The 72,089-nt window shown below is 44.1% G+C and overlaps 3 protein-coding genes across 5 annotated transcripts in view; 1 reads left to right on the plus strand and 2 right to left on the minus strand.

The window, feature by feature from the left end:
* The window catches only part of pias4b (protein inhibitor of activated STAT, 4b), a 16,797-nt gene extending 6,728 nt beyond the window's left edge, over positions 1-10,069 (minus strand). For 2 of the 3 annotated variants that reach the window (XR_008753211.1, XM_055866625.1), the window contains exons 1-10: positions 9,111-10,069; positions 7,866-8,066; positions 7,404-7,701; positions 7,049-7,133; positions 6,413-6,454; positions 6,150-6,240; positions 5,957-6,058; positions 5,717-5,822; positions 5,511-5,584; positions 1,604-1,764 (exon numbers count right to left, since the gene is read on the minus strand). Coding sequence is in view for 2 of the 3 variants with exons in the window: in XM_055866625.1 (XP_055722600.1) it covers positions 1,604-1,764; positions 5,511-5,584; positions 5,717-5,822; positions 5,957-6,058; positions 6,150-6,240; positions 6,413-6,454; positions 7,049-7,133; positions 7,404-7,701; positions 7,866-8,066; positions 9,111-9,137 (1,187 nt within the window). In the remaining variant the exon portion in view is untranslated. The remainder of the gene's footprint in view (positions 1-1,603; positions 1,765-5,510; positions 5,585-5,716; positions 5,823-5,956; positions 6,059-6,149; positions 6,241-6,412; positions 6,455-7,048; positions 7,134-7,403; positions 7,702-7,865; positions 8,067-9,110) is intronic. The other variant, XM_055866624.1, reaches the window with a different exon arrangement.
* A 24,534-nt stretch (positions 10,070-34,603) lies between these two features.
* On the plus strand, positions 34,604-58,377 carry onecut3b (one cut homeobox 3b). Its single transcript, XM_055866627.1, has 2 exons — positions 34,604-35,690; positions 56,153-58,377. Exons 1-2 carry the CDS (start codon positions 34,625-34,627, stop codon positions 56,536-56,538), a joined length of 1,452 nt encoding a protein of 483 aa, XP_055722602.1. The 5' UTR covers positions 34,604-34,624; the 3' UTR covers positions 56,539-58,377.
* A 5,326-nt stretch (positions 58,378-63,703) lies between these two features.
* The window catches only part of LOC129813953 (leucine-rich repeat and immunoglobulin-like domain-containing nogo receptor-interacting protein 3), an 89,822-nt gene continuing 81,436 nt past the window's right edge, over positions 63,704-72,089 (minus strand). The window contains exon 4 of the mRNA XM_055866623.1: positions 63,704-72,089. This exon is cut by the window's right edge and continues 2,561 nt beyond it. The gene's annotated coding sequence lies outside the window, so the exon portion shown is untranslated.

A 72,089-nucleotide genomic window follows, 5' to 3' on the forward strand; every position in this document is an offset into this window, starting at 1 on the left:
GAAATTTCCAAACGCCTATAGGTACCACGTTCATCTGTACAAACAATAGTATGCAGGTATAAAACCATGGGACCACGCGGCCGCCATACCGCTCAGGAAGGAGACGTGTTGTGTCTCTTAGAGATTAACATACTTTGGTGCGAAAAGTGCAAATCAATGGGGACAAAGATCGTACTGTTTGGAGAAATGTCCTCTCGTTTTATGAAACAAAAATTTAACTGTTTGGCCAAAATGACCATCATAAGGTTTGGAGGAAAAAGGGGGAGGCTTGCAAGCCAAAGAACACCATCCCAACCGTAAATTACAGGGGTGGCAACATCATGTTGTGGGGGTGCTTTGCTGCAAGAGGGACTGGTGAACTTCACAAAATAGATGGCTTCATGAGGAATGGTGTGGATATATATGTGGATATATTGAAGCAACATCTTAAGACATCAGTCAGGAAGTTAAAGCTTGGTCACAAATGGGTCTTCCAAATGGATAATGACCCCAAGCATACTTCCAAAGTTGTGGCAAAATGGCTTAAGGACAACAAAGTCAAGGTATTGGAGTGGCCATCACAAAGCCCTGACCTCAAATCCTACAGAAAATGTGGCCAGAACTGAAAAAGTGTGCACGAGCAAGGAGGCCTACAAACCTGACTCTGTTTCACCAGCTCTGTCAGGAGGAATGGGCCAAAATTCACCCAATTTCTTTTCGGAAACTTGTGGAAGGCTACCCGAAACATTTGACCCAAGTTAAACAATTTAAAGGCAATGCTACCAAATACTAATTGAGTGTATGTAAACTTCTGACCTACTGGGAATGTGATGAAAGAAATTAAAGCTGAAATAATTCTCTACTATTATTCTGACATTTCACATTCTTAAAAGAAAGTGGTGATCCTGACTGACCTAAGACAGGGAATTCTTACTGGGATTAAATGTCAGGAATTTCAGGAAAAACTGAGTTTAAATGTATTTTGCTAAGATGTATGAAAACTTCCGACCTCAACTGTAGCAGAACACCACACTTCATTATCATAAATGTAGGTGATGCCGACTTTTGGCCAAGTCTCCGTTCACAAGAGTATCTACAGGCCATTATAATACAGTGTACCACAACTGGCGGCGGATTTGCATCCTACAATTTGACAGATTTCTACATTTTAGGCTCAAAAGAAGCACGTTTTCCGTGACCGTGGGAAGGCAACTATAGATTTCACTGTTTTGTATGAAAGGGAGGGAGCTGCAGAATAGCGGTGGGGCTGGGATTTGTACTCAAACTGGAGTGGTGTATACCGCCATGTGCATCCTTAAAAATTGTGGGTAACATGGGTTCATGGTCGGCCTATCAAATATTTTAATTTAACATGGAAACCAACAAGTGCCATGGACCCGTGGAAAATTGGCATTGCATTGAGTTTAGTTAATCATATCCAATAATTGACTGTCTGTGGGTGCAGCTAGTGAGAGGCGCATACAGTTTACTTTGTTCTGTCAATACAATAATAATGCTATGATAATGAAACCACAGATTACATCAATCACCATAGAGACCAGAGAGTCATACAGAGATGCCAAAGGGCAGGGTGCCGGTATTTAAATATATGATACACAATTACCCATCGATAGTTAGCTGGCTGTACGGAACTGGCTCGTGACACACTGGGCAGGTCCAGGTGGGCCTCTTCTCATTCATCTGCAGGTAGAGCATCCCGTCGAAGCACTGGAGGTGTGCGCACTTACGCCCCCTGCAGGGCACTGACAGACGCATCTTCCCCAGCTTGTAGACAGAGGAGAACAGAGGTGTATTCATTCTACCAAACAGTTGCAAAACTAAAACAAAAGTTTATATTGGACAAATGTAGGTAGGTTTCGTTTGCTTCTGTTTAAGAAACGTTTTGCAACAGAATCGGCGGAATGAATACACCCCTGGGCAGAACTTTGTGGAACCTTCAGATAGAAATACGGTGTGTAGAACACACATACCTCTGACACGTACAATAAACAACCATGTCAGCTCTATTCATGACATTTCTATCTGCAGTGTTCCACAACTTTTGCCTATAGAATGTGGCTCATGGTTGAAAATGACCCTGAACACCGATGTACTGCACTATCAGATGAACCAACCCCAAACCAAACACTAATCTACCGCAGGATCAGATGATCCAACCCCAATCTACCGCAGGATCATATGATCCAACCCCAATCTACCGCAGGATCAGATGATCCAACCCCAATCTACCGCAGGATCAGATGATCCAACCCCAATCTACCGCAGGATCAGATGATCCAACCCCAATCTACCGCAGGATCAGATGATCCAACCCCAATCTACCGCAGGATCAGATGATCCAACCCCAATCTACCGCAGGATCAGATGATCCAACCCCAATCTACCGCAGGATCAGATGATCCAACCCCAATCTACCGCAGGATCAGATGATCCAACCCCAATCTACCGCAGGATCAGATGATCCAACCCCAATCTACCGCAGGATCAGATGATCCAACCCCAATCTACCGCAGGATCAGATGATCCAACCCCAATCTACCGCAGGATCAGATGATCCAACCCCAATCTACCGCAGGATCAGATGATCCAACCCCAATCTACCGCAGGATCAGATGATCCAACCCCAATCTACCGCAGGATCAGATGATCCAACCCCAATCTACCGCAGGATCAGATGATCCAACCCCAATCTACCACAGGATCAGATGATCCAACCCCAATCTTGTGCAGGATCAGATGATCCAACCCCAATCTTGTGCAGGATCAGATGATCCAACCCCAATCTTGTGCAGGATCAGATGATCCAACCCCAATCTTGTGCAGGATCAGATGATCCAACCCCAATCTTGTGCAGGATCAGATGATCCAACCCCAATCTTGTGCAGGATCAGATGATCCAACCCCAATCTTGTGCAGGATCAGATGATCCAACCCCAATCTTGTGCAGGATCAGATGATCCAACCCCAATCTTGTGCAGGATCAGATGATCCAACCCCAATCTTGTGCAGGATCAGATGATCCAACCCCAATCTTGTGCAGGATCAGATGATCCAACCCCAATCTTGTGCAGGATCAGATGATCCAACCCCAATCTTGTGCAGGATCAGATGATCCAACACCAATCTACTGCAGGATCAGATGATCCAACCCCAATCTACCGCAGGATCAGATGATCCAACCCCAATCTACCGCAGGATCAGATGATCCAACCCCAATCTACCGCAGGATCAGATGATCCAACCCCAACACCAATCTACCGCAGGATCAGATGATCCAACCCCAACACCAATCTACCGCAGGATCAAATGATCCAACCCCAACACCAATCTACCGCAGGATCAAATGATCCAACCCCAACACCAATCTACCGCAGGATCAGATGATCCAACCCCAATCTTGTGCAGGATCAGATGATCCAACCCCAATCTTGTGCAGGATCAGATGATCCAACCCCAATCTTGTGCAGGATCAGATGATCCAACCCCAATCTTGTGCAGGATCAGATGATCCAACCCCAATCTTGTGCAGGATCAGATGATCCAACCCCAATCTTGTGCAGGATCAGATGATCCAACCCCAATCTTGTGCAGGATCAGATGATCCAACCCCAATCTTGTGCAGGATCAGATGATCCAACCCCAATCTTGTGCAGGATCAGATGATCCAACCCCAATCTTGTGCAGGATCAGATGATCCAACCCCAATCTTGTGCAGGATCAGATGATCCAACCCCAATCTTGTGCAGGATCAGATGATCCAACCCCAATCTTGTGCAGGATTAGATGATCCAACCCCAATCTTGTGCAGGATCAGATGATCCAACCCCAATCTTGTGCAGGATCAGATGATCCAACCCCAATCTTGTGCAGGATCAGATGATCCAACCCCAATCTTGTGCAGGATCAGATGATCCAACACCAATCTACTGCAGGATCAGATGATCCAACCCCAATCTACTGCAGGATCAGATGATCCAACCCCAATCTACTGCAGGATCAGATGATCCAACCCCAATCTACTGCAGGATCAGATGATCCAACCCCAACACCAATCTACTGCAGGATCAGATGATCCAACCCCAACACCAATCTACTGCAGGATCAAATGATCCAACCCCAACACCAATCTACTGCAGGATCAAATGATCCAACCCCAACACCAATCTACCGCAGGATCAGATGATCCAACCCCAATCTACCGCAGGATCAGATGATCCAACCCCAATCTACCGCAGGATCAGATGATCCAACCCCAATCTACTGCAGGATCAGATGATCCAACCCCAATCTTGTGCAGGATCAGATGATCCAACCCCAATCTTGTGCAGGATCAGATGATCCAACCCCAATCTTGTGCAGGATCAGATGATCCAACCCCAATCTTGTGCAGGATCAGATGATCCAACCCCAATCTTGTGCAGGATCAGATGATCCAACCCCAATCTTGTGCAGGATTAGATGATCCAACCCCAATCTTGTGCAGGATTAGATGATCCAACCCCAATCTTGTGCAGGATCAGATGATCCAACCCCAATCTTGTGCAGGATCAGATGATCCAACCCCAATCTTGTGCAGGATCAGATGTTCCAACCCCAATCTACTGCAGGATCAGATGATCCAACACCAATCTACTGCAGGATCAGATGATCCAACCCCAATCTACTGCAGGATCAGATGATCCAACCCCAATCTACTGCAGGATCAGATGATCCAACACCAATCTACTGCAGGATCAAATGATCCAACCCCAACACCAATCTACTGCAGGATCAAATGATCCAACCCCAACACCAATCTACTGCAGGATCAAATGATCCAACCCCAACACCTATCTACTGCAGGATCAGATGATCCAACCCCAACACCAATCTACTGCAGGATCAGATGATCCAACCCCAACACCAATCTACTGCAGGATCAGATGATCCAACCCCAACACCAATCTACTGCAGGATCAGATGATCCAACCCCAACACCAATCTACTGCAGGATCAGATGATCCAACCCCAACACCAATCTACTGCAGGATCAGATTATCCAACCCCAACCTACTGCAGGATCAGATTATCCAACCCCAACCTACTGCAGGATCAGATTATCCAACCCCAACCTACTGCAGGATCAGATTATCCAACCCCAACACCAATCTACTGCAGGATCAGATTATCCAACCCCAACCTACTGCAGGATCAGATTATCCAACCCCAAGCCTAACCTTGACCATTAGATCAGTGTTTCGTAATTCTGTTCCTAGGTACCCAAAGGGGTGCACATTTTTGTTATTGCCCTAGCACTACACACCTGATTCCACTAATCAAAGGCTTGATGATAAATTGATTAGTGAATAAGGACAAAAAGTGCACCCCTTTGTCTATAGATCGATACATTTAATGCATTAAATGGATTGGACAGTCATAATCAACTTCCTGTCAGTCAGTTCAATTTATGTTTCAGTCTGCTGAAGGAATTGTTGCCCTTTGCAGCTGAGGGATAAGTGGCAAACTCTTACCGGACATATAAGGGACACTTGTAGTCCTGTTGTGGTCACCTCACATTCTGGGTCGAAAAGCAGCTTCTCCTGGACTACAAATACCAGAGAGCATCAACTCAAGCTGGGTGCTAATACACAATATGCCAGTGGTCTTTTTGCACTGTATTTGTGTGCAATAAAGGCAAAAATAGTGTGTGCGCTTCTGTGTGTGTTGCCATACTCACTGCGCTGTCTGCAGAATGTCAGACTCTCCACTGATTGGCTCTTCAGTTGACTGAGGAGGTCTGAGGGGGACAGCACCTTCACCAGGTACACAGCCACAGAGTACCTCTACATAAACACACACACGCTAGATCTTGCCTAGGCATTTTCAAGACTACACTCCTTATGCATAGAATACAGAATTGAAAACAAAATCCTTAAAATAATAATGAAAGTAAAGATTAAAAGGGAAGACTACTTACTTTGCAACATCTCTTCCACCAGACATATAAATGAAATGAGGGGAGGAGGCCGGGAGAAACTGCTGGGGTTATGTTGATGGGTGTACAGTGTCTGTGAAGTTCCTGTCCCAGCGCATCGGAAGGACAGTGAAGAATGATTGGTGAAGAGACCACAACATTCTCAGTTCAACATTTAACAGCTTCTGGTGCTTACCGGTAAGGGTATGCATTTCTGATTAACTTTGATGGACAGGCATGGTGGGTATTGATCCTCCTCGTACCCAAGACTCTCTGTGAAGCAGAATCTGAAAGAGGTCAGAGGTCAGTCGGCCAGCCTTTGGCATAACGGACAGAAGTGGCGACATCGTTAGAACTGATGAGCAGGTACATAAGCTCTTGGTTAGTGGTTAGAGAATGTCGTAGTCCAGTCCTTTCTAGTGATGACCGGCAGGCTCCTACAGGCTCCATCCTACTCACCTGAGAACCACCTGGACACTCGGCACACCTGGTCGCAGCTCCCTGTGGATACATACGCAGATCTCAGAATGAGTGTGCTGGTAGTAGTTTTGTAAACATAAACAATATTATGGTGAGTTTGAGTGAATTCTGTGGGTGCATTCGTAAATTCCCTCTGGCTATCTACTCTCGTCTGAGTGTGCCAGAGCGCAGGATAACTGATTCATTTACGAACACTCTATACTCGTTGAATATTGCCGTGTCAGTAAACTTTGGTAAAAAAGCATCATTAAATTGTTGCCAGCAGCACAGTTACAGTCACCAACGCTCTGGATAACATGAAAACAGCCTAACCAGCTCTGCTAGGGAGAGTAAAATGGTCAGAGTCAGATGTTCTCTCATTTGTGTCTGGAAGAAGCAAGCAAGCGAGCCAACTTTAGTCAGGTAGCTTGGGTGCTTGACTGCCGTTGTCAGAACGCACGAATCAACCCTACTCCTCGGCCAGAGTGTACAGTGTGCGCTCAGAAAGCGCTCGGAAATTATTAACAGACAATCTGACAAAGTTCTGAATTTACGAATGTCCAGAGCACTGAGCGCACCGTGGGACTCCAGAGTGAATTTACAAATGCACCCTGTGTAGTAAGAAAATGTGCTGACTTGCAGTTTCTGTTCTGCTCCACTTGCTTTGGCGTCAGCATGAGGATGAACTCCTGGTTTTGCATGTCGGAAAAGAAAGAGCCCACTGGATGGACACACAGGGAGAACCTCAATTGCATACTCCTCGCCTCCATCGCAAAACCCATTGGATGTGAAAAAGTCTCGGACTTTCTCAAAACCCATTGGAGAAGGCGAGGAGAGAAGAGGCGAGAAGTATGCAATTTAGATTCTCCCACAGACAACATCAGTTGGAGAAGAGAAACTGTCATGTCAAACAATGACAAACCTCAATCCAGCCCCAAGATTAAGAGATAAATATTCAAGTTTCACAAAGGAAACAATAAGGTCAACCTACCCAGTTGTGTGGGGGGTAGGACTGTCCCCAGGGCTTGGTAAAAGGGAAGGGGTACCATCTGGAACAACCTAGGGTCGTGTGTCTTGCTTATGTGCTGTGTGTGGTCGCGTGTCAGATTGTTTATGTGCCGTGTGGGGTTGTGCGTCAGATTGTTTGTGCGCTGTGTGGGGTTGTGTGTCAGATTGTTTATGTGCTGTGTGGGGTTGTGTGTCAGATTGTTTATGTGCTGTGTGGGGTTGTGTGATGGCTCCACTGCCGGCGCCACAGTCTGCTCCTCCTGGGGGCTTCCAAGAGTCGTCTAGTTGGCATGAGATTGTCAGAAAATATAAAATCATTACACTGCCAGCAACACAATTTTGAGACAGGCAGACTATAAAACAGCATTATTCCCGTTTCTCCTAAGGTGAGAGAAAAACAGGAATTCCTGATCTATATTGGGGGAAAATTCCATGTCTGACTCACCTGTCTGCTGCCAGGAACTATCTGGTCGGAGTAGCGTTCCTGGTAGAGCTGGCGCACGACTGTGAGCAGGTGGGGATTGCACTGGGTCTGTATAACCCCCACAGCCCTCACTAGCAGATTGGACTTCAGACCACTCTTGGTCTGGCCCATGGCAGCCATTAGAGAACGTAGCTCTGTGACACGGAGATGCGCCAACAACCTCTACAGGAGAGACAGAGGCACTAAATGAAACTGATTCTACTGATTGCAAGGTGACTCTTAAATGAACACTGCAGAACAGCGCACCAAATTGTACTCTATTAACGTCAGTATCACAGCAGGGTGTGTTTGTTGACTAGTTGTCAATCAAGCAGCCAAATGCCTTGTTCAAAATTAGTTAGAACTCAGAAACACCAACTTCTGAGTGTTCAAGACAACTGTGGGAACTCCCCCATCAAAAAATTACAAAAATAAGGAGCTTAGACTGGGAAAAATCATTTAACGGTCATCTAACTCGGAATTCCAAGTGGGGAACTCAGGCCTCTTGCCACATTCACGTAGTAGTCGGAACTAGGAAACTCTGAAATGTGACTTGCTAACCCCACTTCATATTAATCTAAATAATTTTCACGTGTTTCCACGAACGTAGTCTGATTAATCAGGCTGTAATACACAATTCATTGATATATACAGCCTGAAAATCCCCAAATCTTGTAAATGTTTCTTACAAGTCAGAATGTTGAATACAATTACATTTAAAATGTACTCTACACGTCTGTGGGTTTTGTCCTTCTGCTGCTCTAAATTTAAGACCATATGTAGGCATACGGTTATGTTTGGCTGAGAACTCATTTTACATTCGATATTCAGATTTCAATAAAAAAATTAAGGTGTGGATTGTTCTCCATCCTCCCTTGATTCAGAATATACTATTTCCATTGTCTAGGCATGCTTGGTTCAATAGATATTGACGAGAGAATCCAATATAAAACTAATTTTACCTTGTTACCTAACCATATACCTACATCTCTCTAAAAAGTCTGGTAAATAATACTTTCCTGCAGAAGGACAAACCGCACAGACAACCTGTATAGGAAGTTTACATTTAATTTAATCATTCTGGCTTGTAAGGAACATTTACACAATTTTGCACACGTCTCAGGCTGTATATACCGAATTAAGTGTATTACAGCCTGATTAATCAGACTACCATGAGCACTGCTTGTTTATCTAGAGCATTTATTGACAATGCCAAATGTTACTTACAATTGCTTCTGCTATGTCCCCAGCCATTTGAAATTACTTTAAGATTAGAAGAGTGACACCGACAGATCAGAAAAATTAACGGTAAATCAACACATCAGGTGCACTTGATTGATTGGCTCGCCATGTGTGTCAAGGTCGGTCGAGATGTTGGTTGTGTTCCCCTGCTCAGAAGTTGTTTGCATCAACCATCCAAGTGTTGTAAGATCTGGCAGGCGTCAGCAACGCCTGGGCAGATAACGTGGCGGAGTCATCGCGATGCGGGCTGCATTCTGCTGGAGAATTTGCATGCATCAACCATGATGTGCAGTTGACTCGAGAGCCATGATTTGTTTCTCAGAGTGACTTGTTTATTTTAGTCGTTCGTTTGACCTGCTGGCATACAATGGATGAAGCACGAGTTTCCGACTTGTAATTCCGAGTTGGATGACCGTTAAAAACGATTTTTCAAATCGAGCTCGTTTTTTCACCGAGTTCACAGTTGTCTTGAACGCACTGAAGTCGGGGGTCGGAGATATCCTATGCCGCGTTCTCCGACTTCCGACACCAGAGCGTTCAAGACAACTGAGAAGTCGGGGGAAAAAACGAGCTGCGACTGAGAAATCGTTTTGAACGGTCATCCAACTCGGAATTCCAGCTCGGGAATTTAGGCCTCTTTCCAGTGCTCCGACTGTCCGACCTGAAAATCACTGACGTCATGATTTGACCTCGTATTTGTCCGAGTTCCCAGTTGTCGTGAAAGCACCACTAGTTCCGAGTTCCCGAGTTGTGAATATGAATGTAATTATTAATATGTATGAATATGAATGTATTGTTTATATTTTGAAATAATTATGGGTATGACTAATATACTTCACTATAAATTGTCAAACGCGAAGTGTTTAGAGCGTTGGGCCGGTAACCAAAAGGTTGCTGGATCGAATCCCCGAGCTGACAAGGTAAACATTTGTCGTTTTTAAATGTAACCTTTATTTGAACTATGCAAGTCAGTTAAAAAACAAATTCTTATTTACAATGACTGTCTACCGTCAAGGCAGTTAACCCACTGTTCCCCGGTAGGCCGTCATTGTAAATAAGAATTTGTTATTTAACTGACTTGCCTAGTTAAATAGGTTACATTTAAAAAATGTAATGTTAGACTGGTCAGCACATTTGGAATATACATATTATATATAGGCTAACATACATTTTCTGCATAAACGTTAGATTGCCTGTAGGTCCTATTAAAATAGTTACGCTTACGTAATCAAAATAAGCATATTTTTATTTAATCATCAAGCCATTGGTGCTTGCAAAATTTAAATGACATGGTTGATTGGATCTGTAATCTCATGTCATTTCAATGTTGTAAATGTCAATGTACACTCTGTGATTATATTAATGAATGTTCAGAATAACATATTCATGTTAAAAACGAAAAGCTTTGCTCCTTTCAGCAGCATTAGTCAGTGGGTCGTTAGAAACCACTAGATGGCGCCAGGTCATTATAAACGAAGTGGCTGATTGCGCCTTAACGATTTCCACCATAAACAATCTCTATAAACCATTTCATTAACTCATATTTTTGTCATCTACCCTCAGTAGACTACAGAAGACAAGGAACTTCTCATCACATTGAAAAATATTTTTATCATTTTTATATATATCAGTGCCTTTGGAAAGTATTCAGACCCATTGACGTTTTCAACATTTTGTTATGTTTAAGCCTTATTATAAAGTGGATGAAATAAATAAAAATCCTCAGCAATCTACACACAACACCCCATAATGATAAAGTGAAAACAGGTTTTTCGATTTTTTAAAAATTAATAAAAAATAAAAAACAGAAATACCTTATTTACATAAGTATTCAGAACCTTCACTATTACACTCGAAATTAGGATCAGGTGGATCCTGTTTCCATTGATCATCCTTGAGACGTTTACACGACTTGATGGGAGTCCACCTGTGGTAAATTCAATTGATTGAACATGATTTGGAAAGGCTACACCTGGCTATATAAGGTCCCACAGTTGACAATGCATGTCAGAGCAATAACCAAGCCATGAGGGCGAAGGTATTGTCCATAGAGTTCCAAGACAGGATTGTGTCGAGGCACAGTTCTTGGGAAGGGTACAAAAAAATATTGTTTAAAAAAACTGTTTAACATGGCGCCGGAGAAGAAGGCTGACGTTTTACGTGTCCCCAACCAATTGTGTTTTTTTGTTCGTTTCTCTGCGTTGTTTGTAACTAATTGTTTTTAGTTATTTGTACATAATGTTGCCGCTACCATCTCTTATGACCAAAAAATAACTTGTGGACATCAGGACTGCGATTACTCACCACGGACTGGCAATGAGTCTGACGAACACGATGTAAATTATATACTGCTCTCGGGAACATGCCCAGATCCTCGTGATTTGCATGAAGAGAAGGCGGAGAAAAAGGGTCCAAAGGGCGGGCTGCCTTCTGAGAATTCATAGGCGATCGAATAAACCCCCACTTCCTTCCAATCTGCTAGCAAACGTGCAATCTTTGAAAAATAAAATAGATGATCTACACGGAAGATTAAACTACCACCGGGACATTCAAAACTGTAAAATCTTATGCTTTACTGAGTCGTGGCTGAACGACGATACTATCAACATACAGCTGGCTGGTTATACGCTGTACTGGCAGGATAGAACAGCGGCTTCTGGTAAGACAAGGGCCAGTTGACTATGTATTTTTGTAAATAACAGCTGGTGCACGATATCTAAGGAAGTCTCAAGCTATTGCTCGCCTGAGGTAGAGTATCTCATGATAAGCTGTAGACCACACTATCTACCTAGAGAGATTTCATCTGTATTTTTCGTAGCTGTTTACATAACACCACAGACAGAGTCTGGCACTAAGACCACATTGAATGAGCTGTATTCTGCCATAAGCAAACAGGAAAACACTCACCCAGAGGCAACGCTCCTAGTAGCTGGGGACTTTAATGCAGGGAAACTTAAATCTGTTTTACAAAATTTCTATCAGCATGTTAAATGTGCAACCAGAGGGAAAAAAACTCTAGACCACCTTTACTCCACACACAGAGACGTATACAAAGCTCTCCCTCACCCTCTATTTGGCTAATCTGACCATAATTCTAGCCTTCTGATTCCTGCTTCAAGACAAAAGTTAAAGCAGGAAGCACCAGTGACACGATCAATAAAAAAGTGGTCAGATGAAGCAGATGCTAAGCTACAGGACTGTTTTGCTAGCACAGACTGGAATATGTTCCGGGATTCTTCCGATGGCATTGAGGAGTACACCACATCAGGTTTTGGCTTCATCAATAAGTGCATCAACATCGTCGTCCCCACAGTGACTGTACGCACATACCCCAACCAGAAGCCATGGATTACAGGCAACATCCGCACTGAGCTAAAGGCTAGAGCTACCGCTTTCAAGGAGCGGGACTCTAACCCGGAAGCTTATAAGAAATTTCGCTATGCCCTCTGATGAACCATCAAACAGGCAAAGCGTCAATACAGGACTAACATCGAATTGTACTACGCTGGCTCTGACACTAGTTGGATGTAGCAGGGCTTGCAAACCATTACAGACTACAAAGGGAAGCACAGCCGAGAGCCGCCCAGTGACACAAGCCTACCAGACAAGCTAAACTACTTCTATGCTCGCTTCGAGGCAAATGACACTGAAACATGCATGAGAGCACCAGCTGTTCCGGAAGACTGTGTGATCACACTCTCTGCAGCTGATGTGAGTAAGGCCTTTAAACAGGTCGACATTCACAAATCTGCAGGGCCAGACGGATTACCAACTGACAAGTGTCTTCACAACATTTTCAACCTCTCCCTGTCTGAGTCTGTAATACCAACATGTTTTAACCTTTTACGGGGGCAGCCCGACACCGGTACACTTATGACAACATCCAGCTCAAAGTGCAGGGCGCGAAATTCAAAATCTATTTTTTTTAAATATTTAACTTTCACACATTAACAAGTCCAAGACACCAGATGAAAGGTGCACATCTTGTGAATCAAGCCAACATGTCCGATTTTTAAAATGTTTTACAGGGAAGGCAAAATATGTAAATCTATTAGCTAACCACGTTAGCAAAAGACACAACTTTTTCTAACTCCATCAGTTTCTTACTCCATCAGGTGCTATCACAAATTCGACCAAATAAAGATATAAATAGCCACTAACCAAGAAACAAATTCATCAGATGACAGTCTGATAACATATTTATTGTATAGCATATGTTTTGTTCGAAAAATTTGCATATTTCATGTATAAACCATAGTTTACATTTCAGCTACAATCCGAAATTGCACCGAAAGCAGACAGAATATTTACAGACACCAACGTCAAATAGCTAATTACTCATCATAAAACATTTCAGAAAAATACATAGTCTGCAGCAATTGAAAGACAGGCATCTTGTGATTCCAAACAATATTTCCGATTTATTAAATGTTTTACAGCGCAAACAAAATGTATCGCTATATTAGCGTAGCTACAATAGACAGAAATAATTGGGCGCCCACGGCCAGTTCACATGCACGACAGATATATGAAATAACATCATAAAATGGGTCTTACTTTTGCTGATCTTTCATCAGAATGTTGAAGAACGTGTCCTCTGTCCAGATGAGTCGTTGTTTCGATTCAGAATGGCAAATGTCCCTCTTCAATTAGCATTGGCACTAGCCGAGTGGCATAAATTTCTCCAACGTAAACACAGTCAGAGGACGGAACACGGCAAAACTCCCGAATAAAGTTTCAATAATCTGATTAAACTATATTGAAAAAACATACATTACGATGATATGGTCACATGTATCAAAAAAAAATCTAGCCGGAGACGTTAGCCGTTCGTTATCAAGGCAAAACAGAAGTCAATCCCACTTCCTTCAGAGTACCGGAAGTGGACCGTCACGTCAAAGAAATAGTTTTTTTCCCACCACAGACCAAGAGGAGCAAAAAAAAATATTCTCTGACATCCTCCATACACCAATAGGAAGGCGTATAGAGTGTCAGCAGACTCCTAAGTGTTAAGACCATGTATAGGCATCAATTTGAAAAGAGCATCGATTTCTGACATTTCACTTCCTGGTCAGGAAAAGTGCTGCAGAAGGACTTCTGTTTCACTCAGAGAAATAATTCCAACTCTTTTAGAAACTAGAAAGTGTTTTCTATCCAAAAATAATAATAATATTCATATTGTACGAGCAAGATTTGAGTAGGAGGCCGTTTGAAATGGGCACGATTTCACTGGCTACTCAACACTTTGCCTTGCAGCCATAAGAAGTTTTAAGCAGACCACTATAGTCCCTGTGCCCAAGAACACTAAGGTTACCTGCCGAAATGACTACCGACCCGTAGCACTCACGTGTGTAGCCATGAAGTGCTTTGAAAGGCTTGTCATGGCTCACATCAACACCATCATCCCAGAAACCCTAGACCCACTCCAATTTGCATACCGCCCCAACAGATCCACAGATGGTGCAATCTCTATTGCACTCCACACTGCCCTTTCACACCTGGACAAAAGGAACACCTATGTGAGAATGCTATTCATTGACTACAACTCAGCGTTCAACACCATATTGCCCTCAAAGCTCATCACTAAGCTAAGGACCCTGGGACTAAACTCCTCCCTCTGCAACTGGATCCTGGACTTCCTGACGGGCCGCCAACAGGTGGTAAGGATAGGTAACAACACATCTGCCACGCTGATCCTCAACACATGGGCCCCTCAGGCCCCTCCTGTACTCCCTGTTCACCCATGACTGCACTGCCAGGCACGACTTCAACACCATCATTAAGTTTGCCGATGACACAACAGTGGTAGGCCTGATCACTGACAATGACGAGACAGCCTATAGGGAGGAGGTCAAAGATCTGGTCATGTGGTGCCAGGACAACAACCTCTCCCTCCACATGGTCAAGACAAAGTAGATGATTGTGGACTACAGGAAAAAGAGGACCGAGCACGCCCCCATTCTCATCAACGGGGCTGCAGTGGAGCAGGTTGAGAGCTTTAAGTTCCTTGGTGTCCACATCACCAACAAACTAACATGGTACGACAAAACATATTCCCCCTCAGGAGACTGAAAAGATTTGTCATGGGTCCTCAGATCCTCAAAAGGTTCTACAGCTGCACCATCGAGAGCATCCTGACTGGTTGCATCACTGCCTGGTGTGCCAAATGCTCGGCCTCCGACCGCAAGGCACTACAGAGGGTAGTTCGAATGGCCCAGTGCATCACTGAGGTCAAGCTTCCTGCCATCCAGGACTTCTATATCAGGCAATGTAGGAGGAAGGCCCTAGAAATTGTCAAAGACTCCAGCGACCCTAGTCATAGACTGTTCTTTCTGCTACTGCACGGCAAGCGGTACCGGAGCGCCAAGTATAGGTCCAAGAGGCTTCTAAACATCTTCTACACCCAAGCCATAAGACTCCTGAACATATAATCAAATGGCTACCCAGACTATTTACATTTCCCCCCCTTCTTTTACACTGCTGCTACTCTCTGTTGTTATCATCTATGCATAGTCACTTTAATAACTCTACCCACATGTACATATTACCTCAACTAACCGTTGGCCCCGCACATTGACTCTGTACTGGTGCCCCCCTGTGTATAGTCTCGCTATTGTTATTTTACTGCTGCTCTTTAATTACTTTTTACTTTTATTTCTTATTCTTATCCATATATTTTTTAAACTGCACTCTTGGTTAGGGGCTTGTAAGTAAGCATTTCACTGTAAGGTCTACACCTGTTGTATTCGGCGCATGTGACCAATAAAATTTGACTTGATTTGAAAATGTCTGCAGCATTTAAGGTCCCCAAGAACACAGTGGCCTCATCATTCTTAAATCGAAGAAGTTTGGAACCACCAAGTATCTTCCTATAGCTGGCCGCCCGGCCAAAATTATCAATCAGTGATGAAGGGCCTTGGTCAGGGAGGTGACCATGAACCCGACGGTCACTCTGATAGAGCTCAAGAGTTCCTCTGTAGAGATGGGAGAACCTTATAGAAGGACAACCAACTCTGCAGCACTCCACCAATCAGACATTTATGGTTGAGTGGCCAGACGGAAGCCACTCCTCAGTGAAATACACATGACAGCCCGCTTGGAGTTTGCCAAAAGGCACAAAAAGACTCTGACCATGAGAAACAAAATTCTCTGGTCTGATGAAACCAAGTTTGAACTCTTTGGCCTGAATGCCAAGCATCATGTCTGGAGGGAGCCTGGCACCATCGCTACGTTAAAGCATAGTGGTGGCAGCATCATGCTGTGAGAATGTTTTTCAGCGGCAGGGACTGGTAGACTAGTCTGGATTGAGGCAAAGATGACCGGAGCAAAGTACAGAGAGATCCTTAATGAAAACCTGCTCAAGACCTCAGACTGGGGCGAAGGTTCACCTTCCAACAGGACAACGACCCTAAGCACACAGCCAAGACAACGCAGGAGTGGCTTCGGGACAAGTCTCTGAATGTCCTTGAGTGGCCCGGATATGAACCCAATCGAACATCTCTGTAGAGACCTGAAAATAGCTGTGCAGCGACACTCCCCATCCAACCTGACAGAGCTTGAGAGGATCTGCAGAGAGGAATGGGAGAAACTTCCCAAATACAGCTGTGCCAAGCTTGTAGCGTCATACCCAAGTCGAGACTGTAATCGCTGCCATAGGTGTTTCAACAAAGTACTAAGTAAAGGGTCTGTATACTTATGTAAATGTAATATTTCAGGTAAAAAAATTCTAAAAACCTGTTTTTGCTTTGTTATTATGGGGTATTGTGTGTAGATTGATGAAAAAACAAACAATTGAATCCATTTTAGAATAAGGCTGCAACCTAAAACAAAATGCAAAAAGAGGGGATCTGAATACTTACACACAGTATCAGTCAAAAAGTTTAGACACACCTACTAATTCCAGGGGTTTCTACAGTGTAGAATAATACTGAATATATCAGAACTATGAAATAACACATATGGAATCATGCAGTAACCAAAAATGTGTTAAACAAATCAAAATATATTTGAGATTCTTCGAAGTAGCAACCCTTTGCCTTGATGACAGCTTTGCACACTCTTGACATTATCTCAACCAGCTTCATGAGGTAGTCACCTGGAATGCATTTCAATTAACATGTGTGCCTTGTTAAAAGTTCATTTCTAGAATTTCTTTCCTTCTTAATGCGTTTGAGCCAATCAGTTGTGTTGTGACAAGGTAGGGGTGATGTACAAAAGATAGCCCTATTTGGTAAAAGACCAAGTCCATGTTATGGCAAGAACAGCTCAAATAAGCCAAGAGAAACGACATTCTATCATTACTTTAAGACATGAATGTCAGTCAATGCGGAAAATTTCAAGAACTTTAAACGTTTCTTCAAGTGCAGTCACAAAAACCATCAAGCACTATGATTAAACTGTCTCTCATGAAGACTGCCACAGGAAAGGAAGACCCAGAGTTACCTCTGCTGCAGAGGATAAGTTCATTAGAGTTACCAGCCTCAGAAATTGCAGCACAAATAAATGCTTCACAGAGTTCAAGTAACAGACACATCTCAACATCAACTGTTCAGAGGAGACTGCGTCAATCAAGCCTTCATGGTCGAATTGCTGCAAAGAAACCACTACTGAAGGACCAATAATAACAAGAGACTTGCTTGCACCAAGAAACACGAGCAATGGATATTAGACCGGTAGATATCTGTCCTTTGGTCTGATGAGTCCAAATTTGAGATTTTTGGTTCCAACCGCCATGTCTTTGTGAGATGCAGACTAGGTGAACAGATGATCTCTGCATGTGTGGTTCCCATGGTGAAGTATGGAAGAGGAGGTGTGATGGTGTGGGGGTGCTTTGCTAGTGACACTGTCAGGGATTTATTTAGAATTCAAGGCAAACTTAACCAGCATTGCTACCACAGCATTCTGCAGTGATACGTCATCCTATCTGGTTTGCCCTTAGTGGGACTATCATTTGTTTTTCAACAGGACAATGACCCAACATACCTCCAGGCTGTGTAAGGGCTATTTAACCAAGAAGGAGAGTGATGGAGTGCTGCATCAGATGACCTGGCCTCCACAATCACCCAACATCAACCCAATTGAAATGGTTTGGCATGAGTTGGACCGCAGAGTGAAGTAAAAGCAGCTAAAAAGTGCTCAGCATATGTGGGAACTCCTTCAAGACTGTTGGAAAAGCATCCCAGATTAAGCTTGTTGAGAGAATGCCAAGAGTGTGTAAAGGCAAAGGGTGGCTTCTTTGAAGAATATAAAATATATTTTGATTCGTTTAACCATTTTATGTGTTATTTCATAGTTTTGAGGTGTTCACTATTATTCTAAAATGTACAAAATAGTCAAAATAAAGAAAAAGCCTTTAATGAGTAGGTGTGTCCAAACTTTTGACTGGTACTGTACATACATGCGTACACTGAGTGTACAAAACATTAAGAACACCTTCCTAATATTGAGTCTTCCTCAGGACAGCCTCAATTCGTCGAGGCATGGACTCTACAAGGTGTTGAAAGCGTTCCACAAGGATACTGGCCTGTCTTGACTCCAATATTTCCCACAGTTGTGTCAAGTTGGATGGATGTCCTTTGGGTGGTGGACCATTCTTGAAACACACAGGAAACTGTTGAGTGTGAAAACCCCAGCAGCGTTGCAGTTCTTGACACAAACCAGTGTGCCTGGCACCTACTATCATACCCTGTTCAAAGGCACTTAAATCTTTTGTATTGCCCATTCACCCTCTGAATAGCACACATACACGATCCATGTCTCAATTGTCTCAAGGCTTAAAAATCCTTCTTTAACCAGTCTCTTCCCCTTCATATTAACTGATTGTAGTGGATTTAACAAGTGACATCAATAGCTTTCACCTGGATTCACCTGGTCAGTCTATGTCATGGAATGAGCATAACGTTTTGTACACTCAGTGTATATGATATGGTTATATATGTTTTTATAAACTGGGTGGTTCAAGCCTGAATGCTGATTGGCTGACAGCCATGGTATATCAGACTGTATTCCATGGGTATGACAAAACGTTTGTTTTTCCAGCTCTAATTAAGTTGTTAACCAGTTTATAATAGCAGTAAGGCACCTCGGAGGTTTGTGATATATGGCCAATATACCACGGCCAAGGGCTGAGTTGTGCCTGAGAATAGCCCTTGGTATATTGGCCATATACCACACCTCCTCGGGCCTTATTGCTTATATAACCTTTGGGGGGAGCTGTAGTCCAGTACAGGTAGTCATCACTGGTATGGCAGCCCACTGTAGGTCATTTCTGTACACCCCCCCTTCGATCCCTTAGTCAATGTTGGCGTAACCATGGCGACTGCTCTCTATTCAGCGCCATAGCAATGCCCTATGACCCTGGAGAGGTAACCTTTGGCCTGAGGGTCATCAGCAAGGATCAAAGGGGTCAGCACTGGCCAGAGGGGCAGTTAGAGCACTTCACTGAGTGGCTATCATTTGCCCTGGCGATAGCCTAGTCTCTATAATTGGAGTATTGACCAATTGGCCCCTCGTATACTGTCCATAACACCTTATCCACTTTACAGGCTACTAAAGTGTAGTGGGTAAGGTGTTATGTGCAATGTTTATCAGATTGAAAGTGTCTGTTTTGTGTCATTGCAAAATATTTTTTTATTTCGTGATCAAATAAGGTTTTATTCAGTGATTACCTGATGAATTACACTGAACAAAAATATGAACTCAACATGTAATGTGTTAGTTTCATGAGCTGAAATAAAAGATACAAGAAATGTTCCATACTCACAAAAAATGGGTTACATCCTGTTAGTGAGCATTTCCAGCCCAGGACCTCCACATCCGGCTTCTTCACCTGCGGGGTCGTCTGAGACCAGCCACCCGGACAGCTGGTGAAACTGTGGGTTTCCACAATACCGAAGAATTTCTGCACAAACTGTCAGAAATCATCTCAGGGAAGCTCATCTGGTTGCTCTTCGTCTTCACCAGGGTCTTGACCTGACAGCAGTTCAGCGCCGTACTCGACTTCAGTGGGCAAATGCTCACCTTCGATGGCCACTGGCACGCTGGAGAAGTGTGCTCTTCATGGATGAATCCCAGTTTCAACTGTACCAGGCAGTAGGCAGACGTGTGGGCGAGCGGTTTGATAATGTCAATGTTGTGAACGGAGTGCCCCGTGGTGGTAGGGTTATGGTATGGGCAGGCATAAGCTACGGACAACAAACACAATTGCATTTTATCAATGGTAATTTGAATGCACTACGATACCGTGACGGGTTCCTGAGGCCCATTGTCGTGCCATTCATCTGCCGCCATCACCTCATGTTTTTAGGATGATAATGCACAGCCCCATGTTGCAAGGATCTGACACAATTCCTGGAAGGTGAAAATGACCCAATTCTTCCATGGCCTGCATACTCACCAGACATGTCACTCATTGAGCATGTTTGGGATGCTCTGGATCGACGTGTAAGACAGCATGTTCCAGTTCCGGCCAATATCCAGCAACTTCACACAGCCATTGAAGAGGAGTGGGACAACATTCCACAGGCCACAATCAACAGTCTGATTAACTCTATGAGAAGGAGATGTGTCGCGCTACATGAGGCAAATGGTGGTCACACCAGATACTGACTGGTTTTCTGATCCACTCCCCTACATTGTTTTTAAGGTGTCTGTGACCAACCGATGCATATCTGTATCCCCAGTCATGTGAAATCCCTAGATTAATGCCTAATGAATTTATTTCAATTGAATGATTTCCTCATATAAAATGTAACTCAGTAAAGGATGTGTTTATATTTTGTTCAGTGTAATAACCAACTGTGGTAACATGTCAGGGTGGGCACCTCGGGTCCTAGAGGGGCTGCAGTGTGTGCACTGTTTTGTTCCAGCCCAGCACTAACACACAGACAATGTCAAGTAATCAACTGATAATGTTCTTCAATTCAGATCACGTCTCGTTGAATCACGTGTTACAGCTGAGCTGGAACTAAATCCTGCACATCCAGCAGCCCAAGACATTGCCCATGCCTGCCCTAGTACTATCTGTGTTACCAAAGCAGCCTACAGTAGTAAGGGAAATCCTGTTTGACCATACAAAGCAGTGTGATCTCATCCCAGCCCCTCTTCTTTCCTTCCTTCCTCCTGATGATGTATGCCCCCTGAGCAGATGGCTTGTCAATATCAATATATTAATCTTACAGGCAGCATGGCAATGTGGACAGCTCCATGGAAGAGCTGCGAGCGGAGGGGTTACGAGCCGGATGGGTGGAGGTATGGAGGGGGGAGGAGGAACAAGACAAGGACAGAGAAAGGGAAGAAGGCTGAAAGACAAATGAGAGGAGGACGAGAGATGAAAGAAAATGGAGGAAACAAAATGAGAGAGAGAGAGAGAGAGAGAGAGAGAGAGAGAGAGAGAGAGAGAGAGAGAGAGAGAGAGAGAGAGAGAGAGAGAGAGAGAGAGAGAGAGAGAGAGAGAGAGAGAGAGAGAGAGAGAGAGAGAGAGAGAGAGAGAGAGAGAGAGAGAGAGAGAGAGAGAGAGATGGACACTGGACTCTGGGTAGAGGAAACACTGCAGGCTGTATCACCTTCATTAACAGTGATGATGAAGAGGACATTCCTCTATTCTCTCTTCAATCCCATTCTTTAAAAATCAAATGGATGGTCTGAATCCCTAACGATAATGACTGGCCGAGTGAACACTGAGCTAAAACGCATGTAGAATCCATCATTCTCAGGCATCAAATATCTGGTCTTCTTCATGGCCAATATCTCAGAGAACAGTGATTTATTGGGGAGAAGTGCCATCTTATTTTAGTGCAGGAATATACAACCCTGTCCTCCACTGACCCCTCTTTGGGCACCAGGCTAGTAAAAACACTTCCGGTCCGGAGGGCCGGACAATAAACATGATGGGCTACTCAATAGCCATCCCCTGCCCTGACCCCTCACCCCTCAACTCTGACCCAAACCACATGGTCCAGATTACACTGGGGAGCAACAAACCTTTGACCCCCATGTCCTCTCTCTCCGCCCCTTTGGCTTGGTGTCATATTTGCTATTCTGGGTTGATTGTTCATTTCATTAGCTCTCCTATTGGGTGGTTATTAATAGTTTTGCCTGATCTCCCTCTCTATCTGTTTAGAATACTAAGAGATCTACTGTGGGCTGTCAGGGGAGAGGGGGATAGGACCACTGGCTTTTCATGAGAGAAAAAAGAAATACCTGCACACATTGTAAATGGCCCCATAGTTTTATGATTAACGTTACTTGTTCCTTCCACATTCTATGTATCAGCATAAACAGTGCACATGATGTCTTATACACTTTCTCTTTTCACACACACCAACTTCAACTTGCATACACCCTCTCCAATACACGCTAAACTAAAACCCAAATCCTTCCTTTGGTTTCTGATACACAATCTTTCAATATCTCAGTGATGTACTCTAAAATACTTTGGGGTATTTGACCAGGTATTTGACCAGGTATTTGACCAGGTTTTCGACCAGGTTGGGTCCAGTGAACATTGGTGTAACGATCGTCTATAGTTGATTGAGCGGACCAATGCGCAGCGGGTGCTGAATACATAATGAAATTGAATGAAGATCCAACCAAAACAGAACACTGACAAAATACAAAACAAATAAACGACGTGAACGAACGAGACAGTACCGTGTGGTGCACAGACACAGCAACAATCACCCACAAACAAACAGTGAGAACAGCCTACCTTAATATGGTTCTCAATCAGAGGAAACGTCAAACACCTGCCTCTAATTGAGAACCATATCAGGCAACACATTAAACCCAACATAGAAACACAATACATAGAATGCCCACCCCAACTCACGCCCTGACCAACTAAACACATACAAAAACAAGGAAAACAGGTCAGGAACGTGACAGAACCCCCCCCTCAAGGTGCGAACTCCGGGCGCACCACCTAAAGTCTAGGGGAGGGTCTGGGTGGGCATCTGTCCACGGTGGCGGCTCCGGCTCCGGACTTGGTCCCCACCCCACCATAGTCAAACCCCGCTTCCGTAGCCTCCTCCAAATGGCCACCCTCCAAATGAACCCCACTGGATTAAGGGGCAGCACCGGAATGAGGGGCAGCTCCGGACTGAGGGGCAGCTCCGGACTGAGGGGCAGCTCCGGACTGAGGGGCAGCTCCGGACTGAGGGGCTGCTCATGGCTGGCAGAAGGCTCTGGCTGCTCATGGCTGGCGGAAGGCTCTGGCTGCTCATGGCTGGCGGAAGGCTCTGGCTGCTCATGGCTGACGGAAGGCTCTGGCTGCTCATGGCTGGCGGAAGGCTCTGGCTGCTCATGGCTGGCGGAAGGCTCTGGCTGCTCATGGCTGGCGGAAGGCTCTGGCTGCTCATGGCTGGCGGAAGGCTCTGGCTGCTCATGGCTGGCGGAAGGCTCTGGCTGCTCATGGCTGGCGGAAGGCTCTGGCTGCTCATGGCTGGAGGAAGGCTCTGGCGGCTCATGGCTGGCGGAAGGCTCTGGCGGCTCCTGTCTGGAGGACGGCTCTAGCGGCTCCTGTCTGGAGGACGGCTCTACCGGCTCCTGTCTGGCAGACGGCTCTGAAGGCTCATGACAGACGGGCGGCTTTGCAGGCTCAGTACAGACGGGCGGCTTTGAAGGCTCAGTACAGACGGGCAGTTCAGGCGGCGCTTGGCAGACGGACAGCTCAGACGGCGTTGGGCAGACGGGCAGTTCAGGCGCCGCTGGGCAGACAGCAGACTCTGGCCGGCTGAGGCGCACTGTAGGCCTGGTGCGTGGTGCCGGAACTGGAGGTACCGGGCTAAGGACACGCACTTTCAGGCTAGTGCGGGGAGCAGCAACAGGACGCAAAGGACTCTGGAGGCGCACAGGAGGCATGGTGCGTGGTACCGGAACTGGAGGTACTAGGCTGGAGACACGCACCACAGGGCTAGTGCGTGGAGGAGGAACAGGGCTCTGGAGACGCACAGGAGGCTTAGTGCGTGGTGCCGGAACTGGTGGTACCGGGCTGAAGACAGGGCTGAAGGAGGAGGAACAGGGGCTCTGGAGACGCACAGGAAGCCTGGTGCGTGGTGTAAGCACTGGTGGTACTGGGCTGGGGCGGGGAGGTGGCGCCGGATATACCGGACCATGCAGGCGTACTGGCTCCCTTGAGCACTGAGCCTGCCCAACCTTACCTGGTTGTATGCTCCCCGTAGCCCGACCAGTGCGGGGAGGTGGAATAACCCGCACTGGGCTATGTAGGCGAACCGGGGACACCATACGTAAGGCTGGTGCCATGTATGCTGGCCCGAGGAGACACACTGGTGGCCAGATGCGTTGGGCCGGCTTCATGACATCCGGCTCAATACTCAATCTAGCCCTGCCAGTGCGGGGAGGTGGAATAACCCGCACCGGGCTAAGCACACGTACAGGAGACACTGTGCGCTTTACCGCATAACACGGTGTCTGCCCGTACTCTCGCTCTCCACGGTAAGCTCGGGGAGTTGGCGCAGGTCTCCTACCTGACTTCGCCACACTCCCTTGTAGCCTCCCCCCCCCAAGACATTTTTGGGCTTGACTCACAGGCTTCCGTGCTAGCCGCGTACCCTCATAACGCCGGTTCCTCTCTCCGGTTGCCTCTGCTCTCCTAACTGCCTCCAGCTGTTCCCATTGGAGGCGATCTCTTCCAGCCAGGATCTCCTCCCATGTGTAGCAACCCTTGCCGTCCAAAACTTCCTCCCATGTCCATTCCTCCTTCTTGCGCTGTTGCCCGTTAACCCGCTGCTTGATCCTTCGTTGGTGGGTGATTCTGTAACGATCGTCTATAGGTGATTGAGCGGACCAATGCGCAGCGGGTGCTGAATACATAATCAAATTTAATGAAGATCCAACCAAAACAGAACACTGACAAAATACAAAACAAATAAATGACGTGAACGAACGAGACAGTACCGTGTGGTGCACAGACATAGCAACAATCACCCACAAACAGACAGTGAGAACAGCCTACCTTAATATGGTTCTCAATCAGAGGAAACGTCAAACACCTGCCTCTAATTGAGAACCATATCAGGCAACACATTAAACCCAACATAGAAACACAATACATAGAATGCCCACCCCAACTCACGCCCTGACCAACTAAACACATACAAAAACAAGGAAAACAGGTCAGGAACGTGACAATTGGGGTCTACAGGAATGTTGTTATGCTGTTAAGCACCTGCACTGCATAGAATCCAATAGCTTCCCTCTTTCTCACTATACGACATGAATTATTTCAGCTGCCGGAACTGCAAAGAGGCCAAAACACGAGGCACCAACTAACCATCTTTTCATATTCAAGAAACAAAGGCCTCTCCTGCTCTCTCTTTCTCTTTCGCTCTCTCTCTCTCTCTCTCTCTCTCTCTCTCTCTCTCTCTCTCTCTCTCTCTCTCTCTCTCTCTCTCTCTCTCTCTCTCTCTCTCTCTCTCTCTCTCCCAGTCAAAAACTATTTTATTCAGATTCATACGGACATGAATAATCTGGAAATCACGTGGTGTGTGCCTTCTGAGACCATGCATGTGTGTGTGCCTTTACATGTGAGTCCAGACAGTGCAGAAATATGAGTGTTTCCCTGCTCCCTTCCCATTTAGAGGGTTATTTGTAATTTGCAGAGTAAAGGATTTTTAAAAGTCAACCCAAGGCCCACTCCCTCCCTGTCCCCGTCTCACTCCCACTATCTCCCTCTCTCTCACACTATCCCCTTCTATTTCTCTCCCTCCCTGTCCCCCTGTCTCTCCGTCCCTATCCCCCTCTCTACCCCACAATACCCCTGTCTCTCCGTCCCTATCCCCCTCTCTACCCCACAATACCCCTGTCTCTCCGTCCCTATCCCCCTCTCTACCCCACAATACCCCTGTCTCTCCTTCCCTCCCTATCCCCCTCTCTACCCCACAATACCCCTGTCTCTCCGTCCCTATCCCCCTCTCTACCCCACAATACCCCTGTCTCTCCGTCCCTATCCCCCTCTCTACCCCACAATACCCCTGTCTCTCCTTCCCTCCCTATCCCCCTCTCTACCCCACAATACCCCTGTCTCTCCGTCCCTATCCCCCTCTCTACCCCACAATACCCCTGTCTCTCCTTCCCTCCCTATACCCCTCTCTCTCACATTATCCCCTCCTCTCTCCCTCCCTGTCCCCCTCTCTCTCTCTCCCTATCCCCCTCTCTCTCCCACTATCCCCCTCTCTCTCTCTCACTCTCTATCCCCCTCTCTCTCTCTCCCTCCCTCCCTCTCTCTCTCCCACTATCCCCCTCTTTCTCTCCCTCCCTATCATCCTCTCTCTCTCCCTCCCTGTCCCCCTCTCTCTCCCTCCCTATCCCCCTCTCTCCCCCACTATCCCCCTTTCTCTCCCACTATCCCTCTCTCTCTCCCACTATCCCTCTCTCTCTCCCACTATCCCCCTCTCGCTCCCTCCCTATCCCCCTCTCTCTCCCACTATCCCCCTGACACTCGCCAGCTGAGATCAATAGGTTATTGATCAACTCTCTCTATCGCCAGCCCACCAGACTAATCACCTTAACACCAGCCCAACTCTCTCTCTTTCTCAATCTCTCTTTCTCCCATCTTTCTGTCTTTGTCCATTGCTCGCTCTCTCTACCTCCCACTCCTTCTCCATCTCCCTCTCTTGATCACACACAGTCAGAAATATCAACAAAACCCTGTCAATTGTTTTATGCTCACAGAGCAAATGCTGAGTAATTGTTGTGCATTGCTATATGCCAAACGTAAACACCAACCTCATACTGAAAGTAAGGCAGTATCTATATCATATAAATATCCCTTTATAATACTTACAGGACAGGTATTGCATATGCTCAACAAACATCTGTGGCCAACTGGCCATGCATTTAAAAAAAAAAAGCAATGGCAAGCATTCTTCATCGCTCTCCCTCTCACCCCCCTCCCTCCCTCCCTTCCTACCTCCCTACCTCCCTCCCTACCTCCTTCCCTTTCTCTCAGTCTGTCTTTGTTTGTTGGCTAAATTGCTATGCGTATGAAGCAGGCATATTTCTCTGCCTCTTACTGTAGCCGACCAGAGGGGAAATGGGTGATGGAGGAGCAGACATGTTGGATTAGGGCGAGGAATTGGATGAAAAAGCAAACAACTAAAGACATTTTGTTTGCTTACATAATGTTATCTATTTACCCTCTTAATAAAAGGCTCTAGAGGTTGTATAGGTTTCTGTACATGCATATTGTTTAAATATTCAACACGTCATCAAAATCCTTCTACTGTTTTTGTATGACCTGCATGTACTTGCAATTATTTCGAAAATGTGCAGCCCCTGACATAAGCACGGGGAAGTTCATATAGTCATCCTGTTCCATCTTACTAGCCGTAAGCGTCCTCTAAAGTCTAAGCTCTCAGTAGCCAAAATGGCTTCCTCTCTTCTCCTTCACCTGCACTAATGTGACAAAATTGTTCAAGCAAATTCCTGCCCCAGAAAGCATCCACAACATTGTTTTCACCTTCCCTGTGACTATTGGGATGCACTCTATTTGACTCAACATATGTTCTCCTTGTGTCAACATTCCCCTCTCTTATTGGCCAGAGACTGTTCAATTATCTAATGATAGGACTTTCTATTGGTCCATGAGGATAAAGGGTATGAGGGGTGTTGTATTTTCAGGTGGTGTTAGAGGATCAATGTATCCCCGTTGGGCGTTGCGGTGCTGTGAATGTGTAGGTATATCTGACTCTTTAGACCAGGCCTCTGTGTGGAGAAGATAAGATATTCCCATATTCCCTTAACTAGACACAGCAAATTAAACCCACAAGCCTCTGGAGAGATGGAGGTGACCTCTGACCTATAGAAATACAAGGTCTAGAGTGTATTTGCCCATCAAGATAAAGGAATTGATTTGGTTGGGCATTTGAATGGGCATGTTGTGATCTACACAGTATATATCTACCTGTCTTGGAACACTATGGATGAAAGAATGGAAGCTCCTCCTTTTCCTCACCCCATACACCCCTGCCACTCCTTACTGTATATTCATAAACACGTGCCTATGTTAAAGAATGCATATATAAGCACGTTCACACAAGCACACACACACACAAGCATGCGCACACAAGCATAAGTGCACACACGCACGCACCTCCCTGCAGAATTGATCGACTATTCCGTCTCAATCCATCTCTCCTTCTGTTACTTAGCAACCAGGTTGTAGGAGTTTTATTCCACTGTATTTTCAGTAAATAAAGTAGATATTATTCATATTAACGCCAGACCCACATAATGTATGCAGTTTTCTATATTTTAAGTGGGTTTATATCTTTATTGATGCATTGTTCGTGTGGAGTGTTACAGGAAGTGATCTGGAAGCCATTATCTAGGCTATACCATAGGAGCGACATATTGGATCAGAAACTGATTACATAAAATGTTAACACTTCCTCTCTTTTCCTTATTGATCATACGAGAGCAGAATAAATGTTTAAATATATATATAGAATATAAAATATATATGTTATATTTAAATCTAATTATAGCAAGGAATTATAATTGTGTACAGAAAAATCTACCCTAATGGTTGGGTTTCTATCATAGCACAACCAATCGATCAGTCAATCAATCAATCAGCCAATCAGCCATTCAGCAGGTCAATAAATTAGTTAATACAAAGATGAATGAATGAAGGACAAAAAAAAATGTCTTGGAGACAACAGGAAATGATGATCATGATATACAAGCAATACTGAAGTGCCGGTTCAGAGATGTGAAGCCTCTCTTCTCATCTACCCCGGATCTCTGATTGGATCACACCCACATACAGTCCATATCGTACTCATGCTATTTTCTAATACGGTCATTTGCTGAACATTACATAAATTTGTAAGTCGCTCTGGATAAGAGCGTCTGCTAAATGACTTAAATGTAAATGTATAAAAGAATGGTGAAAATAGACAAAAGGATGGTGATGATGATGATGATGATGATGATGATGATGATGATGATGATGATGATGATGATGATGATGATGATGATGATGATGATGATGACTTTATTCTTGACAATGACGTAAGGTCTATTTTTGTTGTTATAAATAATACCAAATTTCATTTTTGTTTTTATGATATTGATATATTTTACTGATATATTGATTAAAAATGTAATATAATGTATATGTTACTATTTGCAACAACTTTAAGAAAGCTCTAATGAACTAAGTATTATAATTATTTTAGAAATACTTCCATGTTTAGACTACTTCATTTGATGACCTTATTACAACATGAAAAGCCATTTTGATGCTCCTGAAATATCAAATTCAAAGCCGTTTGAACAAACCATTCGCTAAAAAACGTTCAACTTTGTCGAGTTGGTTTATTGGGATAAGTAGCCTATCGAAGAACGTTTTTTCGTTAGTTATGTGAACGGTACAGACCTCTTCTCACATTCACATACATATCTCAACGAATACTGAGACCCTTTGTGCTTTTAAGAGCTGTACACCCATTTTAACCGGAAGTGGGCTAAATTTTTCAATTAAAGTTTGATAAACAATTAGCCTGTGGGTTACATAAAAAGCATCAATTACATCAAACCAAATAATCAAATTTAATGAATTCATTATTTGGAATAACTAACCAAAAATGATATTGTCAATTAAACTGTCACACAGCCTATCTTAGCCTATAGCAAAGAACACTGCGTTGTTTAAAGGTAGACAACATATATATATATATATATATTTCAACGAATATAGCAACTTCAAATTAATCATTAGTTGTTTACCTAAAACAGTTACATTTAACAACCTTTGGATTTCTATTCACTGGATATTGATTACCAATCGTATCGATAGGACCAAGACATAGGCCACCCTTTTCATTATTCTGCCCACAGTCCGTCAGCCGTTGCACTCCAAGAGCAATCCTCTGTTTTGATGAACACCATGTGAAAGTCAGTTTATTATACTTCAAACTACTTTATTGTTTATTTTATTGTGTTATAAATATAATGTGTGAGAGTCAATATCTCCATGTCATATGGATGTAGGCCTATTTTAATTTATCAAAAGAAATCGAGCAACCAACATACACAGCTATAGACACGTATTTTTCCCGTCTCTGCAAAATAGGATTTAAAAATGAACAGAAAATTGATTTCATTTATGAGGGATTATTTGCTGGTTTTAGGAAATAACCATGACGAAGATTGAGAAGTATGTAGAGTGGTCAATAAATCAAATGAGCAAATCAATTCTTAAACTTGGTAAAATAATGAAGTACCAGTACTACCCAGAAGAAGGAAGATTTTTGTGCTCCAAAAAAATAACGTTTATTCAGTGTTCTTTATTAACAACTTGACTCTCCTATTACAAAACTTAGAAAAGAGCAACTTCAAATCATGCTTAAAATTAATATTATTCATATTCTTTTGTTAACAATAAAACTGTTTTACCTTTCAAAATAACAGGTTGGTTCTTGTGTTTTCTTAAAGCAGTGTGATATTCTAAAAGCAGTATGTTATTCTCTCAAGACCACAAATATACAGTAACACAATGTATACTAAATATATTATACTAAAGCTGAAAAAAATTGAATCTGAAGATCTTTATGAATAAGGCGGCCTGTCATAATATTCTTCAAAAGGAATTCAAATATTTTGTTCACTTCCAAACATGTATGCATTGCCTTATATTGCCTTATATCAACAGCTATAACTCAGATGCCCCCCAAAAATAATCCGGCTATTTTCCACACACAGGTGATGTGTCATTTTCCTGACACAAAATATTGTTTAGTTCCATCTTACCAGCCCAGACAACACTGACAGCAGGTGCACGCTAAACTCAGTCAGGGCATCTGATGTCGTGATCTCTGGAAATATTCGCTCACCCGCTACCTGTTTTTGATATCCGATTGGCTGTTCCATTAGCAATTATTTTGTCCAAATATTTCGTTACACTTTTATACATCAACGTGAAGTGTTTCTAACCAATATCTTTGATAATATGAACACGAAGCCTGTTGATTTACTGTTCAATTTAAACTTTATTTTAACCAATAAAATCAAAGACTAAATATATTTTCAAAATAAGAGCAATGGTCACTAGAGAGACTGAAGTGTGCAGCCATCATGCAATCAAAACCGACATAATTAATGAACAGGATTATTAAACAAAATGCCTTATTGTTGTCAGAGACTATACGTAGTTGCATCCTATAGGTGTATCATTCCTACAAAATCTGCACAGTTAAGAAAAGTTACTTGTGCCGTAGCCATATGCATTTTGAGATTTTAGTAATTTGTAGGTCTGCAAAGGCTTATCTTGGTGGACATGCAATAAACATATCCTCTCAAAACATCCCTGAACTGGTACAGAAAACAACTACTCCAAAAGTGCAGACGAGCCTGGTCATAGCTACAGGTTTGTTGTTTAAACCTGACTTACAACTTCCACAAAGGACACACACACACACACACACACACACACACACACACACACACACACACACACACACACACACACACACACACACACACACACACACACACACAGAGACGGAGAGCTGAGTGTGTGTGACTTGGGTCAGACGAGCAGTATCTAACATCCATCACTATAGCGCCTCAGAGCCAATACCCAGGGTGAAGAGACGCTGCGCATGCCGAGCTAACCGATTCTCTGGCGCTCCAACGGTCATTTATTTCCGATAGCGGCCGGTGGGTCATCGATAGAGGGAGAGTAGGCTAACCCAGGGAAACACGTTCACACGCTGTATGCTTTTTAGAGGTTACAACAGTGTGACCAGTGAAACCTTTAGTAGGCTACCCATTTTATTCAACAGTGTTAGGCCTATAGGCCTACGCTTCAATGTCTATTGGCCTGGTAAAAGGAATACCTAGTCAGTTGAACAACTGAATGCATTCAATCGAAATGTGTCTTCCTCATTTAACCCAACCCCTCTGAATAGAGAAGTGCTGGGACCTGCCTTAATCTACGTCCACGTCATCATGCCTTGCTCAAAGGTAGAACGGCAGATGTTTTCCACTTTGCCAGCTCCGGGATTTGAACCAGCGACCTTTCGGTTACTGGCCCAACGCTTTTAACCGCTACCTGCCGCCTATTTACTTAGAAGTTGTGGTTTTAAGTGCTTTAGAAATGGAAATGACATAATATTTACATAATAACTTTGTTGTTTATTACAGATTCTGGAAACAACTACTGTACTGAATTATCTTAGCGCTGTTATTACACAATACATTTGTTAATCATAAAAATAGCATCTGTGAAATAAAGTGAATAAAAGCAATTGTTATATTATAGCAAATTATTCATATTATTATTATTAGGCCTAGTAATAGTATGCCTAGTAGTAGTAGTAGCCTATTAGTAGTATTATTAGGCCAAGTATTATTATTATTATTATTATTATTATTATTATTATTATTATATACATTAGGTTATTGTCCAATCTGTCCTGAAAAAGTTAATAAGATGGAATCTCATGGTCACCAGTAAAGTTAAAAAATATCTGAAAACAATATAAATATGCCTGATAGTGCGAGATCTGATTTATAAAAGAGCTTTTTAGAATAAAGAACGTGGTTATTAAATATACACGTTCACATGTCTAAGCTGTTTTTTGGGCCAAACAAATTGTTCTACTTACCAGCCGAGTGAACTTCAGCACGCTGGACCTCAGAACTTCAGCACGCTGGACCTCAGAACTTCAGAACGCTGGACCTCAGAACTTCAGAACACTGGACCCCAGAACTTCAGCACGCTGGACCTCAGAACTTCAGAACACTGGACCCCAGAACTTCAGCACGCTGGACCTCAGAACTTCAGAACACTGGACCCCAGAACTTCAGCACGCTGGACCTCAGAACTTCAGAACACTGGACCTCAGAACTTCAGAACACTGGACCTCAGAACTTCAGCACGCTGGACCTCAGAACTTCAGAACACTGGACCTCAGAACTTCAGCACGCTGGACCTCAGAACTTCCGCACGCTGGACCTCAGAACTTCAGAATGCTGGACCTCAGAACTTCAGAACGCTGGACCTCAGAACTTCACCACGCTGGACCTCAGAACTTCAGAACACTCGACTTCAGAACTTCAGCCCGCTGGACCTCAGAACTTCAGAACGCTGGACCTCAGAACTTCAGAACACTGGACCTCAGAACTTCAGCACGCTGGACCTCAGAACTTCAGAACGCTGGACCTCAGAACTTCAGAACACTGGACCTCAGAACTTTAACATGCTGGACCTCAGAACTTCAGCACGCTGGATCTCAGAACTTCAGAACACTGGACCTCAGAACTTCAGAACACTGGACCTCAGAACTTCAGAACGCTGGACCTCAGAATTTCAGAACACTGGACCTCAGAACTTCAGAACACTGGACCTCAGAACTTCAGCCCGCTGGACCTCAGAACTTCAGAACGCTGGACCTCAGAACTTCAGCACGCTGGACCTCAGAACTTCAGCACGCTGGACCTCAGAACTTCAGAACGCTGGACCTCAGAATTTCAGAAAGCTAGCTGGAGTTTAGAATGAAACGCTTCAGAACAGGATATGGTTTGCCCTTTTTTCTCAATATCATCATGCACGGCGTTAGGATTTTATCTGTGTGACCTGTCCACCCCCTAACAGGGTCAGGCCACATCATTCATCTCTGTCAATCAATACATTGATCAGGTTTATCACTAAGCGCATAAATGCCAAACCATTCACTCCGTGGGAAAACAACGTTTATCTGTAGAAGGGGCACTTGTGCAGAGTGAATAAAATCAAATTGTGCGCATACTGTGATGAAGTATACTCGGAGAGATAGATTGGAGTTTGTTACTTTTAAAAACATTTGGCTTTTACATTTAAATCTCTCAAGCACGCGCGGGCGCGCGCACACACACACATACACAGGTGCATGACTTGATGTCAGACCGACCCCCTGGTACAGACGTCAGTTCAACGTATATTCCACATTGGTTCAACGTATATTCATTGAAATTACGTGGAAACAACGTTTATTCAACCAGTGTGTGCCCAGAGCATACTCTTCACACATATACAGTGTGTTCTGTCTGTGAATCCCACACGACTATAATGCGCGTAACCGTCCCCGTTTTAAATACACAGGGGCGCGCCCACATACATCTTGATACCCGCCTCAGCCAATTTTCAGTGGAAGTGCTGTTGGACAAGGGATGAGATATAGCCAACGAGCGCCTATAACACAGGACAACAACAGAGCCAAACGTGGACGAGGACTTTACGCGATATTTACCTACCTTGGAACAAGATAAATTATTTACAAAAACCATGTTGGATTGACTGGAGAAAAACTCTAATCAATGGATTGGTTTTGAGATCGTTTGGTAATATTATCACTTCAGGAGTCTGAGAGAGGGAGAGTGAGCGCGCGCCTCTGTCTGTGTGTGTGAGTCTGAGTGAAAGCACCGAGAAGGAGCGGGAGAGAGAGGGAGGGGAGGGAGGGAGGTGGGATCAAGAAAGATATATTCTTTCAGTGATGGAACTCACAATGGAAAACCTTGGAAACCTCCACGGCGTCTCGCACTCACAAGCCGGGGAACTGATGAGCTCCACGCACGCCCGGCAGTCCTCCGCCCCTTCACACCGGAATCTGGTTTCTCACGCACACGGCCGGTCGGCCATGGTGTCCAGTATGGCCGCGATCCTGGATGGTACCGGGGACTACCGGACAGACCCATCGGCGCTCTCTGGTCACCTCCACCCGGCTATGAGCATGTGCGAGTCCGGGATGAGCCTGAGCAACACCTACACCACCCTGACCCCTCTCCAGCACCTACCTCCCATATCCACGGTCTCCGACAAGTTCCACCACCCACACCCACACTCCCACCACCACGCAGCCGCCCACCAGCGACTCTCCGCGGGGAACGTCAGTGGGAGCTTTACTTTGATGAGGGATGACCACCGGGGTCTGGCGTCTATGGGAAACCTGTACGGCCACTACCCTAAAGATATGTCCGGCATGGTCCATGGGTCACTCTCCCCGCTGTCCAACGGTCTCGGCTCTTTACACAACTCCCAGCAGACGCTCTCAGCCTACGGCCCAAGTGCTCACCTTACTAATGATGCCAAGATGCTCTCTCCGGTGACAGGCTTCGAGTCCCACGCCGCAATGCTGTCCCGGAGCGAGGAGCACCTTGCCAGGGGTTTAGGAGGCCATGGGCATGGCATGATGTCCAACCTCAACGGGATGCACCATCCGCACAGCCACCTTCACTCCCAGGCCAATGGGGCAGCGATGCTGGCCGAGCGAGAGAGGCACGGGGCTGGGTCCGGCCATGGAGGAGGGTCGGGAGGGCAGGCGGAGGAGATCAACACGAAGGAGGTGGCTCAACGGATAACGGCAGAGCTGAAGCGCTACTCAATTCCCCAGGCGATTTTCGCCCAGAGGATCCTATGTCGGTCCCAAGGAACCCTCTCGGATCTTCTGCGGAACCCCAAGCCGTGGAGTAAACTCAAGTCAGGCCGGGAGACGTTTAGGAGAATGTGGAAGTGGCTCCAGGAGCCCGAGTTTCAGCGGATGTCTGCCCTTCGGTTGGCGGGTAAGATGCTTCTGGCCTCACGGCCTTTCTCGTGTGGGCTGCGTATTGAACAGCCGATCGTAACTATTGACGTTTTACGCATAAAAGCGTAGTATCTTCACTCTTTTGTCAAAACCTCGCTATTTAATGTTACGATAAATAACTAGCTGTATAGACTACTATAATGAACCTGATATGCTATATTTCACTTATTTTAGGCTAAAGACGTCCAGCGTTGTAAGAAAAATCACAGTAAAACGAACGTTATACACGTCAGACAAAACCATAACTTCCAAACGATTCAGCACCATAGTCAGTGCAAAACGGGTGCGACAAAAACGAGACCAAGTACGTCTTAAACTTCAGAGCAGACTTTGTGAGAGAATCTTTCTCTCTTTTTAAATCACCGTTTTTGTTGTTGTTGAGAGACACAGTATCTGCGGTACAGTGAAAGTGATTGCATGATATCCCTGTCAGCATGCACACTGTTACACCTCAGCCCAACGTTAACATGTTTTTTGTCGGCTACCCATGCAGCCTGATATAACCATTGAGAGGACCTGGACATTTCATAGTCATGTAAGGCTAATATGAGGCTCTGGGTGTGTTATGGAGATATGTGTGCTCTGACACGCGCCAGGCCGGATGTGTGTGTATGTAATAATAAATTGCATTTGTAGAGCACTTGACATTTACAGACAGGAATCACAAAGTTATTTACATTGTGTGCTTTAATAATAGAGGAAAACTATTAGGCGAGAATTAAAAGATAGCTAGTGGCCTAGAACTATTCAATACCATAATAATAAGGGAGGCGACAGAGACTAAAAACATAAAACTTTGTGTCTAAAACATGTCGTCCTGTCCATCGTGGTTCTCTCTAGTGAATCCCATATGTTCCAAACATGTCACCCACACAGTCACTCCCTCTCATGGGTCCCGCTTGCCCCGCCAGCTTGAACATAAAGGCCTAAACTTGTCGCAGGTTGGTATTTATTGTCATTAGTATTGTTCTGGAGGCAGCTCTGCAGAGAGGTCACTAGCTGGCACGCTGGCATAGCCACAAAGTCATACAAACTGAGTTTAAACCTAACCTTAACCCTAACCTTAACCACACTTCTAACCCTAATGTTTAACCCCAACCTTCAATTAAGACCAAAAAGCACATTTTTGTTTTCAGGAATTTTTACGATATAGCAGCTGGCCCATCTAGCGGATATCGCTCAGTTTTGCCTCCAGGGCAAGATTCATGACAATACATGTCAACCTACAAACTAGTCGCGCGGGAGGAGAGGGGCGCGTGACCTCTGGCTGCACGGTCAATACGCGAGTTCCCACTCTCCCCTTTTAAATGTGGCACATGGATCAATATTCGAATCCAGACCTGAAAGACAGCTAATCACATGGCCGCGCCGGCTTTTCATTTAGGCAGCTTTTGTAGTTTAAGGTCTAAAATTAGACTAGCTAGGCCTATGGGTTGTCCGGTCTGTCTACCACTGGCTTCCTCCTGCTTTGGTGACGCAGACGTTTAGTTGCCTGGTCGAATACCGAATACTGTATCACGGGTTACCTGCCTGTTAAGTTTACTTCGATGTTTAAAATGCTGTCGAGCATATCCCTTGGCCATAGAAAAACATTTACTATAAAATACAAACTATTTTCTTGCAAAGGAATTTTCTTGCTACGGACACATTTTCACCACAGTAGGCCCTAAGTGACCAACTAAAGACCACAAACACCTTCGTCATGTTTTAATTATACTTTTTCTCTCTGCGGTTGATTTGTTTGATTCATTTTATCGCGTTTATGTTTTACATTTCAATCGTTTTCCAATCAATAATTTCAAAACAAGAGACATTTGAAATGATTGTACAAGAAAAAATATAATAAACCCCAATGAAAAACTTATAGTTAGAGTTGTTTTTCCAATTGGTTATTACATTTATGAGAAAATGTATAGTTTTACTGTAAAACAGGAGGGATGTTTTCATACAATTTCAGACAAAACCATGTTGTGCCCAATAATGTTTGTACCATGTTTTGTGCTGCTGCCATGTTGTGCTGCTGCCATGTTGTGTTGCTACCATGTTGTTGTCATGTTGTGTTGCTACAATGCTGTGTTGTCATGTGTTGCTGCCATGCTATGTTGTTGTCTTAGGTCTCTCTTTATGTAGTGTTGTGGTGTCTCTCTTGTCGTGATGTGTGTTTTGTCCTATATTTATATATATATATTTTAAATTCCCAGCCCCCATCCCCGTAGGAGGCCTTTTGCCTTTTGGTAGGCCGTCGTTGTAAATAAGAATTGGTTCTTAACTGACTTGCCTTGTTATATAAAGGTTCCTTCCTCTAATCATGGTGAAAACGTTCTCACTCTGTATAATAACTGAATATTCCATTGGCATATAATTTCCGTTCATATGCTTTAATAGTTTAATTTACTCATAAACAAACTGTAGAAACAACTAGGCTAAATCATACAAAGCTTATATGTGATCTCTTTATATGTGTGTCTTTTCTCCATTCTAATCTGTCAAACAGAAGATCACTCTGAACACGGTGTAGTGGTGTGCATTATTTTGTGATTAGTGCCCAGAGGGGTTGATTTTAGTACCCCTCCCCACAAAAAATCATATACATCTGAATGGCTGATGAGTTATTGACTCATGATAAGTGTGTGTGTGTGTGTGTGTGTAAGCCTTTGTGTGTGTGTTTGTGTGTCAGCAAGCATGTGTTGAGTTGAAATGCTGATCGCACCAAATCACAACCAAGTTTCCTGTGTGTATGTGTTCAAGAGTAGCCTGGTCCCAATCCTTCTATCTCGTTGTCATACCATGCATATTTGGCAAGGCATTGAACCAACACAAAAAAAGGAGTTGGTAAAATCACAAACAGACTGGATCAGCAGGCTAGTTCAGGGGTCCATAAGGACACAGACTGTTGAAGCTGCTAGCAGGTTGTTGGAGATTGGGGTTCTTGTAGTACATCATTTTCACAGGTGTTACAGTCAATACCACTGATTCCTCTGCACTGTCACACTGTCTACAGGTGTTACAGTCAGTACCACTGATTCCTCTGCACTGTCACACTGTCTACAGGTGTTACAGTCAATACCACTGATTCCTCTGCACTGTCACACTGTCTACAGGTGTTACAGTCAATACCACTGATTCCTCTGCACTGTCACACTGTCTACAGGTGTTACAGTCAATACCACTGATTCCTCTGCACTGTCACACTGTCTACAGGTGTTACAGTCAATACCACTGATTCCTCTGCACTGTCACACTGTCTACAGGTGTTACAGTCAATACCACTGATTCCTCTGCACTGTCACACTGTCTACAGGTGTTACAGTCAATACCACTGATTCCTCTGCACTGTCACACTGTCTACTCCACAGGTCAGACAGTGCAAGAGTTGTTTGAAGTTCTACAGCTACAGAATGGATACTGGTGCAACCTTTTCCTGATAGGTAGCATATCTAAAAAATACAGTGAAAAAAACAGATAGATACAGTGGGGCAAAAAGGTATTTAGTCAGCCACCAGTTATGCAAGTTCTCCCACTTAAAAAGATGAGAGAGGCCTGTCATTTTCATCATAGGTACACTTCAACTATGACAGACAAAATGAGAAAAAAAAATCCAGAAAATCACATTGTAGGATTTTTTATGAATTTATTTGCAAATTATGGTGGAAAATAAGTATTTGGTCACCTACAAACAAGCAAGATTTTTGGCTTTCACAGACCTGTAACTTCTTCTTTGAGAGGCTCCTCTGTCCTCCACTCGTTACCTGTATTAATGGCACCTGTTTGAACTTGTTATCAGTATAAAAGACACCTGTCCACTACCTCAAACAGTCACACTCCAAACTCCACTATGGCCAAGACCAAAGAGCTGTCAAAGGACACCAGAAACAAAATTGTAGACCTGCACCAGGCTGGGAAGACTGAATCTGCAATAGGTAAGCAGCTTGGTTTGAAGAAATCAACTGTGGAAGCAATTATTAGGAAATGAAAGACATACAAGACCACTGATAATCTCCCTCGATCTGGGGCTCCACGCAAGATCTCACCTCGTTGGGTCAAAATGATCACAAGAACAGTGAGCAAAAATCTCAGAACCACACGGGGGGACCTAGTGAATGACCTGCAGAGAGCTGGGACCAAAGTAACAAAGCCTACCATCAGTAACACACTACGCCGCCAGGGACTCAAATCCTGCAGTGCCAGACGTGTCCCCCTGCTTAAGCCAGTACATGTCCAGGTCCGTCTGAAGTTTGCTAGAGAGCATTTGGATGATCCAGAAGAAGATTGGGAGAATGTCATATGGTCAGATGAAACCAAAATATAACTTTTTGGTAAAAACTCAACTCGTCGTGTTTGGAGGACAAAGAATGCTGAGTTGCATCCAAAGAACACCATACCTACTGTGAAGCATGGGGGTGGAAACATCATGCTTTGGGGCTGTTTTTCTGCAAAGGGACCAGGACGACTGATCCGTGTAAAGGAAAGAATGAATGGGGACATGTATCGTGAGATTTTGAGTGAAAACCTCCTTCCATCAGCAAGGGCATTGAAGATGAAACGTGGCTGGGTCTTTCAGCATGACAATGATCCCAAACACACCGCCCGGGCAACGAAGGAGTGGCTTCGTAAGAAGCATTTCAAGGTCCTGGAGTGGCCTAGCCAGTCTCTAGATCTCAACCCCATAGAAAATCTTTGGAGGGAGTTGAAAGTCCGTGTTGCCCAGCAACAGCCCCAAAACATCACTGCTCTAGAGGAGATCTGCATGGAGGAATGGGCGATAATACCAGGAACAGTGTGTGAAAACCTTGTGAAGACTTGTGAAGACAAAGGGTATATAACAAAGTATTGAAATACACTTTTGTTATTGACCAAATACTTATTTTCCACCATAATTTGCAAATAAATTCATTAAAAATCCTACAATGTGATTTTCTGGATTTGTTTTTCTCATTTTGTCTGTCATAGTTGAAGTGTACCTATGATGAAAATGACAGGCCTCTTTCATCTTTTTAAGTGGGAGAACTTGCACAATTGGTGGCTGACTAAATACTTTTTTGCCCCACTGTAGGTAGATGGATATATACAGTTGAAGTCAGAAGTTTACATACACTTAGGTTGGAGTCATTACAACATGTTTTTCATCCACTCCACAAATTTCTTGTCAATAAACTACAGTTTTGGCAAGTCGGTTAGGACATCTACTTTGTGCATGACACAAGTAATTTTTCCAACAATTGTTTACAGACAGATTATTTCACTTAAAATTCACTGTATCACAATTCCAGTGGGTCAGAAGTTTACATACATTAAGTTGACTGTGCCTTTAAACAGCTTGAAATATTCCAGAAAATGATGTCATGGCTTTAGAAGCTTCTGATAGGCTAATTGACATCATTTGAGTCAATTGGAGGTGTACCTGTGGATGTATTTCAAGGCCTACCTTCAAACTCAGTGCCTCTTTGCTTGACATCATGGGAAAATCAAAAGAGATCAGCCAAAAAATTGTAGACCTCCACAAGTCTGGTTCATCCTTGGGAGCAATTTCCAAACACCTGAAGGTACCACGTTCGTCTGTACAAACAATAGTACGCAAGTATAAAAACCATGGGACCATGCAGCCGTCATACCGATCAAGAAGGAGACGCGTTCTGTCTCCTAGAGATGGATGTACTTTGGTGCGAAAAGTGCAAATCAATCCCAGAACAATCCCAGAACAAGGTACAAAAGTATCAATATCCACAGTAAAACGAGTCCTATATCGACACAACCTGAAAGGCCGCTCAGCAAGGAAGAAGCCACTGCTCCAAAACCGCCCCCCAAAAAGCCAGACTACGATTTGCAATTGCACATGGGGACAAAGATCATACTTTTTGGAGAAATGTCCTCTGGTCTGATGAAACAAAAATAGAACTGTATGGCAATAATGACCATCGTTATGTTTGGAGGAAAAAGTGGGAGGCTTGCAAGCCAAAGAACACCATCCCAACTGTGAAGCACGGGGGTGGCAGCATCATGTGGTGGGGGTGCTTTGTTGCACTTCACAAAATAGATGGCATCATAAGGCAGGAAAATTATGTGGATATATTGAAGAAACATCTCAAGACATCAGTCAGGAAGTTAGAGCTTGGTCGCAAATGGGTCTTCCAAATGGACAATGACCCCAAGCATACTTCCAAAGTTGTGGCAAAATGGCGTATGGACAACAAAGTCAAGGTATTGGAGTGGCCATCACAAAGCCCTGACCTTAATCCTAAAGAAGATTTGTGGGCAGAACTGAAAAAGCGAGTGCGAGCAAATAGGCCTACAAACCTGACTCAGTTACACCAGCTCTGTCAGGAGGAATGGGCCAAAATTCACCCAAATTATTGTGGGAAGCTTGTGGAAGGCTACCCAAAACGTTTGACCCAATTTAAACAATTTAAAGGCAATGCTACCAAATACTAATTGAGTGTATGTAAACTTCTGGCCCACTGGGAATGTGATGAAAGAAATTAAAGCTGAAATAAATAATTCTCTCTACTATTATTCTGACATTTCACATTCTTAAAATAAAGTGGTGATCCTAACTGACCTAAGACAGGGAATTGTTACTCGGATTAAATGTCAGGAATTGTGAAAAACTGAGTTTAAATGTATCTGGCTAAGGTGTATGTAAACTTCCGATTTCAACTGTAGGTAGGTAGGTAGGTAGATAGATAGATAGATAGATAGATAGATAGATAGCTGTAGCCGTATAGCTGTGCTAGTGATTGTCATTAATAGTGTAGCTCTGTCCTTTCCCTGTTTGCCTGGCTTTGCACATAGGAAATCAATAAAGCTGCTTCCCATTCCCAACCCCCGCTCTCTGTCTGTCTGTCTGTCTGTCTGTCTGTCTGTCTGTCTGTCAGTCTGTCTCTCTGTCTGTCTGTCTGTCTGTCTGTCTGTCTGTCTGTCTGTCTGTCTGTCTGTCTCTTACTTTCTCTCTCTCTCTCTCTCTCATTTTGTCTCTGCCATCTTCTCTGCAGTACATCAAAAAAACATAACCTATCATCCATTATGACTGCCACTAGCACCGTACAGGCTGCTCCAGTGGTCTGGAAACCCACACACTGCAGGAAACAGAGTTGAGTGATAAAGCTTGAGGACTGGAAACCCACACACTGCAGGATACAGAGTTGATGGTTAAAGCTCGAGGACTGGAAACCCACACACTGCAGGAAACAGAGTTGAGGGATAAAGCTCGAGGACTGGAAACCCACACACTGCAGGATACAGAGTTGAGGGATAAAGCTCGAGGACTGGAAACCCACACACTGCAGGAAACAGAGTTGAGGGATAAAGCTCGAGGACTGGAAACCCACACACTGCAGGATACAGAGTTGAGGGATAAAGCTTGAGGACTGGAAACCCACACACTGCAGGAAACAGAGTTGATGGTTAAAGCTCGAGGACTGGAAACCCACACACTGCAGGATACAGAGTTGAGGGATAAAGCTCGAGGACTGGAAACCCACACACTGCAGGATACAGAGTTGAGGGATAAAGCTTGAGGACTGGAAACCCACACACTGCAGGATACAGAGTTGAGGGATAAAGCTTGAGGACTGGAAACCCACACACTGCAGGAAACAGAGTTGAGGGATAAAGCTTGAGGACTGGAAACCCACACACTGCAGGAAACAGAGTTGAGGGATAAAGCTTGAGGACTGGAAACCCACACACTGCAGGAAACAGAGTTGAGGGATAAAGCTTGAGGACTGGAAACCCACACACTGCAGGAAACAGAGTTGATGGTTAAAGCTCGAGGTCTGGAAACCCACACACTGCAGGAAACAGAGTTGAGGGATAAAGCTTGAGGACTGGAAACCCAAACACTGCAGGAAACAGAGTTGATGGTTAAAGCTCGAGGACTGGAAACCCACACACTGCAGGAAACAGAGTTGAGGGATAAAGCTTGAGGACTGGAAACCCACACACTGCAGGAAACAGAGTTGAGGGATAAAGCTTGAGGACTGGAAACCCACACACTGCAGGAAACAGAGTTGATGGTTAAAGCTCGAGGAAGGAAGGAAATCCATCTACTATAATGTGATAAATGTGAGGAGGAAAAGCTGCAAATCTACTGTGTCATTTTAGTGTAAGAGCTGTTTGAAAAGACCACCTGAAATTTCAGTCTGTTTTGGTGGGATGGAGTGGTAGGATGGTGACATCACCAGGCAATCATTTAGTTAACAGACCAATAAGAAAGAGAGTTCCAAACCTCTCTGCCAATCACAGCTAGTTTTCAGTTTTCCTCTCCTCACAAAGACCACTCCCAGACTGTCCTAGCAAAAATATTGCTTTGCTAAGAAGCATTTTTCTTCTTCTTTTTGACAATTTTAATTTAAAAGCCAGAAATGATTTGATATTGATATAAAAACGTCTGCATTGGACCATTAAGTTGTCCTTTGTAGCTCAGTTGGTAGAGCATGGCGCTTGTAACTCCAGGGTAGTGGGTTTGGTTTGATTATTCCCTGTTAAACGTATGCAAGCATGACTGTAAGTTGCTTTGGATAAAAGCGCCTGCTAATTAGCATATTATTAAGTCAGGATTTGGTCTATGGTGTACAGCAGTTGTCTTTGTGGTTCATTCTTTCTCTGCAACTGTGTCAGTTGGTGTTCACCATGGTTAGAGAGCTACAAGGTAGGCATGCCTTCGCTCCAGCCCAGCACTAACATATGTGATTCAGCTATACCAGCTGAGCTGTGGAGTGAGGTGGGGAGCTGTCCATGTTCCTGATCATTCAGACTGCACTGTGGTTCTGAATGGACAGCTGGTCCCAGGTGTGTCATTCGTGATAGTGGAGGTAGAACTGGGACAGAGCGAACAATCTGATCATAAGTCAGATGCTGTTTGATCATATTCATCAGGGTTCAATGCTCAGAATATTGTTGTTATTATTAGAAATGTGATCTAGAGAATGGAATAACACTATTTATAAACTGGGTGGTTCAATCCCTGAATGTTGATTGGCTGACAGCCGTGGTCGTATACAACGGGTATGACAAAACGTTTATTTTTACTGATCTAATTACGTTGGTAACCAGTTTATAATAGCAATAAGGCACCTCGGGGGTATGTGGTATATGGCCAATATACCACGGCTAAGGGCTGTATCCAGACACTCCGCGTTGTGCCTAAGAACAGCCCTTAGCCGTGGTATATTGGCAATATACCACACCCCCTCGTGGCTTATTGATTAATTATACCCTTATCGCTCTGTTGTGGGGGCGCCCATACCCCAACACTGCCAGCGCCATTCATATATTTTGTTGACCAATGTCTTTGATGCCGTCTATGAAAGATTAATGCCAATCTGTAGTTCAGCCCCGTGTTCTTGGTTTTTCAGATCGCTGCAAGTAAACGAACTCTATCAAAACGTAAACAAAAACAGAGTGATATGTGAAAAAAGAGAGCGAGAGCTGGGATTGATTCAGAGTTGGGGAGTTTGGGCTTTGTGTGAACAGGCTGATAGAGGTAGGGTAGTGAAAGGATCGATAGAGACTTTAATAATTGATAAGCATGAGGGAGAGGGAGATGGAGGAGAGTGGAAGGAAGAGAGAGAGAAGGAGGAGTAGAGTGGCGTAGCCCTGGTAAGAGACTCACTTCTGAGTAAGCAAAGCCAAATGTGTGGTTAACACACAGCGGCAACCACAACCCCGACATAGGTGTGGTACCTACAAACAGAATTGTGTATAACATGCTCTTTAAACCTGTAGAAAAACCCAAACATCACACCTCAGACACTAAGAACGCACTGGTTAAATATGTGGTCAACAACAACTGCATATCCTAACACTTTTGAATTGAACCTCTATTGAAACCTGAAAGTAATTTTATGATAAAGAATATCTTGTAGAAAGGAGACAGATTTACATAGAATAGCCCTCGCAAGACAAAGGCAGTGTTTTTTAACAGAGGATTCTAGTGTATGTAGTCTGCCATATTAACGATCCATTTCTGCTTATGTCAGCAAAACCACCTTAATGCAATCCAGGCTTGTGATGTCATTTCGTTTTTAAAGGTTGCTATGGTTTATGGGGTATGTAATGCATCTTTATGGAGGCATGCATGCACATTGTATTGTGTGTGTGCGTGTGTGCGGCGTGTGTGTGCGTGTGTGTTTGTGTTTGTGTGTGGTGTGTACATGTGTGATTGGGTTATACAGTGTGTCTGCACTATACATTGTTCAGGCTTATCTGACTCGCTCAGAATCGGTATCGATTTCCTCTCCTCTGCTCTCTCTCTCTCTCTCGCTCAGTCTCCCTCCATCTCTGGCACTGCACCAGCAGAAGCCAGCCGAGCAGATCCATCCCTCCCCTTTCCTCCCCCTCCTCTCCCCTCTGCATCATTGACTGTCCCATCAATGGTCCTCCCTGCTACTACAGAATAAACATCCATGTTTACTGCTACCAGCTCTCCCAGTCTCAGAATTACATCTTCATCCATGTTTACTGCTACCAGCTCTCCCAGTCTCAGAATTACATCTTCATCCATGTTTCTCAAACGTCAAATTTCGAAGTTGCAATCCAAGTTCAGGCATTAATTCCAAGTTATTAAGGTTAGGCATGAACTCAGAATGGTTCAGGGTTAAGTTTTGGATAGCGCTATATATAATTCATTATTATTGTTAGCGTTATGAAGACTATCAAAGGGGAATAGGTCAATATTTACATAACATATACAATCATTCTCTCATCTGGGCTGTAACGGAGGAATTCATTTTAAAACATAAAAAAAGCCTAAATTGTCGAATTATTTGTAGCCTTGTAAAAGGTAATGAAAGACTGTGGATCTGATCTCTGCATGAATATTCGTAGACACGCTCAGCTGGGAGGGTTCGGCTGGAGATGTGCTGTTCGTAGTTCTGAACATAGTTCTCTCCGTCTAGGCGCTGTCCGTGGTTCTGACCATTCATTCTCTCGGTATAGGCACTGTCCGTGGTTCTGACCATTCATTATCTCAGTATTGGCGCTGTCTGTGGTTTTGACCATTCATTCTCTCGGTATAGGCGCTGTCCGTGGCTCTGACCATTCATTCTCTCGGTATAGGCGCTGTCCGTGGTTCTGACCATTCATTATCGCAGTATTGGCGCTGTCCGTGGTTCTGACCATTCATTATCTCAGTATTGGCGCTGTCCGTGGTTCTGACCATTCATTCCGTCAGTATAGGCGCTGTCCGTGGTTCTGAACATTCATTATCTCAGTTTTGGCGCTGTCCATGGACTGAACAACGTTGGCATTCGTATTTGCATTCTGAAGGGAATATATAACGTTTGGTGGCAACATTGTGCCCCTTAAAAAGATGACAAGCTGACTTAGCCAGTCCCTATTCCCCAAATGTCCGTTTTGTAAACCCAGCAGTGCATTCACTAGGCTACTTGAAACCTGTGTGTGTGTGTGTGTGTGTGTGTGTGTGTGTGTGTGTGTGTGTGTGTGTGTGTGTGTGTGTGTGTGTGTGTGTGTGTGTGTGTGGATATTTCTGTCGAATTTACACCTATTCTCATGTTTAGAATGTACAATAATAACACTAACGTTACATTTACACAACTTCAATGAAATGAAATGGAAGACGGAAACATGCGCATAACATGAGGAACGGTCACCGGTTTATTTGATTTATCTTTTGTAATAATAATATATTTTTTGGCTACTTCTATACATATTTCACTGATGAAATTATTTGACAAAAATGTACCAAAAGAAATACAACAACTAATGATGTAAATAAGCTTACTTAAAAGAAACATTTATTTGTCTCTTTTTCTCACAGCCAAACGGCAGAAAAGTAAAACATGGCTTGCTGAAATAGTCAAGTCGTGCATGATATGATCTAAATGTACACGAATCCGCATCAGTTAACTTTTTCCTATTTTCATAAACAATTGTAAATATGCATGAATAAATACGATACATACGCATCACTTATTTCTCGGTTTCCTTAGTTTTATTTATTTATTCAATTTGTTGCTACATATTATTATTTTAATGTTATCCATAATTTGGAGGAAAAACTAAACCATGTTCTGAACTCTAAAGCCCGTTATTTTAACCGTGTAGCCAAATTCATTTAGCATTAAGAGCCTGTGACATATAGGCTATACATTTGTATTTTTTTTTGAACCTTTATTTAACTAGGCAAGTCAGAACAAATTCTTATTTACAATTACGGCCTACCCCGGTCAAACCCTAACCCGGGCGACGCTGGGCCAATCGTGCGCCGCCCAATGGGACTCTCAATAACGGCCGTTTGTGATACAGCCTGGAATCGTACTAGGGTCTGTAGTGACGTCTTTAGCTCTGAGGTGCAGTGCCTTAGACCCATGCGCCACTCGGGAGCCCGAGAGGCTCAGGCATAGCCTTTTCAACTCAATACCAGTGCTTGACTTGGCAGGAGCTAACCGGCAACTGAAATGTTCTACTGCTTGAGCTTCTGTTTCTCTTATAGAATGTCAAAGTATTGTGGAGCTCCCGCGCTTAAATATAAACAGTACCAGCACCGGAATTACTACCGAAAACTTTTTCAGTCCAGGTCAAGCACTGCCCCATAGTACAAACACCATACGAATAAACTGTTTTAAATAAATATCGTGTGCACAATAGGATAGCTTTTAAGAAAAAATTGCATAATAAACAATTTCTGAAACCTTATTGTTCTATCGAATAAACAGCAGTTGTCTCCTTTCACTTTATAGGCTATGCCGCGAATAACAAATGGCTAGGAAGACTCTCTACATTTCCGAAATATTTAGGTTCACAATATTGTGAATTATTTTCCCAAACATTCTTTGTTACAGTTTGATAAAATAATATCTGCAATGAATATATAATGTAAATGCATTTTCAAAGGTGTAGTAGCAGCGAGAAGATCATTCAACTGCAATTACTTGCTTGTCTTAGGCTACATTAGAAAGAAAAGGATTTCATCAATAAATTAACGAAATGTTTCAGCAAAATCAATCAATTTTCAATGAATTACAGCAGCTTCTGGTGTAGGGACGGCTGTTGCTCGGCATGCCTCTGTGGGAACCCAACCGTTGACTTTACAGAATGCATTGGCTCTAATCAATACAATCAATGAGCGTAGATCTCAAAGGTGTGACGAACAGTGATTGATTGACATAAACTGTTTCTCGCCTGCAGTAGTCCGGCCGGTAAGGGAGAAGGCTCGTCTCACCGCACGCAAAACGCGATCACGTCATTCCGCCCCAGCCTCGGTCCCAGGCACACCGCTATAGCAGCACGGTGCGGTCAGTTATGAAACGCACGCACGCACGCACGCACGCACGCACGCACGCACACACACACACACACACACACACACACACACACACACACACACACACACACACACACACACACACTTAAAGGGCAAAATACAGCACCTTTAAGGATCCTTTGAAAACACACAGTCATTTTAATTAAATAACATTTTCATCATCAAACCTAAGATAACACATATGCATTGCATAAACCCCTGCTTGCCAATGTTTGGGTCAGGATTTTTGCAGTGTTTGCACATGCCTATTTGCATATTTTTTCAGGCCTTTTATGCAAATGTTTTAGATAAGCTTTTGCAATTGTATAAACCTATAATAACATAGTTACTTTCACCCAAACTGTGCTCGGAACATTTTATTTATTTATTAACAAACACACCGATATTTGCGTCAGTTGGAAGTCATCAGCGCCTTTATGTAGGCTACCCTGGTGCCTTTTCCAGCCTAAATAATGTCCATCCTATGATCCTGACCTGAGTCCAAGGTAGCTTTCTATAAGGGTACTATCTCCCAATAGCCTAATCCCTAGATTAAGGTCTACTATATCCTTACACTGTAAATCTCAGTGTACAGGCCCTTTCTAAGCTATCTCTCATGTTTCCTCCATGTCCTCCACTCTGTCAAGTGGCAGAGCTCACAGTAAGGAAGTATAGTTCTACCAACCACCTGCTACCCTTCTCATCTTTAAGTGTGACGACACGCGTACATGACGTTGTAAGTATGGGAGCGAATCATTATGATGAGGAGGGAGGCTACACTTCCTTTCTTTGGCAATTTCACCTTTCAAAAAGGAAAGAGACTGCACGGGAAGGAGAGAGTAGGTCTACAGTGTACGGTTGTTCTTGGTAAATATCTGTAAATCAATTATTTGAATGCTGTGTTAACTGCGCAAAACAAACCTAGATTTGAGATTTGTGGTTGGTTACCACAGATTCTGACAACTCAGTGGCAGTCATGTCATGTATCAAAACATGAAGTATAAACTGGGTGGTTCGAGTCCTGAATGCTGATTGGCTGAAAGCCGTGGTATATCAGGTATACCAGGGGTATGACAAAACATTTATTTTTACTGCTCTAATTACGTTGGTAACCAGTTTATAATAACAATAAGGGACCTCAGGGGTGCGTGTTCAATTTATAAGGTGAAAGGTCAAAGACGCTTCTTCTATACTTAAGCAATAATGCATGAGAGGGTGTGGTATATGGCCAATATACCACGGCTAAGGGCTGTATACGGGCACTCCGCATTGCGTTGTGCTAAAGAACAGCCCTTAGCCGTGGTATATTGGTCATATACCCCACCCTCTCATGCATTATTGCTTAAGTATAGAAGAAGCGTCTTTGACCTTTCACCTTATAAATTGAAAGTAACTTGAATGGTGCTTGATGCAGTTGGTTTGATTAGAATTAACCCATAGGTTAAGTCTCACTCCATACGTCTCTGGATAATAGCATACATCTGTAAGAACAATATTATGTAAAAAAAATATAGCTAAAATGTATTGACCATTCTAAGTAGAGTCCTGGGGGTAACTAGACAAATTGCCTAATTGCCTAATTGTCTAATTGCTGACACAAAAAAGCGACGTTTGGAAAAACATTGATAATGTGGATGAAGGTCATGCTTAGACAAAGTTACCTCCTAGTGCAGTATGTGTTAACTTCTTGTACAATCGATTTCTAATGTAGTACTACCGTGGGGGTCTGGCTCTCAAGTGTTTACGACGCTACTGGTTGAGCTAATAGGAGAGAATCTGAGGGGAGAGTGGTGTTGGCATTGTAAAATGGCCAGTAGCAGTAGTTGTTTGAAAACAGGCATTACGTTTAAAATTATCAGTATATTAGCACTAGTATTCAGTCATTACATTAGCCAGTATTGAGTTGAGTTGAAACGTCACTTAGAAAGCCAGGGGAGAGCTTGGCAAGGCCAAGCCTAAATGAATTGAAAAAACGTTCCTTGAAATGGGTTTGAAGAGCAGATCAATCGATATGGGGACTATCAATCTGAGGGCAAATTAAAACAATTGAGAACAACAAGGGGAGCAACAGACGAAGCAGACTGGAGTGGATGGACTGCTGCTGTGCTTTTGACCCAGAATGTGGAGAAAAGTGGAACACTATAGAGTTAGTGTGAAGTGTGGTACGTGTGTGTGTGTGTGTTTGTGTGTGTGTGTGTGTGTGTGTTTGTGTTTGTGTGTTTGTGTGTGTGTGTGTGTGTTTGTGTGTGTGTGTTTGTGTGTGTGTGTGTGTGTGTGTGTGTTTGTGTGTGTGTGTGTGTGTGTGTGTGTGTGTGTGTTTGTGTCAGTAAACAGTTGTTAATGCCAGACTGAAGACTTGGAGAGACAATTAGTTGAGTAATTACTACCTATAGGACTGAAGGACAAACGAACCCGAGATATATCATATTAGCTTGATTGGGAGAATAAATGTGAGAAAATAACTGGTCAGATATTTGGAGTAATGGGGATATATGAAGGTCTGCATGCTATGCTTTCAGAGACATAAAAACAGACCGCACACACTCACATTGCCCCCCCCCCCCACACACAGCCTACAGTATAAAAACAGACCACACACACTCACATTGCCCCCCCCCCCCACACACAGCCTACAGTATAAAAACAGACCACACACACTCACATTGCCCCCCCCCCCCATACACACAGCCTACAGTATAAAACAGACCACACACACTCACATTGCCCCCCCCCCCCCATACACACAGCCTACAGTATAAAACAGACCACACACACTCACATTTCCCCCCCCCCCCCACACACAGCCTACAGTATAAAACAGACCATACACACTCACATTGCCCCCCCCCCCCCCCCACACACAGCCTACAGTATAAAAACAGACCACACACACTCACATTGCCCCCCCCCCCCCACACACAGCCTACAGTATAAAAACAGACCACACACACTCACATTGCCCCCCCCCCCCCCCCACACACAGCCTACAGTATAAAAACAGACCACACACACTCACATTGCCCCCCCCCCCACACACACAGCCTACAGTATAAAACAGACCACACACACTCACATTGCCCCCCCCCCCCACACACACAGCCTACAGTATAAAGCAGACCACACACACTCACATTGCCCCCCCCCCCCCACACACACACAGCCTACAGTATAAAACAGACCGCACACACTCACATTGCCCCCCCCCCCCCCATACACACAGCCTACAGTATAAAACAGACCACACACACTCACATTGCCCCCCCCCCCCATACACACAGCCTACAGTATAAAACAGACCACACACACTCACATTGCCCCCCCCCCCCCCACACACAGCCTACAGTATAAAAACAGACCACACACACTCACATTTCCCCCCCCCCCCCCCACACACAGCCTACAGTATAAAACAGACCACACACACTCACATTGCCCCCCCCCCCCCCCACACACAGCCTACAGTATAAAAACAGACCACACACACTCACATTGCCCCCCCCCCCCCCACACACAGCCTACAGTATAAAAACAGACCACACACACTCACATTGCCCCCCCCCCACACACACAGCCTACAGTATAAAACAGACCACACACACTCACATTGCCCCCCCCCCACACACACAGCCTACAGTATAAAGCAGACCACACACACTCACATTGCCCCCCCCCCCCCCCCACACACACACAGCCTACAGTATAAAGCAGACCACACACACTCACATTGCCCCCCCCCCCCCCCCCCCCCACACACACACAGCCTACAAGATAAAACAGACCGCACACACTCACATTGCCCCCCCCCCCCCCCCCCCCCACACACACACAGCCTACAAGATAAAACAGACCGCACACACTCACATTGCCCCCCCCCACACATACAGCCTACAGTATAAAAACAGACCACACACACTCACATTGCCCCCCCCCCACACACACAGCCTACAGTATAAAACAGACCACACACACTCACATTGCCCCCCCCCCACACACACAGCCTACAGTATAAAGCAGACCACACACACTCACATTGCCCCCCCCCCCCCCCACACACACACAGCCTACAGTATAAAGCAGACCACACACACTCACATTGCCCCCCCCCCCCCCCCCCCCCACACACACACAGCCTACAGTATAAAACAGACCGCACACACTCACATTGCCCCCCCCCCCCCCCCCCCCCCACACACAGCCTACAGTATAAAACAGACCACACACACTCACATTGCCCCCCCCCCCCCCCCCCCCCACAGCCTACAGTATAAAACAGACCACACACACTCACATTGCCCCCCCCCCCCCCACACACACAGCCTACAGTATAAAACAGACCACACACACTCACATTGCCCCCCCCCCCCCACACACACAGCCTACAGTATAAAAACAGACCACACACACTCCCATTGCCCCCCCCCCCCCATACACAGCCTACAGTATAAAAACAGACCACACACACTCACATTGCCCCCCCCCCCCCCCCCCATACACAGCCTACAGTATAAAAACAGACCACACACACTCACATTGCCCCCCCCCCCCACACACACACAGCCTACAGTATAAAAACAGACCACACACACTCCCATTGCCCCCCCCCATACACAGCCTACAGTATAAAAACAGACCACACACACTCCCATTGCCCCCCCCCCCCCCACACACACACAGCCTACAGTTTATTGGCCTATACACACACATCAACCTTCACTGCCAAATCACACACACACACACATACACACACACACACACACACACACACACACACACACACACACACACACACACACACACACACACACACACACACACACACACACACACACACACACACACACACACACACATATTGATCGCCTCCACACAGTCAAATCTGTTTACTGCTGTGGTCTAAACCTGCCATTCAGTCATCCATCATTTTCATACAGCACCTCTACATTGCAAAGAACATTACTCTCAGTCAGATACACACACACACACACACACACACACACACACACACACACACACACACACACACACACACACACACACACACACACACACACCCACACACACACACACACACACACACACACACACACACACACACACACACACACACACACACACACACACACACACACACACACACTGTAAGAGGAGAAAAGGCATTCCTTTGTGTTTTTCCATAACTTCAATACCAGTCTGACCACGGCTCTTTGTTCCTCCCGAGATAAACAATTTCTTCTCTGGCTGTCTGTCACATGCTCGCTCCTGCTTTCTCCCCTGCCGTGAGTGGACTCGCGCGCGTGCTCAAGCATGCCCACGGGTGTACACACACACACACACACACACGCACGCACGCACGCACGCACGCACGCACGCACGCACGCACGCACACACACACACACACACACACACACACACACACACACACACCACGGGCTCGTGGATCAATATGGATCGATTGGGTGGGGAAGGGAGCCCTGATTACTGGACCAAGTGTTCAGGAGAAAACCGCGGAAAATCAATCATTGCAGCTTTTAGGGCAGCAGTACAGAACGGCTCAGAAACGCTAGGCCTACTATAGCAGCCGACAAAGCAAGAAAATACTCTCCACTCCACCACTCCACTAGCTACCAATGCAGCGCAGAGAGACACAAGGCCGATCACTGTCAAGGCAACAGTATTTCCACTTCTAACTCATGATTTAAGCAATATTACAGTGATTACCAATAGTAACTAGTTCATCTCATAATGGAATTTACACACACACACACACACACACACGCACACACACACACACACACACACACACACACACACACACACACACACACACACACCCACACACACACACACACACACACACACACACACACACACACACACACACACACACACACACACACACACACACACACACACACACACACACACACACACACACACACTAGCTGAACTAACTCCCATCTCACTCCTGTTTCTCTCAAAATCACATCATGTCTCCGTTGGGTAACTACACCTCTCCCCCTATCCCCTCTTTTCTTTTCATCTGTCCTCCCACTCTATCACTCTCACCTCTCCATCACCCAGATGCCCTGTCCATTCACTATATCATTCCTTCATTTTATCCTTCCATCCCTCTGTCCCTCTGTCCCATAAGAGTGTCTGCTAAAGGACCAAAATGTAAATATATACTGTATGTGTCACGCCCTGACCTTAGAGAGCCTTTTTATTTCTCTATGTGGTTAGGTCAGGGTGTGATTTGGGTGGGCAATCTAGTTTTCCTATTTCTTTGTTTGGCCTGGTATGGTTCCCAATCAGAGGCAGCTGTCTATCGTTGTCTCTGATTGAGGATCATACTTAGGCAGCCTTTTTTCCCACCTTAGGTTGTGGGATCTTGTTTTTGCATAGTTGCTGTCTAGCCCAGCTGAACGTTACGTTCGGTTTTGTATTTTGTTGTTTTGTCGGAGTACAGTATTAAAAATCATGAACACTTTCCACGCTGCGCTTTGGTCTCATTCATGTAACGACGGACGTAACAGAATGTGAAACTGAACATACTTAAAGGGACCGCAAATAACTCTGGTTTTAATATTTATTATTGGCCTTGTTTCAGGGCGGAGCTCATTACAATAATACTATATTGTTCATTTTTACATTTATAATTAGTTCATTTTGTAGACACTCTTATCACACCATAGTACTATCAGAATTCTGATACCAATGAAGGCTGAACTGCTATAATAAATGGTATGGAAAAGTAATTTGAAAATACTAATTACAGCTCTCAAAATTATCTTTGTTACAACAAATATTGGATTGTAGTTCAGCCCAGTGCAATTCAAATGACAAAATACTCAGAAGTAACTGAAATAGATATTTCAAATACACAGAACAGAAATACTGCTCATCTCTGCCTGCATCCATCCTTTAATTATGTCCCCCCCACTTACTCCATCCCTCCTTTAATTATCTCCTCCCCACTTACTCTTTCCCTCCCTCTCTTCACCCCCTCTCTATTTCATGTAGGAGGTTCCTGTTTGAGATATACTTTTGTATATTATCAATATTGCCAGTAAAATGAGGGCCAAATTCAACAATATGGGCAAATGCTCTTGGAAAGAGCTTGGAAGACAGGAGGAAACTAAACTCTCCCCGTCCCTTCTCCCCGTCTTCTTCCTCTGCAGCCTGTAAGCGGAAGGAGCAGGACCAGGGTCGTGAGAGGAACCTGGTCCCCAAGAAACAGCGGTTGGTATTCACGGACCTGCAGCGCCGCACGCTGGCGGCCATCTTTAGGGAGAACCGCCGTCCATCCAAGGAGATGCAGATCACCATCAGCCATCAGCTAGGCCTGGAGCTCTCCACCGTTTCCAACTTCTTCATGAACGCTCGCCGACGCTGCCACGCCGACCGCTGGGGGTCCACTGGAGGCGCAGAGGGGAACGAGCACGCGGGTGTGCACGGGAGCGTGCACGGGCACGGTCATATGCACGCTCATGGGAACAACAACAACACCGGTTTATCCCCGGCACAACCGGGCACCTCCTCTGCTACCACCTTCTCCAAGGCCTGAGAGGGAGGGGAAGAGGGTGGTGGAATCTAAAGCAGAGGTCACTGACCCTGGTGGTCCTGGAGGGATGTAGTGTGTGCATGCTTTTTTTCCAGCCCAGCACTAACACACCTGATTCATCTACTGAGTTGAATCAGGTGTATATGACCATTGATCTGAAGGTGTTCTCTTTTTGTGCTGAATCTCGCCCTTTACTCTATTTACTTTTGTCTGTCAGAAATCAAAGAGAAACCAATGGGTCTGGGGAGGATGTATTGGTATCCCAAATTATCCCCAGACACTTTAGTTTGAGCAAATCTGTCAGTAAACCAAAGGGAAAACGATCCAGAGAAATTCTGAGGGTCTGTTCAAATCTAAAATAGCTAAGATCAGTTAGGCCCACAGAATCGCTTTCTCTCTCTTTTGGGATTGATCGGTCCACAAGCTTAAGTTTTTGACTAATGGACCAAGCAAATACACCAAAGACAAGCCCATGGTGATAGAACTGACTGCACAACATCAGTGGCCATGTGTGTGAAAAAGGCAAGGATAAACATGCAGACATGTTCTCTTGTCCTCTGCTCAGTCAGAAAAACACACCTTTCACTGTTTGTGTGTGTGTATGTTCTGTCTATGCATGTATGCTTGCGTGTGTGTGTGTACAATTCCATTCCAGGGGGTGTAATTTCTGAGCAGCAATCTGTTTTCTGCAGTGCAAGTGCAAGAGTGCCACCTGCTGGTCGTTACATCACACTGTTGAGTGTTTCTGTGTGACAGGAGTAGGCAAATAATTTTTATCAGAGCGCACGGTCGGGGGGCAGGAACACAGTTATAATAATTTGTACGCTGCAAATTGACCACAACTAAGCCCAAAAAGAGATTGTATTTGAAAATAACAATAATTTCATTCCTTGATTACATTGAGACATGCACGATCACGTCTAATCTTTTATTCGTTGGAATAATTTGGAGCAGACGTCCTAAATTAAAGTAATTTTTTGCTGAATTCCTTGTGATTTGACAGTATTTTTGACCAAATGCTAAAATCCCCCAAAATTATGATTATTATGTTTTACTAAAAACTTTGGCGGGGCAAAAGAAATCACTCACTGCCCAGTTTTGGCCCGTGGGCCGCCTGTTGCCTACCCCTGCTGTCTGACACCACATTTCAAAAGTCTACCCGTCTCCGCTCCTTCATCTGCACTGATATAAGACCTAGACAGGTGAAAGCCAAATGCCAGAAGATCAGTCATTACACTGTTTCACCTATCCTGCACTTTCAGACCAGAGCAGATGAAGGAGTGGTTTGAGACATACACACACACACAGCCTGAGCTGCTTTGTTTTTGGAACAGAGGACATGTCTCAAGACTATCATCCATAATCATCTTTTGATGTTGATTTGATTAAGGTTCCATTTTTATGTATGGCTGTTAACTATGTAGCTACTGGAGGGTATGTTTAGGTACCAAAGAGTAACAATCAAATGGGAATCATCTGGACCTTATTGAGTGTCCTATCAAGGTAACGAGAGGAGATTGCCCTGCTCTAGTGGCCAAACCTAAGGGTCAAACTTCACAATATGATATGAGTGCCAATGACGTTTACCCTTTTATGATAATCAGAGAGAGCGGGTGCAGCTCCCTCACTTACCACGCCCCCTTGTGGGCAGCCAGTGCCATAGCAACCAACACATCATTCTAGATCCCCTTATAGAGAGGAATTGGACGGGAAGATGTGGCCATTCCATACCTCAGAACAATGGATTCATGGATATGATCAAAACTAACCAGAACATCATGAAAATGAACTGTAAATAAACTCTTTCCTTCAAGCTTCCTCTCCTCTCCTCTCCTCTCCTCTCCTCTCCTCTCCTCTCCTCTCCTCTCCTCTCCTCTCCTCTCCTCTCCTCTCCTCTCCTCTCCTCTCCTCTCCTCTCCTCTCCTCTCTTTCTTCTTCTTTCTCTCTATAATATTGATGCGGGTAAAAAGTAGTACTATAGTCACAAAGTTTCTCTGTTGTGACTACTGTGCTCTGTTGTGCTGAAACTGGAAACAAGCACCTTGTTGACAAAACAGAAAATATAAAAGACCAAAAAATAATAATCAACATGGAAAAAGACTGATCATTCTCAAGGGAAACAAACACAAAATAATGACTGTGCATATTTGTGAATACTTGTGTGATGAAGTAGATTGACTCCTAGCTGGACTTCCCGAAGGACTTCTTTATGACCTCTGAATTTTCACCCCTGAACTGGACCGCCCCCTGCATTCCTCTCTGCTGAAAGCTCCAATGATGGGGCACCGCGTTGGGTGGAGGAAGGGGTGATGATGTCACTTTCTCTTTAACCTTTAACCTCTCATTTCCTGTTGGAGAGGTTTCATGGGGGACATACTGTAAAAGGCAGGAACCAGGAAGATAAATATTTTTGGGGGGTTACTGTGGAAACCGACCTTGGAAATCCTTTTCCTTCCACTTGTGTAGCATCTTCTAGCGGGCGATAATCATATTTAAGGTGGAGATGCGGACAGGGACCATGGCGGGTGTAGAGACGGTTTTACTCAGAGGCAGAGAAGAGACAGGTGACTAAGAGAGATTTGTAGGTTTGTAGCGAGGATTAAAAGCGTTGCGTTCAAATCCAAAGTGAAGCTGAGACATGATGTATACCTCACACAATAGAGTGGACTGTGACACAGCCACGGATACCAAAGATACTTCAGATGCCAGTCTGACGCTAGACCCAGGACTCAAACCTAACACACACACACACACACACACACACACACACACACACACACACACACACACACACACACACACACACACACACACACACACACACACACACACACACACACACACACACACACACACACACACACACACACACACACACACACACACACCCTAAATCATAATCCCGCACACAGAGCAGTTGGACTGCATACTGACCACAGGGAGGTGGTAGGTACAGTATATGCAGACAGAGTTGAGTGCCTTTCTTCTTCAACCATGGGTTAGAGTGCTCTGAACACACATTCTCTCTCTCACACACACACCTCATTATTCGCATGCCAAGGTTAAGGGGGCACATACAGGGTGGAAAGTGGGGGTGGGGGGTGGGGGGGGGTCAACAATTCACATTGAAATTCAAAAAGCACTTTTGTTTTGTATATTTTACTAGACCTGCTTCTATTGTTCAATACTAAACCAAATGATTACATGGGTGGTGTTGGTTTGATCAACATAGACCATGTGTTTGTGCGTGTGTGTGTGTGTGCCTGTGCTTGCAAGTGTGTGTGTGTGTGTGTGTGTGTGTGTGTGTGTGTGTGTGTGTGTGTGTGTGTGTGTGCATGCAGTGGGGTGTTAATGTGCAGCAGGCCCCAGGTATGTAATAGAGGTGATAGAGTTGTGTTTATATTCTGTCACACACACACTCCTACCAGAGATATTTTGATGTCACGGGAGTGTGGTGTGTTTGCTTCCAAAATCACACCCTCAGATCCCTCTCTATCATTGACTAGCATTGGGGTAAATCAATGGCCAATCACCTACTCCCAAAACCACAGTGTTCCACCCTACTCCACTCTAACCCTCTTCATCTATCCCCTGTCCCGGCTGGCGTCACGACTAGGCAGGCACGTGTAGACAATTCATCCTGATATACCTCAAATCTTTAATGTAAAGATTAAGTAGTGAAACAATAACAACAATGTTATTAGCAATGAGAGTCATCAGTCACTGCTAAAATAAGTGTTTTTCTTTATGGATAGTGTGTTCTAGAAACCCTTTGATAAGTGTTTTTCTTTATGGACAGTGTGTTCTAGAAGCCTTTCTACTGTTTGTTTTCTTTATGGACAGTGTGTTCTAGAAGCCTTTCTACTGTTTGTTTTCTTTATGGACAGTGTGTTCTAGAAGCCTTTTTACTGTTTGTTTTCTTTATGGACAGTGTGTTCTAGAAGCCTTTTGACTGTTTGTTTTCTTTATGGACAGTGTGTACTAGAAGCCTTTCTACTGTTTGTTTTCTTTATGGACAGTGTGTTCTAGAAGCCTTTTGACTGTTTGTTTTCTTTATGGACAGTGTGTACTAGAAACCTTTCTACTGTTTGTTTTCTTTATGGACAGTGTGTTCTAGAAGCCTTTTGACTGTTTGTTTTCTTTATGGAAGTGTGTTCTAGAAGCCTTTTGACTGTTTGTTTTCTTTATGGACAGTGTGTTCTAGAAGCCTTTTGACTGTTTGTTTTCTTTATGGACAGTGTGTACTAGAAGCCTTTATACTGTCTGTTTTCTTTATGGATAGTGTGTTCTAGAAGCCTTTTGACTGTTTGTTTTCTTTATGCATAGTGTGTTCTAGAAGCCTTTTGACTGTTTGATATGGTTTGTCAATTTATTTATTCTCAGTCTCATGAATTCCTCTGTATGCTGTCATGAGGGGAAAACTTATTGACTCTGACTAATGGGACAGGTAAAGGAGAATGTGGGAAAGACAGAAAAATCATCCGGGGGGGGGGGGGGGGGGGGGGGGTATAGAAGTGTGGTAGGGCTGAGGGGAAAGGAGCTATTGTGGTAGGTCTGTAGGTCTGAGGGGGAGTGTGGTAGTGTGTAAGAGTTGTAGGGTCAATTATAAGGGAGGTAGAGTGGGTTTTAGGCCAGGGGGAAAGGATGGTGAAAGGGTTCTAGTGTGTGGGGAAGGGTGGTAGGTTGTAAGAAATCTAGGGTATAGGTGTGTAGGTTATGTTTGGAGGGAAAACGTCAAGGTACAGGACTAAAGAAAGGAAACCAATAAAGGATAGTAAAAAAACATTTATTTAAAAACCAAAGATGACATGACACATTGTGGGATAAATAATGTTCCTTTTTTGTGTCTTTCTTATTGTTTCTTAAAAACAACAGTCCTGCTGTGTGTGTTCAGTTGATCCCCATATTAAAAACAAACACGAACAACGCCCCAGAGCACCTCTGTTGTCAGGGGCGACGCAATCTATTATTTTATGCATGGATATTATATAACTGTATAGAAACTGTAGGATGAACTGTACTCCCGGGTAAAGGGAGGGGAGAAAAGGAAAGAGCCTGGGGCTGGAAAAGAGAGGTGAAGAGAGAGGGCTGATGCCATCTGATGTTTTATTTGGGCTTGTTATTTGGTTTGTGCTGGTTGTATGTGTGTAGTGGAGGTGTTCTCTCCTCATCACTCATTCTGTCTTTCCCCCTGGTCGCTGTGGATGTAACCCTGTCCTGATGTGTGCTAGTGAGGGATGCTGGTGATCTTCTGGTCTTTTCTCCGTACTATTCGTGTTTGTATTACCCTTCATTTGACCTGTGTGTATTGTATTGTATGTGCATTCGTTGCTTATTTCATGTTGTTGGTTGGAAGGCACCCGTGTGTATCTCTCATACCAGAACTGTCCTGAAGCAGTGCCCTGGGTGCCTGACTGTTTCTGCATTCAACACAGGTAAGATAAAGTGTTGGCTAATACAGAAATGGACTAGCACCCTGGCTACTGAAACAGGCTCATGAATGTTGTGGAGGGTTGACTCTCCACCTCCAGTGAGGAAGAGAGGCCCAGCGCTCTCTCAGTCAGCTCCAGTGCAAAATGTTCTCTCCCTCTTCCCTTACCTGTCAATCAATCAGAACCAAGTGTCTTTGTGATGGTAGAAGACAATCAATTTCCAATAAAGAGAAGAGAAAAGGAGAGAAGGAGAGAAAAGATAGAGGGATAAGGAAAGGCAGGCAGAGAACAGCTAAACAGGAAAGATGGAAGGATATGAGGAGGAATGGCTCTCTGTGTGTGGCCCCTCCCCTTTAACCTTCAACCTTTAGGAAAGACCTCTACCGTGGAGGCCAAGGTGCCAGGGATTCTCCCCAAGGAGAACCTGATTGGTTAACTGGACTTTTAATCGAAGATGTTTATCAAATGCCCAAACACACACACACACACTAACACGTGCACACACACACACACACATACGCATGTTCACACACATGCACGCGTTCACGCATGCATGCATGCACGCTCACAGACGCACACGCACACGCACACACACACACACGCACACGCACACGCACACACACACACACACACACACACACACACACACACACACACACACACACACACACACACACATACACACACACACACACACACACAAATAACCTGAGAGTCATTCCCCTCTCTATCCCACAGTAGCTTTTAGAGCCTGTGCAGTTACTCATGATGTTGGCCTGCTGAGACCCTTAATGAGTAATAACTGTAACAGAAAATAAAGTAAGTGGAAAACCAGTATGGGTAAACTGTGTGTTTTGAGTAATTAAATAAAGAAACAAACAATTGGATAGCAGTTTATCTTTGATTTTCATTTACATTAGAGATACATTTCAAAATGTTTTCTGTCAATGCAACACATTCTAATTTATTGTAGAGTTTTCTGGCTTCTTTAGGCCTTATTGATATTGGACGAAATTTTGATTCAATTGTAAAGTGAAGTACTTTTTGCAGGGATATTTTTGCAGGGATCCTCTTGCAGGGATCTTTTTGAAGGGATCTTCTTGCAGGGATCTTTTTGAAGGGATCTTCTTGCAGGGTTATTTTTGCAGGGATCCTCTTGCAGGGATCTTTTTGAAGGGATCTTCTTGCAGGGATCTTTTTGAAGGGATCTTCTTGCAGGGATCTTTTTGCAGATATCTTTTTGCAAGGATCTTTTTGCAGGGATCTTTTTGCAGGGATCTTGCATGCCATCTGTAGTTGATGTTTCAGAATTTAGATGCACATATAGAGGATAGAGGTCCTTATCCTATAATAATATTATACAGATGTAGGATCTTAATTTGATCACTCTTTTGTCGCAGAGAATTTTCCTGCATTACAGGAAATGTAAACTTGTAGTGTATCTGAGTTTTAAAAAGGCTTCTAAAGTTTGTAATTTCCACTTTGAAATTTCAGACTTAATTTGCCTTAACAAAAAATGTATCACCCCCTTCAAAAATTTATATTTATTATAATCCACATAATAATGTCCTGTTGCTGCAGGATTATTGTCCTGCTGTAGCAAACTGTTTCAAATTGAGATCCTAAATCTGTACCCTCTAGCGGCAAACTGCCAGAATGATCAGCCATATATCGTGTGTTAGTGTGAATTCATATTGAGTCACACAGACAGGCGAAAAAGAGAGAGGAGACTGATGTAACAGTGTAACAACATGCTTTTATGACAAAAAGAGTTCCTCTTTCACAAGACAGACAGTATAAAACACTTATACAAATAAAAAAGACCCCAGATACTTGAGAGACAGATATACAGTTCATTCGGAAAGTATTCAGACCCCTTGGCTTTTTCCACATTTAGTTACATTACAGTCTTATTCTGAAATGGATCAAATGTTTTTTTCCCTCATCAATTTACAAACAGTACCCCATAATGAAAAAGAGAAAACAGATTTTTTGAAATGTTTGCAAATTTAATACAAATACAAAATACAAAAAACAGAAATACCTTATTTACATAAGTATTAAGAGCCTTTGCTATGAGACTCGAAATTGAGGTCAGGTGCATCTTGTTTCCATTGATCATCCTTGATATGTTTCTACAACTTGATTGGAGTCCACCTGTGGTAAATTCAATTGATTGGACATGATTTGGAATGGCACACACTGGTTATATAAGCTTCCACAGTTGACAGTGCATTTCAGAGCAAAAACCAAGTCATGAGGACAAGGAATTGTCCTCAGAGCTCCGAGACAGGATTGTGTCGAGTCACAGATCTGGGTAGTGTACCAAAAAATGTCTGCAGAGTTGCAGGTCCCCAAGAACACAGTGGCCGCCGACATTCTTAAATGGAAGAAGTTTGGAACCCCTAAGACTCTTGCTAGAGCTGGTCGCCCGGCCAAACTGAGTAATCAGGGGAGAAGGGCCTTGGTCAGGGAGGTGAACAAGAACCTGATGGTCACTCTGACAGAGCTCCAGAGTTCCTCTCTGGTGATGGGAGAACCTTCCAGAAGGACAACCATCTCTGCAGCCCTCCACCAACCAGGCCTTTATGGTGGAGAGGCCAGACGGAAGCCACTCCCCAGTAAAAGGCACATGACAGCCCCCTTGGAGTTTGCCAAAAGGCACCTAAAGGACTGTCAGACCATGAGAAACAAGATTCTCTAGTCTGATGAAACCAAGATTGAACTCTTTGGCCTGAATGCCAAGCGTCACGTCTGGAGGAAACCTGGCACCATCCTCACGGCGAAGCATGGTGGTGGCAGCCTCATGCTATGGGGATGTTTTTCAGCGGCAGGGACTGGGAGTCTAGTCAGGATTGAGGGAAAGATTAATGGAGCAAAATAGAGAGAGATCCTTGATGAAAACCTGTTCCAGAGCGCTGAAGACCTCAGACTGGGGCGAAGGTTCACCTTCCAACAGGACAATGACCCTAAGCACACAGCCAAGACAACGCAGGAGTGCCTTTGGGACAAGTCTATGAATGTCCTTGAGTGGCCCAGCCAGAGCCCAGACTTGAACCCAATCAAATTTCTCTGGAGAGACCTGAAAATAGCTGTACAGCGACGCTTCCCATCCAACCTGACAGAGCTTGAGAGGCTCTGCAGAGAAGAATGGGAGAAATTCCCCAAATACAGGTGTGCCAAGCATGTAGCATCATACCCAATAAGTCTAGAGGCTGTAATCGTTGCCAAAGGTGCTTCAATAAAGTACTGAGTAAAGGGTCTGAATACTTATGTACATTTTATATTTCCGTTTTTTATTTTTATTTATTTGCTAAAATGTCTTAAAACCTGTTTTTGAATTTTTGTTGTGGGGTATTGTGTGTAGACCGATAAGGGAGAAACAAAGGTTTAATCATTTTTAGAATAAGGCTGTAACGTAACAAAATGTGGAAAAAGGGAAGGGGTCTGAATACTTTCCGATAGCACTGTATATACTGTATATTATACCTCTCCTACAAGTCATCACCAAGTTGCTATGCGACTGGTTGAAATGGATTGGACCCTTGGAGAAGGAACACTAGAATATTACAAAGACTTCCTATCTCCTACACAACCATACCTACAGTATTTACACATATTCAACAGTCATTTTCCTCTGTCAGACATGGCAGAAGAGGTCTAGAGATAAGATCACGTAATATGGCTACTATTGAATATGTACAGTTCTGTCCTCCAAAGCCAAGGGTTCAAGGACTATTTTTAGTAGGAAGTGGAATACCGTTTTGAATTTGAGACTCCAGTGAATTAGAATTGTGATTTTGAGATTAGAACCTTTCCCCTGTAACTGTGTGTGTGTCACTGGGCGAGCCTTTTGGTGGAGCGACATGGTTCGGCACCCATTCCTAGGTTTCTCCACTATTATTTAGAACAACAACGCAACAAATAAAACCACAGAAGAAAGTAAAAAGATTCCAAATTTCATAGCGAGGTGATAATGTCAGGATGCAGCGAAGCTTTACTATTTACTGTACCATTCAACAGTGGTTTAATAAAGACTTTACTGCAATGAAACAAACAAATAGAGAGAAACAGAGAAGCCACAATGTGTGTGTTTTTCATATGGTCTCAAGGTGCTCCACACAACAACCTGAAATGGTGGTTCTTTGATAAGGTTGCCCAGTGACAGCTTGGGAAGGTCCACCGTGGGACCTCAGAGAGTTGTCTCTACACAAATGAAAAGAATAAAGAGTAGGGAAGAATCTCAGGAATCTCTATGGTGGTCCTATGGTGGGAGATTGACTGTTGTTGTACAGAGAGAATTAATTCCCTATTTAACCTTTGTTATGAGTGGGAGAGGCTTGGTCAGCTCAGACCTGGTAGAGGGACAGTATGTTCCTGGCACCGTCTCGTTTGAATTAAAATGACACCATATTCACTTTTTTCATTATACTGGAGATTAGAAACCTAGGAAGGAGGGACGGCCAGGTCTGGGAGTGCCATATCCTTCCTCTCACGCCTGATATTTTCTGGGGGTCATGAGTTATGAATCCTATATTTACAGAGCATTGATTTGTGAGTCATGAAAAGTAGACAAAGTTAAAAGGGGTGAATGGAAAGTTGAAACACCACAATGGTCCCGCAAAAACAAAAGATTCCTTTAGTCCTTGATTTACAAAATATAAAACCTTTCAAGATACACAAAGTATACATGCTCAGATGTACTATGAGATCGAAATCATTAGAAGAAAAAGTCTCTCCATATTCAGCTACAGGGGAGTATCGGCTGCTGAGGACAGGAGTCTGGTTTTTATGGCAGTTGGTTACACCCAGTCCTATGGCTAGCATCTATGGCACACATTTCTCTCCCTACCAATGCAATTCAGTGGTTGGCAAGACCAGGTATATTATAGGCATGCATAGATCAAACCTGCTAAACTCACCAAAAAAAAAAAGTTTTGCTTGAAAAAGAAATGATCCATCTCTTCAGAGGAATCATCAGACTTACAGAAGCGTAATACAGTGTTACATATTGAAATGGTTATTCATGTTTGCTATCATTACTATTGGAAGCCGAGGGGGTCAGAAAAGTGTTGAACTTTTTAAACACTAACAGACAGTCTGAGCTACAGTCAATGGAGCCAACGCAGCATCTGTGTTTCATCTATACATCTCTCTCAGGTCTACAGGCTTAGAATCACAGTTATGATGGCAAATAACCAACGCTAAATTGAATGAATGTTTTATCAGTCAGATATCAAACCAGTAAAATACTGACTTGCCAAGCTAACCGTCAATTGGATTTCCATGATAGTGTTTGGTCATGGGTAATCATCTGAGATCCAGTGCAGGCAGAATTGCTCCCATCAATAACGGTAGTTTGTGAATATGGTCAACACATGTAATCTGCTATGCCCCATTTCACCACCAGGGGTCAGTATGACCATACTGAAAGTGGGGTTACTGTCCACAGCAGTGTTCTGGTCAAGACCCGCCAGCCTTTATTGATGGAAATAATGATCATAGTAATAATAGATACATTTTATACAGCGCTTTTCAATACAGAAGGAATCTCAAAGTTGCTGTAACCTTCAGGGTTAAATATCAGAGTTCCGATTACATACTGACTCTTGTGGGTTCCTTAAAAAGAGAGGGTCTTTATTTCTTCAGGGAGTAGATAGTTTGAACCCTGTGTCCTGGTAAGGAAATAGAGACCGTGACAAATAATTGAGTCTCTGGAGAACATGGCTCTCTATAATGTAAAGAAAAGGGTCAGAGGAATTAACCTGTGAAGCCCAAATGTTAACCCAACCAGTTCTGCTTCTCTCCTTCTATCTGTTTCACTCTATCATATGTCATCCTCAGCTAGCCCAGTTAGTTCAATGATATCTGGAATGACAGGAGTCTAACGAATCCTTTGAAAATGCAGTCGACAGGATGATTGAAGCTAAGGGCAATGGTAACTTTAAAATTGTGTGAGGTGAGTGGTTAAAATACACTACTATCCTAGTTTATGTTGGCCCAAATAAGGACACACTGCAAATCCAATTCCTTTGATGTTTTAATAATGGGCTGGGGGGAAATGAATGCCACCGAAATCAAGGGCAGAAACCCGCTGCTTTCCCTAACCTTGGTGTAAAATAGAGACACGCACTTCAAAAAGATTAAATTATTAAAACGTTGTAGCTGCTAATGATCCCCCTTTTATCTGAGTCTGGTTTTAGTTTCATTATCATCAGTGTATTCTCTGGGCCAAGCTTAGAGGGGTTTCCCATTGGGGGTATACCCTACAACAGGGGCTGCTGAAAATGGGACGTCTCGCCTCTCTGTCTCTCATGCACACATAAACATGCATGCACACACTCTGCAGGGCAAGGACAAACTGGGGGAGGGAGGCAGGGGAGCGCTCAGCCTAGTTTCTCAAGACTTTCTCGAGACGAGACACTCGCTCAGTCACTCTGATGTCTCCCATTCTAGTCTCCCCCAGAAACATAAAAGGCAACGAGGACAGCCCACCTAGAACACTGAATTCTCAGTGTTCTATTCAGTTGAATAGGGAAAATAATGGGCAGTCCTTCCTTTGAACGTCATCCATTAGAAATAATTAGAATGTGCAGCATGCTCTGCAAAGGGTTAAATGAAGTGGTAACCTAGGAAACGAGTGCTCTAGTTCAGGTGGGGAGGTAGAGGGATGGAGATAGAGCAGGTTGAGATAAGTTCAAAGGGTTCTCTATTTGAAGTGCACCAAATGAAGTACACTACAACTCTACTTCCTCGTACAGTCAAGGACCCCTGAAGGTCGAATGGATTTCATATGTATGCAAATGCTTATCTTCAAACCTGGACAGCATAGCAATACCTCCCAGGGTGAGAAAAATACAATTCCCCCTCAACAATACTCAATGAACAGGAGGCTAGCTAGAGATGTGCTTTGGTCTAGGATCAGAATGATTTCAGTTCAGACCAGATTTCTGGACTGTTTGAACACTATTTCCCATCTTTACTCTTGTGGGTTAGTGACTCAGACAGAATATTGGTAGTGACGTTACATACAGTCTAGAGGTTTCTGTTACCAGATATATATCCCAGAATGCAGTGCGCAGTTAGAATGGAAGGTTCTAATCTAGAAGCTGGGGTAGGAGGGTTCCCAGAGAGGAACCAACGTTTCAGAGAACCTGGGTCACCCCTTACCATTATTTCAGTTGCACAAGTCCCTGCACCATGGTTGATATTATTACTCAGAGCAACAACTCAAAACACGACAACATCGAATCACCGAACCACATAGAACAGGTGTCAACTACCACACAACCACACTGCAGCCTAGTTACTGTGAATGGGGACAACGAGGTCTGGGAATGAACTGATGAAGAAGAAGAAGGAGGGAAAGATAACACAATTAAATACCTTTATCTAATCCCTACATCTGTGATTGACGTTTACACCATCACACCATCAACAACCACAACAGACGTTCCCCAAAAGGGGAATATTGGAAAACTACGAGAATGGAATGGGAAACATCCAGTGAGTTATTACTTTTGTTCTCAAGACCGGAGCAATGGGAGCAAAGATGAATTCTCACACGTCTCTTCTGGCAGAGAGAAAACCAGGCCAATTTCCTAATCTATTTCCATTCAGCTTCATTAAACTTTAATAAATACAGAACTATTTATCATCACACAGTCCTTTGGTTGGCTTGTTCTACAGATGTACTGGAGGATGATTTCAGAGCCTTCAGAATTAATCTGATTTGAAAGCATTGTGAACTTGTGTCCTACACAAAGATCCTTCTAATTTCCTAAACATCTACATCATGGCAAATAGTTAACCCTCCACACACACACACACACACACACACACACACACACACACACACACACACACACACACACACACACACACACACACACACACACACACACACACACACACACACACACACACACACACACACACACACACACACACACACACACACACACACACACACACACACACAAGCCTTTAAGGTGGAATGAATGGAAGCTCCTCTAGGTATTGAGAACAGGACTAATCTCGCTGTTGGATGCCACAGAGTTGAAACGGTTAATGGTAAATGGTTTACGGAGAGCATCAACTGAGGTAACGCAAAAAGGAGGCTACTAAACGAATGAGAACAGAACACGTCATAATAAATACCACCGTACTCTCCTCTATACGATGCTCATGGCGTGGGCAGAGTTCACACGACTTCATTTACATTTTTAGTTATCGGTCTCCAGCCAGGGACCCCTCCCATAGGAGGACCCAGTGGGGACGGGGGACGCACTGGGCTAGGGGGGCACAGACATTTGCGCACTGGCCGTCTCAGAGAAAGAGAAGAGTGGTTGTTTGTGGATGCAGTTCTAGTTATTATAGATCTGTAGTGTTGTGAGTGGTTATAGTGTGATGTGCTGTTCTAGTTATTATAGATCTGTAGTGTTGTGAGTGGTTATAGTGTGATGTGCTGTTCTAGTTATTATAGATCTGTAGTGTTGTGAGTGGTAATAGTGTGATGTGCAGTTCTAGTTATTATAGATCTGTAGTGTTGTGAGTGGTAATAGTGTGATGTGCTGTTCTAGTTATTATAGATCTGTAGTGTTGTGAGTGGTAATAGTGTGACGTGCTGTTCTAGTTATTATAGATCTGTAGTGTTGTGAGTGGTTATAGTGTGATGTGCTGTTCTAGTTATTATAGATCTGTAGTGTTGTGAGTGGTAATAGTGTGATGTGCTGTTCTAGTTATTATAGATCTGTAGTGTTGTGAGTGGTTATAGTGTGATGTGCTGTTCTAGTTATTATAGATCTGTAGTGTTGTGAGTGGTAATAGTGTGACGTCTCACTATCTATCTGACTGACTGTGCCACTCTGCCAGCCAAACTACAGCAGATGGTCTTATGATCACTCTGATAGCTCACAAGACGGTAACGGTAATGACAATAATCATTATACAAGTGGATGTATCATCCATTGTAGGATATGAAAACTAACAGCACTAATCTAATTTAACGCTATGGCTTTGTAATGAAAACTGTACATTAGTTGCTTCATACAGGATTTGTGTTTCTACATGCAGTGTTGCTGGAATGTTGTAATGTCAACGATGTGTGTGCGTCAGAATAGGTGTCTGTGTGTGTGTGTTTGCGCTTGCCATGTATATGACTTTGTGTTCACCTGAGAAAAGGTCCTATGCATGTGTAAATGAGTGTGAGCCTTTGTGAAGGTGAGTCTGTTCTGTACAGTACAGTATATGACTCTCAGTGTGAACCTTTGTGAAGGTGAGTCTGCTCTGTACAGTACAGTATATGACTCTCAGTGTGAACCTTTGTGAAGGTGAGTCTGCTCTGTACAGTACAGTATATGACTCTCAGTGGGAACCTTTGTGAAGGTGAGTCTGCTCTGTACAGTACAGTATATGACTCTCAGTGTGAACCTTTGTGAAGGTGAGTCTGCTCTGTACAGTACAGTATATGACTCTCAGTGTGAACCTTTGTGAAGGTGAGTCTGCTCTGTACAGTACAGTATATGACTCTCAGTGGGAACCTTTGTGAAGGTGAGTCTGCTCTGTACAGTACAGTATATGACTCTCAGTGGGAACCTTTGTGAAGGTGAGTCTGCTCTGTACAGTACAGTATATGACTCTCAGTGGGAACCTTTGTGAAGGTGAGTCTGTTCTGTACAGTACAGTATATGACTCTCAGTGGGAACCTTTGTGAAGGTGAGTCTGTTCTGTACAGTACATGACTCTCAGTGTGTTCTGACTTCCAGGCTGCTCCCCCTGGCAGCTCTGTGGAGGTCAGTTCTTTTCCCATCACAGCCCAGGGCAGTAGGAGAGAGCAGTGTAAGAGTGAGGTTAGAGAAGTGATGCTTAGGCTCCTCCCATCCACCTTTCTCTTCCCACGTCCCTCCCTACTGGCAGTGGTAGGGTAGTACTATTAGTGGAAGGTTGGAAAGAGGAGACATGGACATACTCCCTCTCCACTCGTCCCACAGTCCCCACATCTCCCCCTGCACTGGGCGGTGTTGGTTGTCATGGTTACCGTGTGGCCCCATGCCCGCTGGGCTTGGCTTTCCAAGCAAACCCTTGGGGCATCAGGCCGTCATGGCAACCGTCGGCCAGTGC

This window comes from Salvelinus fontinalis, chromosome 17, assembly GCF_029448725.1.
Source record: "Salvelinus fontinalis isolate EN_2023a chromosome 17, ASM2944872v1, whole genome shotgun sequence".
Taxonomy (NCBI): domain Eukaryota; kingdom Metazoa; phylum Chordata; class Actinopteri; order Salmoniformes; family Salmonidae; genus Salvelinus; species Salvelinus fontinalis.

Excerpts from the sequence above, each read along its gene's own strand:
- onecut3b (XM_055866627.1), top strand. The coding sequence starts at position 34,625 with ATGGAACTCACAATGGAAAACCTTGGAAACCTCCACGGCGTCTCGCAC. Across the intron at positions 35,691-56,152 it reads GTCTGCCCTTCGGTTGGCGG|CCTGTAAGCGGAAGGAGCAG; the intron begins GTAAGATGCTTC and ends CTTCCTCTGCAG.